The sequence below is a fragment of the Gossypium hirsutum genome, chromosome A05 (genome assembly GCF_007990345.1).
Source record: "Gossypium hirsutum isolate 1008001.06 chromosome A05, Gossypium_hirsutum_v2.1, whole genome shotgun sequence".
Classification (NCBI taxonomy): Eukaryota; Viridiplantae; Streptophyta; class Magnoliopsida; order Malvales; family Malvaceae; genus Gossypium; species Gossypium hirsutum.
Genome location: NC_053428.1, coordinates 398,774 through 464,548, shown reverse-complemented (window position 1 = coordinate 464,548; position 65,775 = coordinate 398,774). Strand labels below are relative to the sequence as shown.

At 33.5% G+C, this 65,775-nt stretch overlaps 8 protein-coding genes across 14 annotated transcripts; 7 read left to right on the top strand and 1 right to left on the bottom strand.

Moving 5' to 3' along the window:
* Positions 1-712: 712 nt before the first annotated feature.
* Positions 713-9,274, top strand: LOC107907362 (peptidyl-prolyl cis-trans isomerase CYP59). The gene is made up of 14 exons (XM_016834711.2): positions 713-976; positions 1,066-1,170; positions 1,334-1,451; positions 1,620-1,670; positions 2,216-2,307; positions 2,447-2,546; positions 4,490-4,612; positions 4,702-4,779; positions 5,097-5,143; positions 5,226-5,281; positions 5,882-5,922; positions 7,107-7,212; positions 8,199-8,334; positions 8,423-9,274. The coding sequence occupies exons 1-14, from the start codon at positions 879-881 to the stop codon at positions 9,105-9,107; spliced, it is 1,836 nt and encodes a 611-aa protein (XP_016690200.2). The 5' UTR covers positions 713-878; the 3' UTR covers positions 9,108-9,274.
* Positions 9,275-9,368: 94 nt separating this feature from the next.
* Positions 9,369-13,373, top strand: LOC107907361 (pentatricopeptide repeat-containing protein At2g34400). Of its 6 annotated transcripts, XR_005926880.1 has the most exons (5): positions 9,369-10,470; positions 11,029-11,983; positions 12,141-12,219; positions 12,321-12,375; positions 12,832-13,373. XR_005926880.1 is itself a non-coding variant. In XM_016834710.2 (3 exons), exons 1-2 carry the CDS (start codon positions 9,575-9,577, stop codon positions 11,972-11,974), a joined length of 1,842 nt encoding a protein of 613 aa, XP_016690199.1. In that variant the 5' UTR covers positions 9,369-9,574; the 3' UTR covers positions 11,975-11,983; positions 12,832-13,373. The 6 variants fall into 6 exon arrangements, 1 of the variants encoding a protein (XP_016690199.1); XR_001686884.2 differs by lacking the exon at positions 12,141-12,219; XR_001686881.2 differs by having other exon boundaries at positions 11,029-12,219.
* A 394-nt stretch (positions 13,374-13,767) lies between these two features.
* Positions 13,768-15,503, top strand: LOC107907364 (U3 small nucleolar ribonucleoprotein protein IMP3). The gene is made up of 4 exons (XM_016834714.2): positions 13,768-14,045; positions 14,149-14,256; positions 14,752-14,826; positions 14,975-15,503. Exons 1-4 carry the CDS (start codon positions 13,912-13,914, stop codon positions 15,204-15,206), a joined length of 549 nt encoding a protein of 182 aa, XP_016690203.2. The 5' UTR covers positions 13,768-13,911; the 3' UTR covers positions 15,207-15,503.
* Positions 15,504-21,154: 5,651 nt separating this feature from the next.
* LOC107907360 (putative inactive cadmium/zinc-transporting ATPase HMA3) lies at positions 21,155-27,807 on the top strand. The gene is made up of 9 exons (XM_016834709.2): positions 21,155-21,628; positions 21,853-22,110; positions 24,690-24,787; positions 24,877-25,132; positions 25,211-25,348; positions 25,425-25,752; positions 25,875-26,074; positions 26,200-26,402; positions 26,484-27,807. Exons 1-9 carry the CDS (start codon positions 21,439-21,441, stop codon positions 27,612-27,614), a joined length of 2,802 nt encoding a protein of 933 aa, XP_016690198.1. The 5' UTR covers positions 21,155-21,438; the 3' UTR covers positions 27,615-27,807.
* Positions 27,808-30,351: 2,544 nt separating this feature from the next.
* Positions 30,352-35,375, top strand: LOC107907363 (glycosyltransferase BC10). Of its 2 annotated transcripts, XM_016834713.2 has the most exons (12): positions 30,639-30,945; positions 31,388-31,420; positions 31,495-31,883; positions 33,226-33,324; positions 33,584-33,684; positions 33,779-33,850; positions 33,969-34,059; positions 34,253-34,333; positions 34,486-34,545; positions 34,627-34,749; positions 34,853-34,891; positions 34,966-35,375. In XM_016834713.2, exons 3-12 carry the CDS (start codon positions 31,527-31,529, stop codon positions 35,080-35,082), a joined length of 1,140 nt encoding a protein of 379 aa, XP_016690202.1. In that variant the 5' UTR covers positions 30,639-30,945; positions 31,388-31,420; positions 31,495-31,526; the 3' UTR covers positions 35,083-35,375. The 2 variants fall into 2 exon arrangements, with proteins under 2 accessions (XP_016690201.1, XP_016690202.1); XM_016834712.2 differs by having other exon boundaries at positions 30,352-30,945; positions 31,388-31,883.
* A 1,175-nt stretch (positions 35,376-36,550) lies between these two features.
* LOC107902852 (uncharacterized) lies at positions 36,551-37,210 on the top strand. Its single transcript, XM_016828965.2, has 2 exons — positions 36,551-36,554; positions 36,609-37,210. Exons 1-2 carry the CDS (start codon positions 36,551-36,553, stop codon positions 37,067-37,069), a joined length of 465 nt encoding a protein of 154 aa, XP_016684454.1. The 3' UTR covers positions 37,070-37,210.
* Positions 37,211-38,519: 1,309 nt separating this feature from the next.
* On the top strand, positions 38,520-45,619 carry LOC107902853 (pentatricopeptide repeat-containing protein DOT4, chloroplastic). Its single transcript, XM_016828966.2, has 2 exons — positions 38,520-39,425; positions 44,716-45,619. Exons 1-2 carry the CDS (start codon positions 38,557-38,559, stop codon positions 45,617-45,619), a joined length of 1,773 nt encoding a protein of 590 aa, XP_016684455.1. The 5' UTR covers positions 38,520-38,556.
* Positions 45,620-59,281: 13,662 nt separating this feature from the next.
* Positions 59,282-62,001, bottom strand: LOC107902854 (uncharacterized). The gene is made up of 4 exons (XM_016828967.2): positions 61,168-62,001; positions 60,645-60,981; positions 59,758-60,036; positions 59,282-59,424 (listed from the first exon to the last, which is right to left on the bottom strand). Exons 1-4 carry the CDS (start codon positions 61,999-62,001, stop codon positions 59,282-59,284), a joined length of 1,593 nt encoding a protein of 530 aa, XP_016684456.2.
* Positions 62,002-65,775: the final 3,774 nt, after the last annotated feature.

Sequence of the window (65,775 nt, the reverse complement as noted above, 5' to 3'; positions counted from 1 at the left end):
TAAATCACTAAATTAATTCTATATAATAACTTGTAGTCTCAAAATTTAGTTAAATTAAATTTATTTATAAGCAAAATAAAAATAATAAATTTTAGTTTATATATTATTTTAATAAAATATTTAAATTTTAGATGAAAATCATTTAACCAAATTTCATTGAATGAAAATAATTTTTAATTAATGAAATTATATTTGCAAGTTTTATTAAAGCTATGATTTAAATCTCATATATTAATGATTTTTTTAAGAGAAAAATATTCGATGCACTGCTATTGAAATTTAAAAATTACACAAGCAAAATTAGGATGATAATAAGTATAGGTAAGTTATAGCAAAAAATAAAAATAAAAATAAAAATAAAAATGAGACCCGTGGTAAATTTGTAACTTTACTAGTAGAGTTCCACTAGTAGAGTTCCACTAGCAACATATCAAATACTTACCAATTATCAATATGAGTAACTTTTGGTGTCCCTCGTAAAGTTAAAAGTATTATACTTAAAATATTATAATTTTTAATTTAAAATTAAAAAAATAAATAAAATCTAAATATACCACATTTTTATAAAAATTTACCCAATTTCTATTGGTGTTTTTCAAGAATTATGCGTGAAAATGGATACGGTACAAAAGAATTAGCCAAGATCGTTTGGGTTAAAAAATTCAACGAATCACAGTATATGTTTGCTTGGGTTAAAAGATTAAACCGGACCCGAACGAAGACGGGCCGAGCCTGTAGGCCTGGGTCTCGACATCACCACTTCAAAGTAGCTCGGTCCGTCTCTTTCCCTCGCCCCTCTGCCCCTCTAGAGATCTCTTTCTCCTTTCCGTTTATTCTGTTCTTCCCTTCATCCCTAGTAAATATTGTGTTAAGAATCTATGTCTGTTTTAATAGTGACGAGCTTAGGCGATATTGTGGTGGATTTGTTCACTGACAAATGTCCTTTAACCTGCAAAAACTTTTTGAAGCTTTGCAAGTTACTTCATTTTCCCAAATTTCATTTCTCCAATACAACCATAATTATTTCTGGCTTCTTCCTTTTAACTTTAATTCTTTTGGGCGCAGGATTAAGTATTATCATGGGTGTCTGTTTCACACTGTTCAGAAGGATTTTACTGCCCAAACAGGGGACCCTACTGGGACTGGCTCAGGTGGAGACTCCGTGTATAAGTAAGAATCAGTTAAAATATTGTGCTCTTCGGCATCTTTTTCCAGTTTTAGCTTCTATATGCCACAATTTCCTGTTCAGTTTCGTGATAATATTGAATTAGCTCGTTGTTTGAGTGCTAACCATTGAGATTACTGAGTCTTTTTGCTTCTTTTTTTTTTTCAGATTCCTTTATGGTGATCAGGCTCGATTTTTCGGCGATGAGATTCATCATGATATAAAGCATTCCAAGACCGGCACTGTTGCAATGGCTAGCGCTGGGGAGAATCTAAATGCTTCCCAGGTCTGTGATTCTTTTGCTTGATTCACGATAACTCAGTTTATAATGATAACGGCTTTGTTCATCTTCTACAAAGAATAAGTCTTCATTAATTCTAGTTTTAAGTTTGTTTATTGCTCTTCTCATTATGGAAACCACTTCTGTTTAAAATTGTTTTTCCTCTCTATCCAGTTCTATTTCACACTTCGGGATGATTTAGACTATCTTGACGGGAAGCACACAGTAAGTTTCTTGATGCATCTACTATTATTTTTTTCCTATCATTTTCTTAACCACGTTACTTATTGTGAATCGATGCTAATTTTAAAAAATACTCTTGAAATTGCTGTTTACAGTGTTTCCTTCAATGTCTAGATCAAAGCTTTTAATAAATTTTGTCAACTGCCTAGTATGAATTATTAATGTGTTGTTACTGGCATTTCTTATAAGTTAACCAGAATAATATGACATTTATGTTCTTGTTCAGTTTGCAACTAGAATATTCTATGGTGTATAGCTGGGATATTCCTTCATATGCTCCGTGTTTGTGATTCTAAGAGCTATGCTGAAATATTTTTGGCATTTGAGAGCTGCTTTTTTATTTTTTTTGAATTGCTGGTGGTTCATTTTAGGGTGTTTACTTTTTATGTTAAAACACATATCCAGTACCTCAAATTGGACATTTATTTTGTAGAGCTTCTTAATTAGACATTGTATTTTTGTTGCTGTTTTTGTTATTATTATTGATGATAATATCCCATATTCCTAAATGAGAGCTACTGTTGCAGGTCTTTGGAGAAGTTGCTGAAGGATTGGAAACTTTGACCAGGATTAATGAAGCTTATGTAGATGAGAAGAGCAGGCCATATAAAAATATCAGGTAGAACCTTGTTTCATTCTTTGTATGCTGTTTTAGCGAAGTCTGGGCTGCAGACAATATTTCCTATTCTATGTTGTTAGTTCATTTCAATTTATTCTGTAACATAATATATTAGTTGTGTCTATTGAAAATCAAACAGAATCAAACACACACACATATTAGATGATCCTTTTGATGATCCTCCCCAGTTGTCTGAGTTGATTCCTGGTGCTTCCCCTGAAGGAAAACCAAAGGATGAGGTAAGGACTCTTTCAGATGTTAGTTATTTGTATTTTAAAATGCTCAGCATAGTTGAATAAGTGACAAGTGACCTGCATATCAATTTTGGAAATTGCCAGTTCTTTTACCGAGATGCTTTCCAATTTTCGATTGTAATTGTGTTACATGCAGAGTCACTTGAGATTTCCTTAACTTTAATCGTTTGAAAGGAGAAAATGTCTAATTTTGTATGTTATGGAAAAATATGAGAAGCATATGGGATGCTTCATTATCTGAAAGGGAACTGTCTCACACTGCCTAGACTGTGCTTTTGAAGGCTAAGAAATTCTATATATTTTTTTTATTTTTATTTTTTAACTTGCTGATGTTTATTTTCTTACATTTTTTTAACATGCATTTTGGCTATTAATAATTTGCAACTGAATATTTACTGTAGGAATTTTCTAGCCTTATAGTGAATATTTAAGCAGGAAGTTGCTTTAGGGGCATCAAATATTTTCAGAGTTCAAAGCTCATTTAAGGCTCATTAAAAGAACACCCGGGTGTGAGAAGAAATAAAAGCACTATATAGGAGATTGGATTTTAAGAGTTTTGCTTGTCCCTGGAGCACTTAGCCTGTTCATAGTCCTTTCTTGATTTTAGTACATACCTTTATATATATATATATATTTAAATGGTTGTGGGATTAAGCTTTCATAGCAGAGAATTTACATTTTCAATTATTTTTGATAGTTTTGCTTATCTCTAGAGCATTTAGCCTTTGATGTCCTTTATTGATTTTATTGCATACCTTTATATTTTTTTTCGTCAAATGGTTGTGGGATTAAAGTTCTTTACTGTTATAACATAGAATTTGTATCTTCAAGTCAGTATCTAAAAATAGATGACTGGTTGAATAAGTTATCTGATACTTAAATGATATCTGGCTAGCTATTCTATAGGCTAGCTCTTCATTGATCACTTTCAACCTTCTGAGCAACCCTACTATATATTTAAGAAGGAAGAAGGGAAAAAAAGGAATAGAAAGAAAGGTGTGATGCATCCAATCTAAAACTAATTCGCTATGTGGGACTCAACTTGAATATAATCCCACAAGAAATTCATAACTTAATGAACATGGAATAGCACCTTGTAGCACTGCCCCTCACATGTGACTCAACAAGGATCTACACTTTGATAATCTTACAAAGAGTCATCAACCTTGTCTGTGGTCAGGCAGGAAGAACAGAGCCCAACTTTGGCTCTAAGACAATGCTGATTGTCCAACCTAACTAATTGGTAATATGTAGAAGGGCCTCATTTGAATATTAGGCTGTAGGAAACCCAATACATGAGATAGATGTGGGATAACGCCGCTTGATAAAGGATGGTTTTGGAATGTGAATGGTTGAGAATGTAAATGAGCAATGTAAAAGTCAGGAAAGTAATTTATATTTGGCTGTGTGTTGAAGCTGGTGATGCCTTTCTTCTTAAAAATGACTGGGACTTGGTCTAGGTTCAATCTGTGTTTGTCTGAATAATAAATCCTTGTGCTTACTCACACATGATTAAATATTTTAAATTGGCATGCTTGCTCGAGTAAGATTTGCAAGAAGTTGGTTATTAGACTCTATTTTTATTCTATTTTATCAAGCAAACTCTTGTTTTCCCACTACTATTTTGATTTTTTTATGTAACCTATAGAGTAGTAGACACTTAGATGGAACGTTGATATTGGTCCTTTTTTTCTGCTGCATTATCATGTACCTTTAAGAGGGTTCTGATTTTGACTGTAGAGGGATGGGGACATCTGATCTCATTAGTTTAATGCTGATCTCTAACTGATGTTGTGTATTAAGAATAATCAGGGGTCAGATATCATATCATACTTATATATATATATTTTTTATGTCAAGTGCCCTTTGGATAGTATGTTCTATTAAATATTAATAGTAATTACTAGTTTCTCTATACTTGTCTCTAGGTTGATGATGATGTTCGGCTTGAAGATGATTGGGTTCCCATGGATGAACAACTAGGTGCTTCGGAGCTTGAGGAGGTTCTCCGTGCAAAGGATGCCCATTCGAGTGCAGTTGTACTTGAAAGTGTAAGTTACCGTGTCCATGATGATTGTTTCTTTTTTTGTTTGAATGTGACCATTGTTAAAGTTTTTTACCGTCTTTTTCTCCATTGCAGGTTGGGGATATTCCTGATGCTGAAATTAAGCCTCCTGAGAATGTTCTATTTGTTTGTAAATTGAATCCAGTTACTGAAGTGAGTGCTTATTTTGTATTCAGTGTTGGCAATATGTGTGTGTACGTGTATTCATTGATTTGTTTCACTTATTTTGACTTTGATTGGAGAAGTTTATCAGAGAGGACTGACAAGGATAAGTTGGCTGAGAACATGAGGGTGCTTTCATTTTTACAGCATTTTTACTATTTGCATCCTGTCTCACTTGTTCCTTTGTCTTAATCAGAGGAAAAGACTCTTATCTAATCCAACCCTGACACCTTTCCTTCCTACAGATAAAGTTAAAACCAGATTAATGCAAGGCACATTTTCATTGCCTTTTTTTCATTTAACTGCAGGATGAGGACTTGCATACTATATTTTCACGTTTTGGAACCGTTGTATCGTGAGTAATAATATTCTTAATAGTTGGCAATATTGGGATTCTTGTGTTTTTCAATGTGTTTCTCACTGCAACTAAATGTCAGGGCTGAGGTAATCCGTGATTATAAGACTGGAGACAGTTTATGCTATGCTTTCATTGGTGAGTATCTTGATTGTTTTATCATCTTAATCCAAATGCATCTATATCCTATTATATGAGAAGCTTGACTTCGTCTTGTTTTCAATAAAATATTCTCTCTACAGTAATTTTCAATTCTGGGCAACTTCAAACTTGAAATATAGTTGAAATTCTTATGACTGATTTTGGAAGCTTTTTTTCTAGCTCTAGTCCTAAATTTGAGTGGAAGGTGGTTATTGTTTTTTGATTGAAAATGCTATTTTGAAGACTGAAGATGAACCTAGATAGAATAAGATGATAAGCAAAATAGAGTGCAGTAAGCCTGATCCAAATTGGTGGTTTGGATTTTGATTATTTAGTCTCATGATAATTCATTAATAGTTGTTGAGTCTTGTATGTTAAATTAGACAAAGTAATGTGTTTAAGTCAAACACTTTGGTGTCACAGTGAACGTTCATGATTAAATATCCACCAGATCTTTATGGATATTCGTGACATCAAGGAAAGTTAATTATTGCTATTTCATTAAAATTTCTTCCTTTTTGTTTTGATCAACACTTTATTACTTACGTTTTGTTCTCTTGGATTAATAATACTGTCAACGGTATTTTATCAATTCAGAATTTGAGACCAACGAGGCATGTGAACAAGCATATTTCAAGGTATAACACAATAAATGTTCTTTCTTGCATGTTTCTTACTTGATATTTGAAGATTATGTGAACTGATCACACAGCTGTTTTATTCTTGTTCAATTTTGTTTCTACTTGAGGCATGGGTTCCCAAGGAGTTATAGTATTAGTACTACTGTTGTTATTTATTTAAAATCTCAGGTTTCTTGAATTTAATTGGGAAGAAAAACTATTTTTCCTTTGCTTCAAGTACCTTATTTGTCAATGTGGATTTAAGTGATCCTCAAGGGTAAACCTTGTTGGTTGGACTTGAGACTAAAACTCAGAGGATCTAAATTTAAAATCTTGGGATAGATGGATTTTATGGGGGTGGGAGGGGGTTACCTACTTTCATGTAGCTCATCAATAATAATGACGTGGATGCTGATATGGCCATCTTGTCAGCATTTTGTGAACAATCTTAGCACTTAGCATCAGGATTTACTTCGTTATGTAATTTAGCATGTGTTAAATTTCAATGACCCAAGCAAGAATCGTGTGTGAAGAATATTTACATCTGGTGAAAATTACCAATGTCTTTAAAAAAGAACATTAGACTTTCCTAATAAAACTTGTTTTATGTTAAGTTTAGAGACCCTAATGACTGCTAGACCAAAAGTGTAATCTAATTGGCCTTAAATCTTACTCCAACTAAGCCTAGATTTACCTTAATACTCGGATATACTTTATTAATTTATCAAACATAATGGTTGCATTTGAAAATAATATATTTCAGACTAGGACTATTTTAGCACAGGTTTGGTTTTTTTTAATTATCGTTTGGCAGAGTCTTTACTCTTCAAGTTTTGATTGATGGTGAAAAAGCCTTGTCGAGATAGTCCTTTGCAAGTGTTTGCCTACTTTCTAGAGCTACTACATACTTAACATGCAAAGTTAATGTGATATAACTTAAATACTCTAAATATATAGAATTTCAAATTTAGCTCATAAAATTTACAGTGTAAATAAAACACATTCCTACGTAATTAAACACTCCATTTGGCATTGTTCTTGTCCTTGGGAATAAGCAGTACTTCTTTCTTTTGGACATAAAATTGATGCCACTGGTCCGTTAAAAAGCAGGCTCTTTTTGTGGGTCAAATATTTATTTTTAGTTTAACTTTTCTTTCATGTGGGCATGGAGATTTTGCTGTTGACTGAATTTTTCATTGTAGATGGATAATGCGTTGATTGATGACAGAAGGATACATGTGGATTTTAGTCAAAGTGTTGCAAAACTTTGGTCCCAATACAGGCGCAAGGATCAACAGAAGGGTAAAGGTAAATTTACTGCCATATTGCAGTGTTCAAAGGTTACATACTTGAGATCCTAGGCCTACCTATTGAACTACCCTGCCCATCGTCAATGCTTTGGCGCTTATTATGCAATTTGATGCATAGATATATATTTGTTACGAAAAAATAGAAATAGTCAAGTTGCTTAAACCTTTCTCTGTTCAATCAGTTAATGAACCTGTTAGATTGAATCTAGTGCATTGGACACACCTGACCTCTTAGGTTGTTTAGAGTTGGTATAAGGAAATTCTTGCTACTTAGATGATCAAGTTCTTAAAGTGATGGGTTCTATTGATCCGTAGATGATGGGAAAGTTGAATGCAAAAGAAGCCATCTGCAAAGTGCTTAATTACTCAGAACAGGAAGACTTAAAAACAAATAGAAAATTCCTTAAATTTTGTGTAGAATATGCATTTAAGCCTTTATACTCTGATTTGGTTCAATTGATCCCACAGTGTTTTATGAGATAAATCCGTTAAGTCTTTGTTAATGTAATCAGTAAAAAAGAAAGTTAACTGTAAGTGGACTTGAATTACATTGAATTGGTTCATATGGGCTCTGAATTGGACACTTGCAAGTTGCACTTGTAGAAGAAATCTTTTTGGCTTTGAACTGAATGTGAAAACCTTACAATGAAATATGCAAGGACAGGGACCTTGTAAAAGATTAGCTGGGTGAGTGGTTCTTTTTCTGCCTCATGTCTGATCCTATCTGTTTTATTTTGAGAAATCCTCTAAAGATTGGAGTAAAGATTGCCTCCAATATTTGGTCAATGGTTATTGATATTTGATAATAAAAACATTTGTAAGCATGCACATTTGTTAGAAGTTCGGTTCTTCGCTTCTAAACATGTTTTATAATTCCTTCATCTGAATGTCTGTTTGTCTCTGAATATCACGTTCCTTTATACTTGTAAATTTCACAGTAGCTGAACTTTGCACATCTAACTTGTTTGTATGTTTTGGGCGTAGGAGGAGGTTGTTTTAAATGTGGTTCTATTGATCACGTTGCTAAGGATTGTACTGGGGGACCCTCAACCCAGTTGCAAAATTCTAAATATATTTTAAAGGATGAAAATGCACAGCATGGTGGAGATAATAGCTCAAGGTCCGTGACATTGGATGCTTATATATGCATTCCTTCTTGGCCCTCTTTTTTTCTTTCTTTTCTACTGACAATGTGATGGTTGTAATAGATATGAGATGGTATTTGATGGGGATGCTCCCGAGACTCCTCAGCAAGGAAAAATGGATCTGTCCCATGAGTCTGATGGCAATGAGCGCAGATACAAAATAAACAGGAAAAGTTCTCATACTATGGAGGGGAAAGACTTCAATGATAAGGATAAACAGAGAAACAGAAGTAGAGATTACAGAGCGGATATGAGTCGATCTGGTGGGTGGAGAGACGAGAAACATCTTAAAGACCAGTTTGATGGAGAAAGGCATGTAGACAGACAAAGAGGAAGAGATGAGCAAAATCACAGAAAGAGTAGTTCAGATATTCGCCGTGATGACCGGAGAGGTGATGCAGGTAACAGAAAGAGATATGCTGACGACAATAGTCCTCCAAATAGAAGACAAGATGAGCACAGAAAAAGGAGCCGTGATGATGATGCCTACACTGATAAGAAGGGTGAAAGTGATTATTTGAAGAAATATGCAGATAGTAACAGACGAGATTCGAGGAATGAGTCGAGTTACAGAAGAAGTGGTGCAAATGACCATGGCCATAAAGATCGGAGGGAAGAACGGACAGATAGGCACCGGAGAACTAAAAGTGATGATGATCATGATAGGGATAGAAGATGGTACCGGAGAACTGAAAGTGATGATGATCATGATAGGGATAAAAGAAGCCGAGGTGATAGGAAGAGATAGAATGATGCATGATATATGCTTTATTTTCGCTAGTAAACGCAGCAAATCAAGTAGGCTTAGCATCTGTTTTTTGATAAAACGACCAGTCAATTACCATATTCATATGAATCAACTAAAACCTTAAGCTTGATTACCAATTACGACCTTTTCCAAGGTGTTGTGTTGTATCTCCATGAGTTACTTTTGATTTTTTTTTAACTACACTGAGTCTTTCGGTTTTATCAAATAAATAGAAAACTTATGGGTGCGATGAATTCTAATCTTGAGAGAACGCATTAGTAAAAGAATGATATTTCGAATTAACTTAAATCTATAATAACCAAGTATTTAAGAGCAAAAGAAAAGCCCAAGGTCCAAAGATTCATCCGCCCTCGATCACTTTCTTCCATCCGTCCTTTAGAGAAAACGAGAAAAATCGCGCTCCCTGCCACCGCGCAGGTAGGTAACTACACGGCTGTCGCCGTACAATGCAGAAAGCGAAAGGCTCTTCGAACCTGGTTTCCCGCCAAATCACCATTCTTTGGGAAACCCATTTTCACCAATCTTTTGCACAAAAGCTGTTATCCCTCTTAAAAAAATGCACGTCCACCAAGCTCTTACAACAAATCCACACCCAAATGCTCGTCAATGCCATTCGAAAACCAAACTTCCTCCTCTCCAAAATCATTGACCTCAAGAACTTCGCCTACGCTTCTCTTCTCTTTTCCCAAATCCCGCAACCCAACGATTATGCTTTCAATGTCATGATCCGTGGCCTTACGACCGCATGGCAAAACTACACTGCAACTCTTCATTTCTATTATCAAATGAAGTTTTTGGGTTTAAAACCAAATAAATTCACTTACCCTTTTCTGTTTATTGCGTGTGCTAATCTTTTACAGCTGACCCATGGCCAGTTAGCACATTCCTCCGTGTTTAAACTTGGCTTGGACGCTGATTCTCATACTACTCATTCTTTGATAACTATGTATGCCCGTTGTAGCGAATTGGGTAGTGCTCGTAAGGTGTTTGATGAAATAACCGAAAGGGATTTGGTGTCATGGAACTCGATGATTTCGGGGTATTCTAAAATGGGGCAGGCGAGTGAGGCGGTGGGATTGTTTGGGAAGATGAGAGAAGAAGGATTTGTACCTGATGAGATGACATTAGTCAGTGTTTTGGGGGCTTGCGGGGACTTGGGGGATTTAAGTCTAGGGATGTGGGTGGAGGGGTTTGTTGTGAAACATAAGATGCAATTGAGTTCATATATTGGGTCTGCTTTGATTGATATGTATGGAAAGTGTGGGGATTTGGTATCGGCAAGGAGGGTCTTTGATGGAATGCTGGGGAAGGATGTGGTCACCTGGAATGCCATGATCACTGGGTAAGTAAAATTCTATTCCGTGCACTTGTTTTCTTTTTCCCTTTTTTTTAAATCTAATTTATTTAAGTGCCATAGCATAAGAAGTTTTCTTTTTAAGTTGGACTAGTTAGGCAATAATTTTAGGGATGACAATTTTAAATAATGTCTTGACGTAAAAAAGCCTCTTTAACTAGAATGGTGGCAAAATTTTAATCGTAAATGACACATCAAGAAGTTAAAATTTTAAACTTTGTTTAATGCATGAATTGCTGGCAGTAATAATTGGATAAATTGTTTTGAACTCCCTCAAAATAAAATTGTTTTGAACAGGTTATGTTGGTTCGGTCATATGGGCTAACAGTTTTATACGATTAATTAAAGTTAGACGTTCAGATGGTGGAGGTTAAATAGTAGCCTTGAGATACATTAACTCGGTTCTTATGTTAGATATAATGTGTACTAGAAAAGCATTTTTCTAGCAATAAATTCTTAAAATATTTAAAACTTAATGATTTTTATATCAAATGATTATCTTTGCCGAATTTTATGATTAGATGCTGTGCTATCTATACGTTATAGGTATGCACAAAATGGAATGTCAGATGAAGCAATCAAGTTGTTTCATGGCATGAACGATGCAGGAGTTAACCCAGACAAAAGAACATTGGCTGGAGTTCTTTCAGCATGTGCCTCAATTGGGGCCCTTGAATTGGGCAAATGGACTGATGCATATGCATCACAAAGAGGGTTACAACATGATATCTTTGTTTCTACTGCATTGGTTGATATGTATGCTAAGTGTGGGAGCTTGGATGATGCACGAAGAGTATTTGAAAACATGCCTATTAAAAATGAGGTTTCATGGAATGCAATGATCTCTGCTCTTGCTTTTCATGGGCGATCTCAGGAGGCTTTATCACTGTTTGAGCGCATGTCAACTGATGGTACGGATGCCTGTCCAAATGATGTGACATTTGTGGGAGTACTTTCAGCATGTGTGCATGCAGGATTGGTTAATGAAGGCTGGCGGTATTTTAACTTGATGAACTTATCATATGGGTTAACACCAAAAATTGAGCATTACTCTTGCATGGTTGATCTTTTGTCACGTGCTGGTCAACTTTATGAGGCTTGGGACTTCATTGAGAAGATGCCTGAAAAACCAGATGCAATTGTATTGGGGGCACTACTTGGTGCCTGCCAAAAGTCCAAAAATCTTGATCTTAGTGAGAAGGTGATGCTACTTCTTCTACAAATGGAGCCTTCAAATTCTGGAAACTATGTTATCTCATCAAAGATATATGCAAAATCAAGAAGGTGGGATGAATCAGCACAAATGAGGGCATTGATGAGACATAGGGGTGTCAGTAAAACTCCTGGTTGTAGCTGGCTTGACATTGAAGGTCAACTTCATGAATTTCTTGCCAGAGATGACTTGCTATATCATTCAAGTGAGCTTCATCAAGTGTTTGAGTTGTTGAATGTGGAGATGAAGAGGGAAGGATATATTCCAAAGGTTGATTAACAAATAGAAGTGAGTGTTCAGAAACATTCTTTCCTCGTAATTGTTTCAATGCTGAAGAAACACGCTCAGAGTTCCTTTGTGGCAGGTTTATTAGTTTGGGCAAAATATTCTAAATATTTTATTTTAACCCTCTATGCTGATTATGATTGTAAATTTTTCATGGAAGGCCTATCACCACAAAAACATTTGTTGCAAAGATATATGAAGAAGCATGTCAATAGCTTAATTTCAGTATTAAGCATTTAGTACGTCAAAACTATTTTTCTCTTGGTTCTGAAAACAATCACTAAATGCTGAAGATTACATACTTGAAGTAACTTCTCTTTTTTTCTTTTTTTTTTTGAAGTTTTCTTGAAGTAACTTCTATGGTAGCCTTTTGAGTTTCTATAACTTTCAAACTGGTAAGTCGTAAGATCCTTTTTTTCTTTGTTAATCTAACACTAATTAACTGCTTGGTTTGATATGCTAGTATCATTAACATGTTTTTATGAATGAGTTTTAATAACTCGGATATGAACTGCCAAAATTCCTCAAGTCACCTGTGCCGAGCATGCTTTTACACATGCAAACATACCTAGGGGTAAAACCTATCTTGTTTGTGGCCCCAAAAGAACAATGTGTATATGTTTAAAATGTTATGGAAATGATTTTATCATTCACCCTTTCTTCTTCACCAAAAGCATATCTATTTGTCCAACAAACAGCTGTAGTTCTAGTGGATCATAAGTTATTATGTTCATACACAGTACTTGTAGACAAGGTGTGCCTTTATATGCAATTAGGCGCTGTATGAGTGTTACATTTGCTGATGGTATTTTGTCTTTTTATGAACTTTCTCTTACATTGCTTTTTGACAGGTTGGTTTTCATGGGTTAATGGTGTTTCCTGATGTGTTGAGCAGCAGCAGCAATTGGTGATTATATAAGATATTGTATACATGATACATTTAAAAGAAACAACCAAATGTTTAGCTTATGGTTGAGCTCTGAAGCGGAACTGCTATTTGTAGATCTAGAAGAACAGGATACTTACAGGCTGCACTCTAATCCTTTCTTGTATTCATTTAATTTTTCATACTAATTTCTCAGAAAAAGCGTCTTTTACCTTGTGAGGATTTTAAATTTTGTTTCAGATGACATCAGTTGAAGACAGAAATTCACCTGGGATGCATATATATGCGTGTGTGTGTGTGTGTGTGTGTGTGTGTGTTTAATGATAGCATAGCTACAAATTATCTTTCAATCTTTTTCCTATTAGGATATTGTATTATTGTCAGTAAGACTTGTTTATGGTTTAGGTTGAGGTAGGTTATATGGTAAAGGCTGTCTCAGCTTGATATGTAAAGAACATTTTCTAAGTAATCCACCCACTTCAGCTTTCGAGGAGTTTGAAACCTTAACGTTGCCTTTGACTATGTTTAATTTTTTTTAATTTTAAATCGCAAATATGTATTTTTACAAAAGAAATTTAAATTATAAGATGAACAAGTATGGTATGGTTAAAGGGATGGATTGAAGGAATGTAAATAAAATGAAGATATGTGGTGTGGAAGTAGATAATGTCATCTTTATTTCTATCCCGCTCCTTAATGATTTTAAAAGTAAAATTCAAAATTATTCAGCTATAATAAGTAATTAAGGTCGATAGTATATATTAATGATAGTAAAGTATTTTGGAAAAGATTTAAATGGGCTTCGGAAAGAACCTAAATCCTAAAGCAAAATCTCCGTAATCAAGGTAGTAAAATGCTTTTGAAAAACAATTATATGGGCTTCAAATATGGGCTTTGAATCAAAACAAACTAAACCCTAAAGCAAAATTGCGCTCCCTGCCTCAACCCTTCCCTCTTTCTCTTCCAAATTTAAAGCTGCCGCTGATTTCTCTCGTGGGGGGTTTTTTTTTTTTTCTCTTTTTTAATTTTCTTAAGTAGCCATAGGATGAGGAAGCTAAAGTTTCATGAGAAAAAACTGTTGAAGAAAGTAAATTTTTTGGAATGGAAAAGAGAAGGTGGTCACCGGGAGAATCTCATTCTGCATCGTTATCATGTCACTGGTCGTGACGATTATAAGAAGTCTGTAATTTCTCTATAGTCTGTTCATTCTTGATATTGATATTGATATTGATTTTGATTTTGGGTTTATATATTATTTATGGTTGGTTGAAATTGGAAACAGATATTCCGGTTTGTGCCGGATGGTCCAGAAATTGGTGAATATATTGAAGCAGATGGATCCTCGAGACCCTTTTCGAATCGAGATGACTGATTTGCTGTTAGAGAAACTGTGGGTTTTTCTTTATAAGTTGTTATAGTTTAACTTCATTTAAAGTTGTAGTTTTTGCTACTTCACTTGTGTAATTTATATTGAATTATGTTGTAATATTCTGAATAAATGTTTCATGTTGTTAAGATATAGAACTATATAATAGAACATTCAGAATTATGTTTGTCATTGTTTCACTTTGCTGAGTGAATATAGAGAAAGATTTCAATCTCCAAACATCCCGAAACTTTTGAATTATGGTGACAGTAGTTATTTTGAGGATTAATCCTATAAGAATGCCCAAAAGGTGGTTTAAAATCTATGTTGCCCTGCCTTTCTGACTATGCTTTTGTGCTAATAGATACATTATTACTTGATTTTTACTTATACATGCTTGTTATGAGATCAAGATGCAAAGATTCCATAATTGTTGGGTTGAGTTTTTCCTCGAATGAATGAATTGTATATCTTAAACAAAAGACATTGATTCATATATCATTTTCCTATCATTGGCAGATACAATATGGGCGTAATCCCAACCAGGAAAAGCTTGGCTCTATGTGATCGGTTATCAGTGTCATCTTTTTGTAGGTAAGCAAATACTTGTTCAAATGCATGGCTGATATGAATGCATAGAATGGTTTTTGTTTTGTTTGCCTAATTAAAGCAAACATGGAAGTGCTTCATGAGCATTGCTTCTTTGGTATGTTTACTCTGTTATTGTTTTCTTTGCTTGCAGGCGTAGGCTCTCAACCGTGCTGGTGCACCTAAAGTTTGCAGAACACTTGAAAGAAGCAGTCACGTATATTGAGCAGGGACACATTCGTGTTGGTCCAGAGACAGTGACAGACCCGGCATTCCTTGTAACAAGGAACATGGAAGACTTCATTACATGGGTAGACACATCGAAAATACGGAGGAAAGTGTTGGAATACAATGAGAAGTTGGATGATTATGATGCAATGAACTGAAACCTTTTTCAGGAGCATTCTTCACCGTACGTAAAACTCTTCCAAGGCGTAGGTCACGGTGATACATAATTCCTGTGTTGCTGCGAATTGAGAGACCCATTAGATCATCCAATGACATAGGTGTCTCATTCTGTTTCTGTTTACTATTATATTCTCAGTTTTGTCTCTGAAGGGGAGTAAGGGTTTGCTTTGTTATTTTAGGCACCTTTTTTTTGGGTTTTACTTCTATTGGCATGTTTTATATTACAAGTTTTATTTATAATTTTAGATGATAAAGTGTTTGAATCTTGGTTTTTATATTGGTTGATAATAAATTTGAGTAGGATTATAAGCTTGAAGTAGAATTATTAATGGAAGATACGCACACAATAGGAACATCCTGCAGACTCTCATGAGGCCTTGATAAATTATCATGTCTCAAACAAACATGGAAATAGGTTTGGACGACTCGACTCGGCCCATTTTCTTGATTATCGACAAATACGCATCAGACATAAATGGAATTTGATGCGGACTGTTCTGAGGTTGTGGTTATTTCTCAATGTAATGGCATGTTGTCCACCCACTTTCTCTTGTTGTTTGGGAGAGGGATCATATCCCACTTTCATTTGTATCTTTGCCTAAAGTAAAGATGGTATTGGCCAAGCAACATCCCATTTCCTCATGATTCTTGATATATGGACCGCACCATTATTTGTTCTTTTCTTTTCTTTTGCGATAGAAACTGTGCATTTTTATATTATTTGATGATACGTAAGAATTTATTACTAAAACAAAACAGTACTTAATTTTAGCTTCACAAAATTGATCATGTGGACCAACTTATTCCAACATGATTGATATTTAAAGCAAGCTTAGGCCATTAAGAAAGGAAGGAGTGGGCAACCCACTAGTAGGTGTAGGTGTAGATTATTGTACCAGATATATACAATCCTTCTGCTTATTGCATGGCGATAATTGATTTACAACTCAATGATTAGGAAATGGGGATGACTTTGATGATTTCTCCTCTACTCTCATATCATGGTTTTTTGGGATTTAATGATATCTCAGTGGCCACCATCCTTTTTTTGTTTTTATATCATCTTATTTCCCATTGAACACATTACCATGATGATGTTGTTGAACCAAAAAATTCTTTCATTTTCAATGCACACTTTTTTTTTCTCTTTTTATTTGAATTAAAATACAACCATAAAATTTCAAATATCCTTGTTAGATTGTGTTGGCATGTATATATTATTTAAGGACGAAATGAATTAAGGTTTTTGAAGTGCAATATGATATGATATAAATGGAAGCTTTTCCAATCGTGCGGAACTTACTATAAAAGGATTAAAAAAAACAAAAAAGGAAACATGTTGATTTGCAATGGTGTACTAAGAATTGCAGTTTATGTAGCATAAAAGCCAACAGGTGAGGGAACAAATATAAGTTAGCTTGTCCCAAGACTTGAAACATGGTTTACATATAATTATTATATCTTGAGGTGGTGGAATAATACTGGGCAGAAACGATATGACAAGGACATTACAAAATGAGTGGGCATCCTCAAGTAATTTAGTTGATGATGCAGAGCGCAATATGCCCCTTTTGTTTATTTTATAATTGTAGAGTTAAAAGAAGATGCATATGCAATTATTGCCATTCGCTTATCATCAAGTTATAATTTATAGTGCAAAATTAATATGACAGCCCTACAACATTATTAATTTATAACCAAGAAATTACAGGAAATGGTTTATGAGCCTATTAATACAAAAAAAAAAAAACTTAGAAATATGATTTATATAAAAAGGCATTCAATACCATTCAGTTACCACTCCGCTCTAACCTATTTCATTCATACACACAATCTATATTAAAGATATGCACACCATACACAATTAAATGATAAAACATAACATTAGCATTTAGCATCTCTCCGATATCCTTTCTCATCTTCTCTACTTCCTTTTTTTTACCAAACCAAACCCTACCACCATTATATCTAAATTCCTTTTTCATTATTTATCTTCTCAATTTCCTATATCAACCACGCATTACTTCCTCATAAGATTGGACATCCTATTTTCAACTTGTTTGGAGACCCCTCAAAATACAGGTTTTTCTTCATTTTAAAATTAAACTATAGACCCACCAACTTATGCCCTGCCCGCAATCATCAGCGCATTGTGACAATAATGTATCCGAATCTTAATCGAGGGGCCATTTTGCTTACTACTATTTTTATTTTTTTAATAAAAAGAGTAAAATATAATTTAAAACAGGGCGAAGTTAAAAAAAATAGGGAAGTTGAAATTAAATTGTCTATATTTTTATAATTTTTAAAAAATTAAATTAATATTTTATCATTTTTAGAGGGAACAAAATAAAATTTTACCTTTATTAATTTAAAATTTTTAAAAATTTAAAGGACCAAAATGACAAAAAATTTCATTTTGGGGCCCCTCAATCCGCCTCTGTACATAGGTGATATAATACTTTATCCAATGGTTGGCTATGATAAATTAAAGGGTAAGCTACATTAATAGTCACTTAAATATGATTTATAGTGTCACACAATTATGAAAAGTTACAAAATTGTCATCTAATTTTATCTTCTTTTTTTTTGTTACCTAAAAAGACAATTAAATAGTTAAGTGGTTAATTTGTAATTTTTTTATAGTTGGATGACAAAAGAAAATCCAAATTAGATAAGTAGACTTAATTAAATAATGTGATTGGTATTGGCATAGAGCTCAAACTGGGGTATATGAAAATTAAGGGGTTGACTTTTGTGCCGCCCACCCAAATTGAAAATTAAGAACCTATCTATTAGTATAAATGCTAAATGGCATGTCCACTCTAATTTATCATGCACGACGGAAAAAATAGGAAGTTATGCATTCATATTGTAAATCAGAAGTAAGAGTATGGTTTGAGAATATTTGCTCCTTTATTCTTATTCTTATTCTTAGAAAATATGGGTTGTAATTAGACAGTTAAACAAATTGTGCATTCTGACTAAAGATACAATCTGAAATCTTTTGTAATAAATGCTAACAGAAACATAAATGCCACCCAAAAGTACGATATCTTAAAATATTCTTTCTCAAGGATAATTTTCTTTTTAAGTGAGACATAATGAAAGATAACCTTTAACTTTTCGCTTTTTATTTAATTTTTTTTATTGAAGCAATCAAAATAATATTATTAAACGATGGCTAATATGCTATGCCTTCTATTTCATTTTTAAAAAGATGCATTACTTACTACTGAAAAATATTCTTATAACTTTTGTCATAAAAAATTATTTTTAAAAAATATTCTAAAATACGAAGATAAGACGTTGAATTTTAGCGTTTCCAATCGTTCCATACTACTTTTTAAGGGTAAATTATACTTAGGGTGTTTAATTAAGTTCAAAAAATTCAATTAAATTTGTGATAAGAGATGATGTGATAATTTTAAAATTAAAATAATAACATATTTAAATATTATTATTTACACATTATATCAATTTGATCATTATTCTAAAAAATTTAACCTCTAACATTTATTAATTATCTCAATTTCATTTTGATTCTCTTGAGCTCTCAAAAGCAAGCAAAAATGGCTGGAACTACTTCAACATCATTGCCAAATCCCATCATAATCGACCCTTCAAAAATCATTACCCCTTATTTCGAGTCTTGACTCTTGACGTAGGCAATGAACCCAGTGACAAACTATACCAGAAAAAGACAACCTTATGTTCTGTGAAAAAATGCTAGTTTCTAATAATAAAAAATCTTGTTAACAGCCCAGATGGCAAAAATGTTTGGTAGCCCAATCATCTGTGGCTTGGGAAAACTAAAATTTTATTTTAGGAACAAGCTAAATTCTACTTATTTTGGTTTCAACGTAGTACATATATATATATATGTCTATGCGCAATAAGCAAACCATCAAGTCAGACCATTCAAATGTAAATACCAAAACCTGTTTAATGATATTTACCAAAAAGCGGAATATTATAATGTAATGATTTTTGAAAAAGAAATATTAAGTCATATGATCATTTGATATTTTCGGTTTTTATTACTACATGCATTATATGTAATTTTACATGTTTAATTTTTAAATTTTATTATATATCATCATCTTGATGATGATAATTTCTCTTAATTTTTAAATATTATAACTTGAAAAGAAAAAAATTAAACATACAACAATTACAATAATAGGTCATGAAAAATATGAAAGATATTTAAATTAAATTAATAAACACATTTAATAATAGTGATTAAAAATAATTATTGAAATTTGATTTTCTTTTCAAAATAAACCTACAAAACAATTTTCACATGCACCAAACAATATATAGATAATAAAAAAACATATTTTAAGAGTGTTTACTTCACACAATATAAACTTATAGATTTAAAAAAAAAATAATATCATAATACTATATTACCTCATCATCTACCAAACATAATCTTGGATCACTCTCCGGTGTCATTGTCATTCGAATATAATTCAACATTGCTCTTCAAAGAACTAATATTGATTTAATTCTCTATTTTTATTGGTATTTTTTTCTTATATGTTACTTGATTGATTGAATATGTCTAACTATTGAATGTTATTTATAAAGGTAAATTTTAATTTTAGTCGGCATATAACTCTAGTATTAATTAAGATTATTAAAATTCTATTCAAATAATACTCTATTTTGCATTAATATAATTATCACAATTTTTATATATTTTATGTTTAGGATTCTATTCGGGTAATAGCTCCATTTCAAAATTAGCACAAACTTTAACTAATAATTTTAAATTAAATTATAATTATTTTTTTAAAATTAAGTTTCTCCAAACTCATGTTTTTATATAAATTATATATATTCGATGTTTGATACTTTTATTATTATTATTTGATATATAATAATATCTACTTGCAAATAGTTTTTACCATAAATATTTTGAAATATCATGATTATCAATTGATAATTATCTATATTGTTATTTAAATATTTTATTAAGTTGATATCACCCTTAATTAGGTCGCCAACTTAAAATTTATAGAAATATACCTTCATTTTAATTTATAATTAATATTATAATGATGGAACTTTTATCTTTTCATATTTGTATACCATTTTAAATAAAAGAGTTACAAATTCAAGGATCGAATATGTGTTCAATAATAATACATCAAATTACAAATCCATTACGTAAGATATTTTCTTTCACACACATTATGAGTAGCGTGACAAAATTTAGTACATATTAATACAGATTGTTGATATTCATAAGTTAAAATTATCTCAAAAACAATAAAATATTAATGTATTAATTATTTGAAAAAAATATTAATTCATATTTAAATCAGAATTTCATGTAATTATTTCTTATCCAATTATATTTTTAATAAATCTTATCCAATGATGTCATGAAATTTAAAATTTTTCAAAAAAAAAAAAAACTTAAACCATCTTAAATGTAGTGAAATAAAATTTTTCATAAATATTATTTGATAAGTTTAGATATAATAATAAATTTAACTTTTAATATTTACATTTTTGTCACTTTTTAAATTTTCTTATTAATTTAGCTCTCAATTTTAAAAATTAATTAAATTATTTTCTTTTATATAAAAAAAATTGATTGAACTATGAGATTTTAATGATATTGACGTGTAACGGTCCACATATATTCACTTAAAAAACTAGAAAAAGTAATCTAATAATAAATAAAAATAATGCAAATCTAAGATAATTATCAGCTAATCTAAAATATTTTCCTGAACACAAACAACCTACATGTGTTGCTGGACAAAGTTAATTTGCAAGCCGAATAATATATTGTTGTTTGATATACCAACTGAGGTTCAAAGTAAGGGAGAGACAGTAACTTTATTAATAAAGGAAATATAAATCGTATAAAAAAAGGTGGATTCAGATGTGGATTCCATTGCATTGCAAAACCTTCATTCTCCATGGCTTCGTCCTACTAGAGATATGAGCCCATTATATTCCCCACCCCAACATCCCAAATCAAACACACTTCTTTTTCTCTATTTATTCCCTTCCACAAACTCTCCTTTTTACTGAATTGTGTCTTCTCAATGAGCAGTTTCCCCTCCTCCGCCTCTACTTAAACCTTCCTACCTCTTAACCATTTCTATCCATCCACTTTTCTGTTTCTAATACCCATTCCCAAACTCTTAATTTTAATTTTCGCTGTTTGGTTTGAAGGAATAAAAAATGGCTGCAAATAAGAAAAAACTGCAGAAGAGTTACTTCGACGTGTTGGGACTATGTTGTTCCTCTGAGGTTCCGCTGATAGAAAATATATTGAAACCCCTTGAAGGAGTGAAACAAGTATCTGTGATTGTTCCTACAAGAACTGTCATTGTTGTTCACGACAATCTCCTTGTGTCTCAGCTTCAAATTGGTAAACCCTCAACAAGTATTCTTATTACAATATATTTACCAAGTTGATTTCTGAAAAGTAATAATCGGCCACCCTTTTTTAATGGAAAAAGGAGTATGTTAGGTTGAGTCTAGAAATATATTGTAGCGAGTTGAGTGCCCCCAGTATGGAATGCTAAGAGGACCACACTAAGCGTTTCTTTTTTAGAATTTGTTACGAAATTAGGTGTTATTTTTTTGTATCAGTAAAGGCTCTAAATCAAGCAAGACTGGAAGCAAATGTGAGAGCACATGGGGAGATAAAGTACCAAAAGAAATGGCCAAGTCCTTTTGCAATGGCTTGTGGGTTGCTACTTTTGATTTCGTTTTTCAAGTATGTCTACCGTCCTTTACAATGGGTGACGGTGGGAGCGGTGGTTATTGGTATCTGCCCCATTCTTTTGAAGGGTTATGCTGCTATCACCAATTTCAGGCTGGATATCAACATTCTCATGCTAATAGCAGGTATTATTTCTTTTTCTTTAACCAAAAAAATACAACTACTTTCTCTTTGAAATATAGACAAACAACAGGCCAGAAACCGGCCGAGAGATAAAACCACAGATGGCGTAAAGGGTCATTCCTTATTTGCTTATTGTAGTTTGATGCCATCTTCTTTTATCATACAAATCATAATGTCTATTTTTCTTCGATGGGTCATTAATTATTTGGGCATATGCAGGATAGGACACGTGTATGATTTATTTATTTATTTGGATAGGTTGTATTTTTTTTTCTTTTGCTTTTATTAAAATAAATTAATTAATATTTACATGTTAATTAATTTTTTTGTTAAAAATTTCATTTATTTTTATGGTTAAAAATTAATTTTTGTACGTCAACATGAGTTATACATAATACATTATGTGTAACTATTTAATTATTCAGATTTTAATATGAATGAAATTTTAATAAAAAATTAATTAATTAATTATTTAATATAGAGAATTAATTTATTTTTTTAATAAAAGAGACAAACACAAATTATAATTTTGAGGGTTAGTTACATATTGATTCCATATGCAAGTAAATCTTATAGAGAATAAAAATCTCAAATTTGGATTTAGGATAACTCTAATGACAAAACACTGGTAAAAGAAAATGATTTAAGTTATCGAATCAACAGTACATGGGGAAGCAAGCAGATGATAGGCCATTTGCCTTCTCAGTGTTATTGCCGCATCAACTAAAGAGAAATGTTTAGAAAAATAAAGAATAAAATATACTGTATGGGAATTTTATTTAAAAGTTGAAAATAAACTGATTCGCACACATGAAATTACACGAGATTTGACGTGGCATCTTAGGCTAGTTGGCAACTTTTTATTGACCCAAAATTTTATTATGCCATTTCCTCTTATACACACCAACCCTTTTTATTCTCATCTTTTTAAGAAGCTCCTACCAGTATATTACCCATCAAAACAAACATCTTCTTCCTCTTTAACTCAATTCTTTTAATTGTTTCCAGTTGTAATATAGAGAAAAATCTCAAACGTTTATAGGAAAATCAAATATGTATAATAGTATTGCATGCAACAAAATCATAAAACTTAGTGGTGGCTTTGCTTCATTCTTGTAATACTGCATAACATGAGATAAGGCACTTTTTGAGGTGGAGTCCAAATGCAACCCTTCCTTTCAAGTAAAGCTAATGTTGCCCCCTTCTTTTGACTTGCCTTTTTTTGTAACCCATTCATATTATATGAATTGATATGCACGTGCCCAAAAGTTGTTTAATTTGTTTCCCATGAAAATTTGTCTTTAAGGTGGAAATCGAAAATTCAAATATATATATCAAGTGCACTTATAGTTTGAGAATAATCAGGAGCGAAGCTAGAACAAATTTTTAGGGGTTAAATAAAAATTTAATTTTTTATAGTCTATATCTTTATCATTTTAAATGTTAAATCGAATTTTTATAATTTTAAAGGATCGAAGTGTAATTTTACTTTTACTAATTTAAAATTTTAAAAAAAATTTAATGATCTAAATAGTAATTTTATATTTTAAGGGGCCGGGGTACTGCCAACCCCTAAATCTGCCTCTGAAAGTAATTCGAATTTTGATTTTTTAATTAAAATTTGAAGTGTAAGTTAGAGGGTTGAATTTTAAGTTATTTGGTTAATAAGGTTGTTTAAATTTTGACGTCAAACCCTTTATTTTCTATCCTTTTTAGTTGTGTTTTTAATTTGACAATTAATTTATCAAAAAAGGGAAGAAAGAAAGAAACTTTATATCCACTGCTATACGAAAATATATAAAGATATATTTTCTTTAGAAAAGAAGACAACAATTTTCAGAGCCACCGTCATAGGCATAGTCTAAGTATTCCATTTACATATAATGAATTGCCAGTTCTTCAAGGAAGAGATTTACTAGAGATTTTAGTTTCTTTCTATGAAAAAAAAAAACTGTAGAATTTGAGTCCCTTGAGATATTCCATTGCCATTAGTTGTTAATCTTTCGCCCTTTTTCCCTTTAATGTAATCTTTATCTTACTTTGGCATAACGCTTCTTTCAACTTTAGGCTACTTTGTTGATTGTTAATTGGGAAGTAGCCTTCATTCTAAAATAGATGTTTCAGCATCATTAAGGAAATTTCCAATTTAATTCATTCATTACTTGAATTGAATCATTAACAATCACTTAATACCATGTGAAATTTTAAATATAATACGTTTATGAGTTGGTCACTTTTATTCGAATTACTACTATATATATATTTACTATAAATAAACATTAAAAATGTGAAATTTTATTTATTTTTAATTATTAAAAATATATTTTAAATTGATATTTGATTAATTCATTTTAAATAATAATAATAATAATAATTTAAGTTTGAAGTCAGACTTGGCCCGTTGTTACAAGTATGAGTCCAAAATTATACTACATGAAACATTCAGTAAACATTTTAACAGTATTCTTTAAGGAACATAAGTAGAAACTCATTTTAAAAAAATATGAACAAGTTGGGTTTATAACAAAGAATTATGTGTAATAACTTGGTCTTAAACAGTAACTGTTATTTGTTTTGTCAGTGATAGGGAGCATTGCAATGAAAGACTACACTGAAGCTGCCACCATAGTCTTCCTCTTCACCGTTGCGGAATGGCTTGAGTCAAGAGCAAGCCATAAGGTTTGCCTCTCTCACCACTGTGAATGTACCTATCATCTTACACAAATTCCAACCTCATATCTCACACCATGCATTGCCTGGTGTCTCAGGCAACTGCTGTTATGTCGTCATTGATGAGTATGAGTCCTCAAAAAGCGGTCATTGCCGAGAGTGGAGAAGAAGTGGATGTGGATGAAGTCAAATTGAACACTGTCCTGGCTGTTAAGGCGGGTGAAGTTATACCCATTGATGGAATCGTTGTTGATGGAAATTGTGAAGTGGATGAGAAAACCCTCACCGGTGAATCGCTTCCTGTTTCCAAACAAAAGGACTCAACTGTCTGGGCTGGCACCATTAATTTAAACGGTACCTACATTCCATCACTTGATGCTTCTTTTGGTGCTCAATGGCTGCTTCTAATTTCTATAGATAATGATAATGTAGGTTACATTAGTGTTAAAACTACTGCTGTGGCAGAAGACTGTGTAGTAGCTAAAATGGCAAAGCTGGTGGAAGAAGCTCAGAATAGCAAATCCACCACCCAAAGATTCATAGACAAATGTGCCCAGTTCTACACCCCAGGTTAGTTTTTTTTTTTTTTATCAATTACCATCTTTCTAAAATGCAAACATAATAATACTACTCAACTTATTTGCAGCAATTATAGTTGTATCAGTCGCCATCGCTGTGATTCCAGCTGCATTTAGAGTGCATAACCTTCGCCACTGGTTTCACTTGGCACTGGTCGTGTTGGTGAGTGCATGTCCATGTGCGCTTATACTTTCCACTCCTGTTGCCAGCTTTTGTGCACTTACAAAAGCTGCAACATCGGGGCTTTTGGTTAAAGGGGGTGACTATCTCGAAATTCTTTCCAACATCAAGATCACAGCTTTTGATAAAACTGGTACACTTACCAGGGGTGAATTTGTTGTGACCAATTTTCAATCTCTCTGCCAAGATATAAGTTTCAATTCATTGCTTTACTGGTACGGGCTTTGAGACATTTTCTATGAATAATGTAGTGAATTTAAGATTAAGACATACAGCAACATGTAATAAAAGTGGTTCAGTTAAGATTTTCAATCATCTTGTTACATTATTTTTGAAGGGTTTCAAGCATAGAGAGTAAGTCAAGTCATCCAATGGCAGCTGCATTCATAGAATATGGAAAATCACATTCAATTGAACCAAAGCCTGAAACTGTGGAAGATTATCAAAATTTCCCTGGCGAAGGTATTTATGGGAGAATTGATGGAAGAGATATTTACATTGGGAGCAGAAAAGTATCAGTGAGAGCCCATGGAACAGGTGAAAGCTGTTGCTTCACCTTATTTAATCAGTGGACACCCACCTCTGTTCATAGTATTATTGATCAATAATCAATTTTATAATTCTGAGTTCATATTCTAATTCGAGTATTGTTATGTATACAGCTCCGAATGTAGAAGGTAATATGATGGAAGGAAAGACCATTGGATATGTATTTTGTGGAGCAACCCCTGCTGGAATCTTCAGTCTTTCGGATGCTTGCCGAACTGGGGCTGCAGAAGCAGTAAATGAGCTCAAGTCAATGGGGATCAAGACTGCTATGCTTACAGGAGACAATCAAGCAGCCGCCATAAATGTACAAGAACAGGTGCACTTCCAATCAACAACTCATGTCTTGTACTTTTTGCCTTCATTTGTTAGTAGAGAATAACATGGAAGAAACTTGCAGCTGGGGAATCGTCTAGATGTGATCCATGCAGACCTTCTTCCCCAAGACAAGGCAAGAATAGTTGAAGAGTTTAAGAAAGAGGGGCCAACAGCGATGATTGGAGACGGCATCAATGATGCACCTGCACTTGCTACAGCTGATATTGGCATCTCAATGGGCATTTCAGGTTCAGCACTTGCAACAGAGACAGGTCATGTAATTCTCATGTCAAATGACATTAGAAAGATACCAAAAGCAATCCGACTCGCGAGAAAAGCTCATAGGAAAGTGATTCAGAACGTAATTTTGTCAATCATTACTAAGGCGGCTATTCTTGCACTGGCATTTGCTGGTCATCCACTTGTATGGGCAGCTGTTCTTGCCGATGTTGGCACATGCTTGTTGGTGATCTTCAATAGCATGCTCCTTTTACACGGAACACACAAGCATGCTGGAAAATGTTGCAAATCTTCAGCTGCATCACATAAAGACAAGCAAGGATGTAAAACCAGTCATTGCCATACATCTCATAACCATGAACATGCTAGTATAGACAAAAAGGTCCAAAAGGCATGTGAGCCCCAAAAATGTTCCTCCCGTAGCTGTGCCTCTAGATGTCAATCTAACCCTTCCAATTCAGATGCATCTTCAAATTCATGTGGGAGCAACAAATGCAGAGAGTCAAAAGGTACACGTGAAATGAAGCATTGTGACCAGGGAAGCTGTAACATAGTCAATCACAAGATTGAGGCCCACAATTTGCCCAGTAAATGTTGTTCAAGCCATGGCAAGTTAGGGGAAAAGCACTGCCATCATTCGTCTAATCAGCAAGGGACAAAAGCTGATCATTGTCATTCCACTTGTGGTGGAAACCATACTGACCGTCAAACTTTAGGAACCTTTGTAGAGCATAGTTGTTTAGAGAGCCCGAAACCAGAGGCTCATCCTTGTTCAAACAAGTGTTTTACAGATTATAGGGAGTCACCTCACACTGCCATAGACATTCCATTGTACACAAGCCATGAGACAGCGCAAGCTTGTACGAGTGTGGAGAAGAGAGAAATGGGTGGTTGTTGCAAGAGCTATATGAAAGAATGTTGTGGTAAGCACGGACATTTTAGATCTGGTTTAACAGAAATCATCGCTGAATAGAAAATGTTTGGTCTCAGGTACTTATAGTTAAGATAAGAATGTTTTTTGGTCTTTGAATGTGTTGTCTTGTCTGTAACATTTATTGTAATGATATATATATATATATATATATGAAGTATACAAGTTAGAGTATATGTGAGGTTGAAATTTATATTCAAATACTACAACAGTAAATCATGACTCATTTGCTTGATTTTCTGTCCACTGATGGTGATTGCCTTATCTCTCTTGCTTGCGCTGGTAGTCATTGGCCAACATTAGTGAATTCTAAAATGTTGTTAATATTTAAAATTATTAATAAAACCTTACACTGGTTGTGTTTATTTATTATTCCATAAATAACTTTAAAAAATTGTTATGAATGTTTAAAAAATATTTAGTGTAGTTTAAAAGGATACTTGTCAACTTTTAAATTTATTTGTATAGTCTAAAAGCTCCACAAACAGTATATCAAAAAACTTAATCATTTATTAGTTATGCTATTTATTTACCATCGCACGCTAATGCTGCCATTACAAAAATGCAAAGGCTTCCATTAAGATACGGGCTGCAACTCCTTAAGCTTGTATTTGGGCATTGACCTAGTGCTCGATTGTTTTACGTTTATTGGTGGTCCAACAATAATGGAATCAATCAATTATTAACACAAGTGGGACAAAAATGTTGAATTATCAATTGACAACTCCATATTTACTATTCTATTTGTTGGTGCAATGCAATCACTCCACCTTGTTGTAGAACAAGGAATCCGACATATAATGATACGACTTATGTTGAAAATATTGCTTTCGAGTTTAAAAAAAAAAAGTGTAGTAAATGCTTCTGCACTAATATAACATGATACTAAAAAACACTTTGCCTCCTTTTATCCCATTATTTCTATCTCAATTAAAGTTTTAAATATTAATCGAATAATTCAAATGTGTAATAAAGTAATCATCATTTTGATGCAAGTAATATTGAAAAAAAAGAGAGTAGAATGTTTATAGTAAGCGAGAATTTTGAGATTTGTTGAGAATATATTGAAAAAGAAAGGAAGAAATTCCCATTTGAAATGGTTCGATTCCCACAATGCTCAATTTTTTCCCAGTGGATGGCACTTAAGTACCATTTTGCTTTTATATTATATATTAAATAGATTTATTCATATTTTTATATAATTTTTAAATTGAGGGACAAATACATTTGAATTGCTGCAGCAATACATAAATATAAATAAACACAAAATATATTTTGAATTTAAGTCGCAACATTTCCGATTTAATAAATGCTAAATTAAATAATTAACTTAACAGTTAGTTTAACTAATAAAAAAGCTCATGAGAAATCTTTTACCTTTTTGCCGTATTTTTTATATTTAAATGGATGACATGAAAAAGGAAAAGAGGAAATGTGAGGAAGAAATGAGCAAAGTTGGAGTAAACAGATAAGGAAGGGAGTACAAAATTAATGCTTGAAAAGGTAGTAAAATGAGAGGTTCGTGTGGCATAATGTTATATAGTCAACCATCCCTATCTATAAATAGGTGATATTAGCAATGGTGGAAGGCATAGGCATGCAGCGTCAATGAAGGACATTGTTGCATGGAAAGAGAGAGAGTGGGGGTTTGAGTCGAGAATGACTTGCCGGATTTACGTCAACGTAATAGGTGATTAGCCGGCTTTCATTTAATCTTTCGGCAAGTTATTCTTGATTCACCTTTGCTCTCTCTTATTTTATGTCGAACGTCTTATCATTTATTTTTACATTTATTAATTATTTTTCTCCTAATTAATTTATAAAATTTAATTATTTTTGTTATTCTCTTGTATATTGTTATTGTTTTTAAGTTGGATAAACAAAAGAAACACTTTTTCATGTATACCAACAAATATTTATGGCTCTGTGTTGTGTTGGGAATTTTCATTTTCTGGCTACAAAATGAAGTTATTGGGACTTTGAAATGCCTAGGGATTGTAGTTAATTGATGAATTCCTAATTTCTTTGTGGGCCGCAAACAAAATGAGCAGAGCCTGAATGAATGAGGGCCAACTAATTATTACTTACCAGATTGAATAAAGTAAATTATAATTAGGTTAATTAACCACGAAAGCATTTAATTCTAATCTCTTTATGTTGCAACATTTCATTGACTGCAAAGGTCTTCCTCTTGTTTTTCAATTCTTTATGAAAATCATTGTTTTTGTAAGGATGTTTGATTTCCTTTTTTCTTTCCTAAAATACTTTTTTAATTTTAATTTTCTTTTCAAAATTGAATTATGAAAGATTTTAGTGGAATATGAGATTAGAAAAGTGGCTGTAAATAGAAAAGGAAAAATTACAAATGAGATATGATTCAAGAATTAGCTATTTTTTACTTTTATATGACTCATAAGATGAAAATATTTTATGATAGAATGTATGTGTGCACATGAAAATCATAGAACATACTAATGAAGTACCTTCAAAAACAAATAAAAAAAAGTTTATTATTTATAAAATAGGAAAGATAATTTTTGGTAAGAATAGAAAGAATTAGTGTGTATTTGTGAGGGATTGCATTATTGGTTGAGTTGGCGGGAAACTACACGCGCTTGTAAAGCGGCAATGCATTGACAGTTAATCCTAAAAGCCAAAAGCCAAAAAGTAAGCAGCTTTAAACTTCGATACACACATCAAAAAAGAAAAAAAAACACAACTAGCGCCACTCACCTTCACCTTAAAAACTCACGTCCTGGATTCGGATTATACCTACAATCTTGCTTATGATGGGTGAGTTGCAGGGGCGAAGCTAGAACAAATTTTTAGGAGAGGCCGAATGAAATTTTAATTTTTTATAGTCTATATATTTATAATTTTTAAAGAATTAAATAGAATTTTTATAATTTTAGGAGGGCTAAAATATAGTTTTACCTTTATTAATTTAAAATTTTAAGAAAAATTCAAGGGCCTAAACATAAATTTTCCAATTTAGGGGTGCCAGGGCCACTTGCCCCCCTTCGCCACTGGTGAGTTGGCAGTCATTTAGTCCCCGGAAGCTTCTTCTTCGACCCTGTTCTTCCTCTCCTCTCACTAACAACACTACAAAACTCATAAAGTAAAAAATAATATAGCTAGTACAAAATCAAAGGAAGAACCCAGACACAAGCACAAAATCGAATCTTCCAAAGAAACCCCCCCAAAAAAAAAACCCGTTTTACAGAGCCTAATCTTATATGCTCACACACCAGCACAAAATCCTTCCTTTCTCTTTTTTCTTGTTTCATGTTCTGTCTACCCTAGATCTTAACGTCTTTGGAATTAGCGAGTTTTAAGATCTCTTTCAATTTCTTCAATCAGCTCCATTCTTCAGGTACTTGCTTCTCTCATTCTTTCAGTTGCTGCTTCATTTTGTGTGTTTCTTTTAAGGAAATGATTTAGTTTCATATTTTATCACTTTTTGGGGTGAGAGTACTGTGAGCGGTAGGTTGGACCAACGAGGTCAGTGGTTTGTATTGGCTTTTCTCCTGATTTTTGTTGGAAATTGTTGAAAGATGCTGTGTTTGGTCTATTTACGCCATATATCTGTTTTGCATTCCTTACTCATTTCCCAAGTAAAACGGAAGATAAATTTTGGAGTTTCTTATTAAAAAAAAGTTATAATTCCATTTCCCAAGTTTTAAGGTTAAGGATTTGATGGGGTTTGTTTCATTGGGTATTCAAGTCGCCACTTACGACCCAAGTTTTGATTTTGATCTCATGGACTTGATATTGTCACAAATACTGACGCTTTAACGTGTGGTTTGCTTTCTCAGATCACAGTCCATTGATCAATTAAAGAATCTCTGGTTGGTTGCTGTTTGCTTACTCTCTTTTTTTGAGAGAGAATCACATGAATATAAAGCTTTGGTGTTTGTACTAGATAAAGGAAGCTCTCTGTGGCGACCAGGCAGCATGGGTGGTGATATGCAGATGTTGCCAGGGTCTAGCCACCGCCCTGCTTTGAAGAGGCCCGTATGGATTATTTTCTTGGTTTCGTTAGTCTGCCTTTTTCTAGCTTGTTCTTATATCTATCCACCACATGGCGATGCTGCTTGCTACGTATTTTCTTCTAAAGGTTGCAAGGCCGTTACTGATCGGCCTCTACCTTCTCCTGCAAGGGAACTAACCGATGAGGAGTTTGCATCTAAGGTGGTTTTTAGGGATATTTTGCATATACCTCGCATCCAGCCTAAATATTCTAAAATTGCATTCATGTTCTTAACTCCAAGTTCACTGCCTTTCGAGAAGCTTTGGGATAGGTTCTTCTGTGTAAGTTATTTCCTTTTCGGCTGCTAGTTTGTTTTTCTTCTCTAAAATCTAAACTCTTCATGTACTTCGTATATATTTTATTATCCCATTTAGTGTCATGGTTATTATCCTTGAACTCCCCTTTCATGAACTGATGTATTGGGAAGAAATTCATTCAAGGTCTGGTCTTGTATAAAAGGTTTGGATGGATAGCATGCAAAATCTACCATGTAAAGGATGTTTGCTAAGGAAGAAATAACACTTTTTGTGAGCAGGTCTCAAGTACCCTGCCTATTTAGGATCAGTTTTTTCTTCTTTCTCCCGAAGTAATTTGTATTTGTTTATTCATTAATGCATAGATTTTGGTATTTATACAAAATTGGCAAATTTTTTTAGTTGAGAAACTTTGGATGAAGGGCGAGGCCTTATAGGAGAAATATTATACATACGTAGCCATAACATCTCATTTGTGGCAGCTAGGAAAACCTAGTAGAGATTTAGGACCTGGACCATAATGTTAGGTGGTGAAACAAGAACTCTGGGTTATAAAGCTACCATTTATCTGTACCATTAATTGGAGGAGAAGATTGTTGTGTCTTGGAGCAGCTTACTTACGATAACTATATAGTTTGGATTCTTTAGGATCTTTTCTTCCTTTCTTTTTGACTGGAAATTTCTTGGTTAGCGCCAGTAATGATATTAACTACTGGAGGTTTCTCAAAGATTGATGCCGTAGATAGTAGGACAGATACGAACCATCATATGACTGGACCCTATGTGGAAATTGATAAGGGTTTTTCATAATATTTTCCAGGGTATTTTCAGAAACATTTTCTGTAGGTGTTTTTATGCTGCATCAGAATGACATTTGCATGTGTGATCTGTATATTTAAGATCATCATCTGAAGGTGTCAATATTTGTGATTTATAACCTCAAGATGGGAATTAAGAATCATTTCAGGTCATGAATTAGATTTAGAAGTAGAAAAACTGAAGTGGTCGAGTTCGACGAGGGACTGAAGCTATTTTATGCTACATGTCAATAGAAAGGGAAGGCTGGATGACTGGTTTAAATCAGATTAAATGTCAAGGCATTATCTAATATAAATAAGTCATAGGTATTTCATTGTAGTGAAAAGAATTTCCTTTGTTGATTGTGGATGTTAATATGATTTAATGCGTGTGGTGAAGGTTTTAGTGATATCAATCTGGCATATTATGATTGGATAGAAATGCTAAGGTGGAAACAGAAAAAGGCAGGTTTGCTGTTTAGGGCAGCTTATATTTGTGGTTTTGAGTTACTTTTTTAAGTTGTTATTTCCGTTGTATCTTTATCAATAGTTCGCTTGTTTTTTCCTGGCAGGGACATGAGGGGAAGTTTTCTGTTTATGTTCACGCATCAAAAGAACAACCAGTTCATGTGAGCCGTTACTTTCTTAACCAAGAAATTCACAGTGATAAGGTCTGTCTCTCTCCATGTTTCTGCTTTACGAGGTCTGTCATAATTTATTGTCCAACATTATTTGCATTTTGGAAAATCACTTGGAATATAAAGTACAATGAAAAGATGTGATCTTAGCACTTACCGTGTCATTTGACTACTGCAATTATTGACATGAAACATCTTGTGTCATTTAATGAGCTGCTAATCATATTTATTAGTATTTTCTGTATTTCACAATTTGGTGAAGTAGTAATTCTTGGATTTACTGAATTTGTAGGTTGGGTGGGGGAAAATTTCTATGGTTGATGCAGAGAGAAGGTTATTGGCACATGCTCTAAAAGATCCAGATAACCAACAGTTTGTGTTACTTTCTGAAAGGTAAATATACTTTGTCTCGCTTATCCCCCAAGGATTTTTTTGCTTTTGACTTAAGCTGTTATCAAAATCTGAAGCATGGATTTTGACATTGCAGTTGCATTCCCTTGCATAGTTTTGACTATGTCTATGACTATCTGATGCATGCTAATATGAGTTTCGTTGACTGGTAAGGAAATCTTCAGAGTATTGCACACATTTTCATCTACATGAACATGTGATGGAGTTCTTGCACCATTTGCCCTTGTTTGACTTGTTCATCACCTCCACCTTGGCTTTTTTGCCAGCTTTTTTGATCCTGGACCACATGGAAATGGTAGGTACTCAAAGCACATGTTACCTGTAGTAGAAAAGAAAGACTTCAGAAAGGGTGCGCAGGTATGTCTGAATCGATTTATTTAGTTGAATATGCAATACTATAGATCAATCTAAATGGAAATCTGTAGCTCAGATGTGGAGATGAACTTTACCACAGTTAACTCTGCTTATTATATGTTACCTGTAGTAGAAAAGAAAGTCTTTTGTTATGAAAATGTCTTGTTGTGACAAATTTAATGAGTGAATTGTGCAGTGGTTCTCAATTAGGCGGCAGCATGCTCTGATAGTTATGGCCGACAGTCTTTACTACTCAAGGTTCCGCGATTACTGCAAGGTGAATTTGATCTTAAAATGTAGTTGCACTGGTTTGAATCAAAGAGAAGTCTCTTTGATTCATGGATTAGAGAATTGACACTCTATGAATATGTCTATGATTCATGCCACTCACTAGTTGTAAATTGTAATTCATGTTCTTGATTATTACAGCGTGGTTTTGATGGCAAAAATTGCATTGCTGATGAACATTACTTGCCAACTTTTTTCCATGTAAGAATCACGGTCCGAATCATATTTCTTATTTTTCACTTGTGCTTATCCTAATGAGGTATTTAATATCTGTGCCGACAGATTATAGATCCTGGTGGTATTGCAAACTGGTCAGTAACACATGTTGACTGGTCTGATAGACAGTGGCACCCTAAATCCTATAGGGCTCGGGATGTTACATACGAGCTACTGAAGAATATTACGGTAAGACTGCTTATCTCTTTATTTTCAACCACTTGATCCTCATACATGGATAAAGTGTAATAGTAGCAATGAACTTGACAAATTTTATATCATAATTTTGCAGTCAATTGAGTTGAGTGTGCATGTAACAAGTGATGAAAAGGTATGCATTTTAAACGCTTCTGAATAGGTAAAGATTACTAGATTCTGAAATTAATTCTGGTTGTGGATTCATAGAGAGAAGAGCAAGTACAGGCCTGCCTATGGAACGGTGTCCGACGACCATGCTACCTTTTTGCTAGGAAATTCTATCCAGAAACCCTACATAAACTGATGAAGCTTCTCAATTTTTGAATATAAATTTTTTGTTTGGATGTGACAATAACAACTTGCTGGGTTTACGTCATTTGCATGTAGATTTTTTCCGATTTAGAGAGAATTGTTGGGGATATAATAATTTTGAAGTTCAAAAACAAAGCTGCTGCTTGCACCCTTTTTCTAATAATTATTGTAACATTGTTATTTTCTTTATAAGTTCTTATAGGTAACTTTGGTTAGATATATGAAAAGGTCAAATTTTACCATTAACCCTCGTACCATATGTAAGTATCAGATTGAGTCTTTATTGTAATTTGGTCGTTTTTTTATCTTTTGCACTTCTTGAATATTGAAATTTCAATCCATGATAACTTTTTTTTATACAATGCTTAAAATTAACCCTAACCTCTTCCAGGGTCGAAGCTAGAGGGGCTGGCATGGGTTCTGGCTCTTCTAAAATGTAAAATTACTTTTTAGGCTCTTAATTTTTTTTTAAATTTTAAATTAGTAAAGGTAAAATTGTACTTTGGCTCTCTTAAAGTTATAAAAATTCGACTTAAATCTTTTACAAATTGTAAAAATATAAACTATAAAAAATTAAAATTTTATCCACTCTTAAAAATTTTTTCTAGCTTTGCCCTTATCCCCTTCCTTACCCTTAAAGGCATTTTACGAGGTTTGAAATTATATTTTTTTACACTGATAATAATATTATGTCAATCGAGCTGAGATTAAATTGTTAGGTGTGTAATGCATGTTAGCTTGCTATGTTTACATAATGATGGAATTAAAGAAGAGAGAGGCAATTTACATATAAAAATTAATAGTAGAATTTGATTATGTTGTTTAAGGTGAAAGTGGCTTCATTTCTATCAGGATAGGAAATGAATTCGAGTTTGTGCAATGCATTTGTTAATGCTTCCAATTTGACCTGAATTAATTTTGAATTTCAATGACAAAGTTTAACTTTGAGTTAGAAATATTCTTCTCATGAAAAAAGAAGAGGAAAAAAAATCTAAATTTGTGTGTGAAATAATAAAAGAAAAAGTAAAAGCAATGTTTGGTTAAACATTAACAAAGGGACCAGACTTGCAAAGGAAAGTTGACGTGAGCTATGGTTGGGGTAACTTGAATTAGGGGGTTTGGACTGGACGAAGTCTGTTCCTATCAAGTGTTTGGAATCTTGACCGAGTCCATCTCAACTTTAAATTTAATTACCCGAACCCCACGCCCATTACTCCCACTTGTTCAACCAATCAAAATCTGAGTAATACTAACGAGTTTCCTTGTATGTAAGACGAAAAACAGAAAAAGGATTTTGATTCCGAAATTTCCACTTGTTACTATCCAAAACAGTAATAACTTTGAAATTAGGAGGATAGTTTGGTATATAAAAAGCCCGAGTAGTTGCACAGCGTCTTACTCAATTGGTAGATTAGACTTTCTTCCTTTTTAGTTTCTACAAGATTAGGCAAAAGGCAAAGGCAAGAGAGATCGATATCAAATGGGTTGTAGTTTGTCTTGTAGATCATCATCATGTGGAGTGAAGAATATGATCTGAGTGGTTCACCTGAATGGGTTGGTACAAGATTTTGACCACCCTGTTTCGGTGAGTGAAGTCACTGGCACCGATCGCCCACCAAAGCAGTTCCTTTGCACTCCAGCTCAACTCCTTTCCGACTGCTCCCAGTTGGGTCTTCAACCTGATACTATTCTTCAAGCTGGCCATATTTATTTTCTTCTACCTTACTCCACTCTGCAGTCTGATGTGTCTCATGTGTCTTTGGCATCTATTGGCAGAAAGCTCACCGCCAAAGCCAAGTCCACCAAGCCCAACTCCTCCACTCAGCCTGCCTCCACCCCGCTCTGGCCCTCGCCTGATTCAGGGCTTGTGTCTTGTCGGGCACAAAGGTTGTCCCGCATGCGTCCTTGGAAACCTGTCTTGGACACCATCAGAGAAAAATCATTTAATCGCCGAAGCGAATCGGATTTGCAGGAAGGAAACCTAGTCCAAAATGTTTAGTTATAATCATTGCAATTGTTAAAACATTTTAGTGTTTGACCTTGGTGTCTGTTTAGCCAGAAGTAGATAGTCATAGATAGAATATTTTAATATCATGTATTTGATGATGTTTTTACGAGCTTGAATGGATTGAGCAAGAAATGACCATTCCAAACTCCAATACACGCGAATTCATATGGAGGACACAAATGAAAGCCAAACTAGGGGAAATCTTTAATCTCTCTTTCTAGTTTCGCGTTCAATTTTGTATAGGAAATTAATTTTAGGGTAAAGCACTCAATTTTGATTAAAATAATAAAATAGTTGTTAAATTTTAAAAAATTACAATTCAGTCACTAAATTTTATAAAAATAACAAAACAGTGGCTAAAATTATTGAAATTTAGAAAAGGGTTCTAGAAGAGCTTTTCAAGCAGTTGAAAACATCATCCACGACAGCAAGTGTCATCTTTCATCTTTTGCTTATGTTTTCATTGAAGCACTAAAGGATTGTCTCAAATTCTTGCTCTCTCACTGTTCTTATTCTTCTTCCCCTATTGTTACTGCCTATTGAAATTGAGATGAAGAAAGGAAGGAGTTTAGCTCCTTGCGGCGGCGGAAGAAGAAAAGGTGTCGTTTGAGGTGGTGGATCTTTGCCTTTTTGAGAAGTGGCACAGGGAAGAAAAAGTATAAGGGTTTCTTCATTTGGGAAGAAAGGAAAACAATAGAGAATTGAGAGGGGATCGGAGGGCGGGGAATGAAGAAGATGGCGGGAAAATGTACGTCAGGGACGATTCGGATATGGGTTTAGAGCGGAAATGGATGAAAACGCCGGGATTAAGTGAGAAAGGAGTGGTGGTGATGGCGGCGGTGGTGAAAGAGTAGTGGAGGGCTAAACTCTCCATTGTTTGGATGTCAAAGAAAAGAATATGAAAGAGAAAACTTAAATCAACAGTGGCATCTCCATTTTATCTTCTTTTTCTTCATGCAACTAAGGTTCTTATATTGGGTTCCCTGCGTGGCTATTTATATCAGCATACTTTTCAAAGTTTAGTGTTATTAGTAATTGTTTTGTTATTTCCGTAAAATTTAATGACTGAGTTATAATTTTTTAAAATTTAATGATTGTTTTATTATTTTAATTAAAGTTTGAGTGATTGTTGGTTTACTTTATCTTAATTTTAATACAAAATACCCAGGATGCTACACGACCTAACATTTATTTACTTTCCACTCACTTGGAAACACAAACTTAGTCATCCAATACTACGGGTTCTGCTTCATTAACTAGGTTGCAAATTAAGCACACCTTTTTGGGGCACTTTGAAGTTTGATAAAACTTGATAATGAGAGTTTCAGGGTTTTGTTGGTATAAGATTCTAAAAAACTTGAGCCATTCTTGTTATGCTTTGGCACACTTACCTATTATCCACTTGCCTTTTAAAAACTTGGATTGCATAACAAGGTCCCATTTCCTTCTTGGAACCTCATGTTACATGCCTACATCAAATGGTTCCTGAAACTATTGGCTCACTCTTGCACCACTGCTCCAAAACCAAATCATTTCGTTCTGGTCTTTCTCTTCATGCTTCTGTTTTGAAGACTGGTATACAAGCCAATGTCATTGTCTCCAACCATGTCCTTAACATGTATGCAAAGTGTGGCAGGATTAACTTTGCTCGTCAGGTATTTGATGAAATGTCTGAAAAAAACCTTGTTTCTTGGTCCGCCATGGTCTCTGGTTATGAACAGGCTGGGGAGCCTTTATTAGCACTTGATTTGTTTTCCCAAATGCGTCTTGCACCCAACGAGTACATATTTTCCAGTGCCATTAGTGCTTGCTCCAATCTCATGTTGTTAAGTGAAGGACGGCAAATTCATGCTCAATCAATCAAGGGTGGATACGCATCAGTATCATTTGTTTCTAACGCCCTTATCTCAATGTACATGAAATGTGGTCATTCTAAGGATGCATTGTCAGTCTATTCCGGTGCTTTACAACCAAATGTTGTATCTTACAATGCTATAATTACGGGATTCATAGAAAACCAACAACCAGAAAAGGGTTTTGAAGTTTTTAAACATATGCGTCAACAAGGCCTTGCGCCAGATCGTTTTACTTTTACTGGATTGCTCAGGAGTTGTGCCGACTCAAATGCTTTACACAGCGGAATGGTGTTGCATTGCCAGACAATCAAACTTGCGCTGGACTCCACCGCCTGCATAGGTAATGTGATAATGACAATGTACTCAAATTTTAGTTTGATGAAAGAGGTAGAGAAGGTCTTCGAATTAGTCCAGGAAAAGGATGGCATTTCCTGGAACACTTTCATAGCTGCTTATTCTCACTGTGAAGATCATGAAAAAAGTTTAAGAGTGTTGCGCGGAAGCGTGTGAAAGAGTAAAATTATTGTACTGAAAAATCACACTAAGTTCAATTCCCAGGAAAGAGAGGTAGATCATGAAGATCACTTAAATACCAAGTCTTTCCTAGCCAGAATATCCCTCTATCGTAATTTAATAGCACAATAAATCACTACAATCACATTCACAAAATATGCAAAACAAATAATAAAGAACACCAGAATTTTAACGAGGTTCAGCAAATTTTGCCTACGTCCTCGGGCACTACCAAATATATTTCACTCCAAAAATTACAAGTGAAATTTACAAATAGAGAGAGAGAATAATGCCTTAAGTAGAGAATGGCAATTATGGGATGAAGAAAGTAAGAGATGGTTAGGCCTATTTATAGTTGAGGTTTAAGGATCAATTTGCAATGTCCCTATACAATTAGGGACCAAAATTGCAATTATCCCATGCCAACTTTTAACCCAACTTGCCAACCAATCTTACTTTCTACTTTCGGTGCCTTTCGGTGCCAACTTTCTGCCACTATTCATCTTTGAAAAGTCAAAGATTGTAGGTATCCAATAATCTCCACCTTGAAGATTTGATTAGGATAATCTTATATTCACACAATTCTTTCTGCCTTTGACAACAATACTTGATAGTGCCTTCTTCAACTGTTAAACTTGCAGGATATTGATCAAGTTCAAACAATGTTCGAACTTGGTTGTTGTTACCACCTTGGTCATCATATCTGCGGGATTATCTGCAGTCTTGATCTTCTGAAGACAAATTTTCCCCTCTTCAATAATTTCCCGCACAAAATGGAATCGTACGTCGATATGTTTTGTACGTGCATGATAGACTTGATTCTTTGCTAAATGAATAGCACTTTGACTATCACAATACACGTTAATATGCTCCTGAACCAACCCCAAGGTTTTAGCCATACCTTGTAACCAAATAGCCTCCTTTACAGCCTCTGTTACAGCCATGTATTCGGCTTCTGTGGTTGACAATGCAACTGTAGACTGTAGTGTAGACTTCCAACTTATTGGTCCTCCAGCAAGTGTAAACACATAACCGGTGGTTGATCTTCGCTTGTCCAAATCACCGGCATAGTCAGAATCAACGTACCCAATAACACCTTTACCAAGTGTATTATCCTGCTTGAACAGTAATCCAATATCTACGGTCTTCTGAATATACCGTAGAATCCATTTCACAGCTTGCCAATGTCCTTTTCCAGGATTATGCATATACCTGCTCACTATACTAACTGCCTGTGAAATGTCGGGTCTTGTACACACCATTGCATACATCAAGCTACCCACTGCATTAGAATACAGAACTTGCAACATGTATTCTCGTTCCGTATTCGTCGAAGGAGATAGTTGTGCAGAAAGCTTGAAATGAGAAGCCAACGGGGTACTTACAGGTTTGGTCTGCTCGTTCATGCCAAACTGCTGTAGTACTTTCTTCAAATACTGCTTCTGAGACAAGCTAACTCTGGCATGAGCTCTATCTCTACATATTTCCATGCCAAGAATCTTCTTAGCTTCACCTAGATCTTTCATCTCAAACTCGAGATTGAGTTGAGTCTTCAATCTCTCAATCTCAACTTTGCTCTTAGATGCTATCAGCATATCATCAACATATAAGAGCAAGTATATGAAAGTTCCTTCTTGTAGCTTCTGAAAATATACGCAATGATCAAATTTACTTCTTGTGTACCTTTGCCCTTTCATGAACTGATCAAATCGCTTGTACCACTGCCTCGGAGATTGTTTCAATCCATAAAGCGACTTTGTCAGTTTGCAAACCCAATTTTCTTTATCAGCAACATTGAATCCATCAGGCTGAGTCATATAGATTTCCTCTTCCAAGTCACCGTGTAAAAATGTTGTCTTCACATCAAGCTGAACTAGTTCAAGATCGTATTGCGTAACCAAGGCTAGCAAAATTCGAATAGACGAATGCTTCACAACTGGAGAAAACACTTCATTGTAGTCTATTCCTTCTTTCTGAGCGTAACCCTTTGCTACCAATCTAGCCTTGTATCGAATTTTATTTTTACCAGGAAATCCTTCCTTCTTTGCATATACCCATTTGCATCCAATTGCCTTCTTTCCCTTGGGCAGTCTCACCAACTCCCAAGTCCTATTTTTATGAAGAGACTGCATTTCTTCATTCATAGCTTGCTTCCACTTTACACCATCAGAGTTACTTATTGCTTCTGTGTAAGTGGAAGGAACATCATCATCTGCAATTGGAAGTGCATAGGCCACCATATCATCAAAGCGAGCAGGCTTATGAATCTCTCTTCTTGGCCTCCTATATGCAATTGAATCTTGTTGCTGTAGAAGTTCTTGGGTCGAAACTTCTTCATCATTTGTTCTTTCAATATTAGCTAGATCATCATTAACCTTTTCAAACTCCACCTGCTGCAAAGTACTACTGGTTTTGTCATCCTTTTGTGAATCCTCGTTCTTCATCATGGTTGATTCATCAAAAGTTACATCTCTACTGAAAATAATCTTCCTTGTATCAGGACACCAGAGACGGTATCCTTTTACACCACCAGTTATACCCATGAATAATGCTTTCTTTGCTCTTGGGTCTAACTTAGATTCTTTTACATGATAATATGCAGTGGAACCAAAAACATGTAAAGAATCATAATCAGTAGCAGGTTTACCAGTCCACATCTCCATAGGAGTTTTTCCATTTATTGCAGCTGATGGCAATCGGTTAATTAGATGGCACGCATATGTAACTGCCTCAGCCCAAAATTCATTGCCCAATCCAGCATTGGACAACATACATCGAACTTTCTCTAGTATAGTCCGATTCATGCGTTCTGCCACCCCATTCTGCTGTGGTGTATCTCGAACAGTGAAGTGTCGCACAATGCCCTCATCTTGACATACTTGTAGAAATGGATCATTTTTGTACTCAGTACCATTATCTGATCGAAGTCGTTTGACCTTTCGACCTGTCTGAGTCTCCACCATCTTCTTCCACTTCAGAAATGCATCCAAAACTTCATTTTTTCTTTTCATTAGATACACCCATACTTTTCTTGAATAATCATCAAGAAAAGTGACAAAATAGTGCATACCTCCCAAAGAAGCCACTTTGGTAGGTCCCCACACATCACTGTGAACATAGTCCAGAATTCCTTTCGTATTGTGAATTGCTGAACCAAATTTTACCCTCGTCTTCTTGCCCAGAACACAATGTTCACAGAATTCCAATTTGCAAGAATTTGCACCTTTCAACAAGCCTTGCTTCGCCAAAGTCTGCAAAGTTTTTTCACCAGCATGTCCCAATCGCCTATGCCATAACCTGGTAGCCTCTGAATCTGCATCTTTCGCAGAAGCTGTTGATGTTGATCCAATAACTGTACTTCCATTTAAATAGTACAAGTTATTTCTTCTAGTGCCTTTCATCACCGTCAATACCCCAGCTACTACCTTTAGTAATCCATCTCTCAAAGTGATTGTGAGCCCTTTAAATTCTAGGGCACCTAATGATATGAGATTTTTCTTCAGGCTAGGTACGTAGCGAACATCTGTCAAGACTTGGATTGAGCCGTCGTGATTCTTCAATTGGACTGTACCCACTCCCATTGTCTTACAAGCACTATCATTGCCCATAAGAACAATTCCACCTTCTAGCTCTTTAAGACTAGAAAACCAGTCCTTATTAGGACACATATGGTAAGTACATCCTGAATCCAAAATCCACTCATCCGTTTGACATGCCATTGCCATGCCAACCAAGCTAAAGTCTGACTCCTCATCATGCTCTGCTACACATGCATTAGAAATAGCCTTGCCCTTTTGTAGCTTAGGACAATTCTTTTTCCAATGCCCTTTTTCACGGCAAAAGGCACATTCATCTTTGGCGGGTCTCCCTTTGGACTTTCCCCTTCTACCAGATTTGCTGCTGTGTGAACGACCTCTTACTGTTAAGACTTCTGCAGTTGTATCTCTGTGATCTCTTTTATCTTTCTTTCGAGTCTCAGATCTATACAACGCACTACAGACTGCATCAAATGTGATCGTGTCCTTCCCATGAAGCAATGTGGTGGTAAGATGATCATATTCATCAGGAAGGGAATTCAACAACAATAATGCCTTGTCTTCATCTTCAAATTTCTCATCCAAATTTAGCAAGTCTGCTAAAATTTTATTGAATGAGTTCACATGGTCATTCATTGACATACCGGGTGCATACGTGAACCGAAAAAGTTTCTTTTTCATATAAAGCCTATTTTCAAGACTTTTCGTTAGAAACTTTTCTTCCAATGTATCCCACAGCTTCTTCGCTGATGTCTCCCTCATGACGGAGTACTTCTGCTCTTTGGCCAAACATAGGCGGATTGTACCACACGCCTGTCTATTGATCTTGGCCCACTCCTTGTCATCCATCTTGTCAGGTTTTTCTTCAAGGGCTATATCCAGCTCTTGCTGACATAAGACATCCAGGATCTCACACTGCCACATACCAAAATTATTAGTACCGTCAAATTTTTCTACTTCAAATTTTGCATTTGTCACAGTAGTCCTTGCTGATGACGATGCTACTGCCATTTTTCTCCTCAATCCCAACTACTGTATACGTGAACAGTACCGTATACGTGAATAGTATCGTATGCGTAAATAGTACCGTATATGTGAATAGTGCCGTATACGTGAATAGTACCGTAAACGGTCGTATTCCCCAAGTACGAACCTGGCTCTGGTACCAATTGTTGAGCGGAAGCGTGTGAAAGAGTAAAATTATTGTACTGAAAAATCACACTAAGTTCAATTCCCAGGAAAGAGAGGTAGATCATGAAGATCACTTAAATACCAAGTCTTTCCTAGCCAGAATATCCCTCTATCGTAATTTAATAGCACAATAAATCACTACAATCACATTCACAAAATATGCAAAACAAATAATAAAGAACACCAGAATTTTAACGAGGTTCAGCAAATTTTGCCTACGTCCTCGGGCACTACCAAATATATTTCACTCCAAAAATTACAAGTGAAATTTACAAATAGAGAGAGAGAATAATGCCTTAAGTAGAGAATGGCAATTATGGGATGAAGAAAGTAAGAGATGGTTAGGCCTATTTATAGTTGAGGTTTAAGGATCAACTTGCAATGTCCCTATACAATTAGGGACCAAAATTGCAATTATCCCATGCCAAATTTTAACCCAACTTGCCAACCAATCTTACTTTCTACTTTCGGTGCCTTTCGGTGCCAACTTTTTGCCACTATTCATCTTTGAAAAGTCAAAGATTGTAGGTATCCAATAAAGAGCTTTTGGAGAGATGCTTAATGTATATCACATGAGACCAGATGATTTCACTTTTGCTGATGCCCTTTCTGCCTCTGCTGCGCTTGCTTCAATACTTTACGGCAAGCAGATCCATGGTCATCTGATAAGAACAAGGCTGAACCAAGACGTGGAAGTTGGTAATTCCCTCACCAACATGTATGCAAAATGCGGTTCCATTGCATATGCATATAAAGTATTTAACAGTATGCCCCATCACAATCTTGTGTCATGGAATACCATCATTGTTGCATTCGGAAACCATGGGCTTGGGAGCAGAGCCCTGGAGCTTTTCGAGCAGCTAAGGGCGGTCGGACTAGAGCCAGATTCCGTGACATTTGTAGGGATTTTGACGGCATGCAATCATGCTGGTAGGGTGGATGAAGGCCTTGTTGTATTCGATTCTATGCAAGAAAGGTATGGGATTGCTCCTGAAATAGAACATGTTTCGTGTCTGATCGATATGCTGGGACGGGCAGGGAGATTAAACGAGGCAGAAGCATACATGAGGAAATATCCGTATGGAGAAGATACAGTGGTGTTAGGGAGCCTGCTGTCTGCATGTAGAGTGCACGGAGATGTAGTGATGGAGGAAAGGATAGCTAAAGAGCTAATGAAACGTGAAGCAGTGAGCACATCACCTTACGTTCTGTTATCAAACCTATATGCTTCAGATGAGAAATGGGGTAGTGTAGCAGAGGCCAGAAAGAAGTTGAAGAGTAGTGGACTGAAGAAAGAAGCCGGGTATAGTTTGGTTCAAGTAAAGGGTAATTTTGAAAAATTTACGGTTGGGGATTTTTCTCACACAAGGATTGATGAGATGTTAGACACCCTCGCAACTTTAGCTCGACTTTCTTTTCATCTTACGAACTCTGTTTTTCTATAAGTGAAAGATTTTACGCCAATTACAAACCCTCATTCACTAATCTTCCGCTACTTCTTTTCCTGTTTCTTTTCAGTCGTATATTACAAATTCAAAATAAATGTACTTTATTGAAGTAGGGAAGAGGTCACGTAGTTGAACTTGTATTGTCTGACCAAGTACTTCAACTATCCTCAAGACAAATATTTTATTGTTTAGATGTACATTTATATTTTTTACAGGTAAATTAAGTAAATATATATTATTTGAAAATTCCAATTAAACATTTAATCTTTATATTTGAATTTGAATTTTTTTCAAAAGTCTATAGTTTTCACCATCAAAACTCAAAATGGAAGAAAACGATTAATATTAAGGGCTAATATTTAGTAAAATAAAATAAATATATAAAAAATATGAGATACATGAAATATTTCTCTTAATATTAATGCTTTAGAGTTTAAAAATTCAATGAAAAAACTATTTTTGAAAGCATTAAATCATAATTTTTAAAATGATATTTCAACTTATTCTGTAATTATAGCACTTTTATTGATTTATAAAATTTTGATAATTAAGTTTAGATAACGGTTAAAGAAATCCATTTTATTTCAATATTATATTAAATGTAAAGACCTGCTTGTTTCATTGGTAAAATTATAATTTAAAGACATAAATATTTTTATAATAATTTTCTAAAAAATATTTTGTAATATGCTGAGTTAGTATCAGACAAAAAAATTTTAAGTAGAATGAATGATAAAGTAAATTGTATTTCAAGTTTGGATAATAAAAATAAAATAGACAAATGTTATAAAAGGGTGAATATAATTTTCAAAGATCATGAATAAGGATGGAATATTTGATAACAGGTCTAGAATTTATCTATTATTAGAAGTTTTGAAATTTGGATTTGGTACCTTTCACCTTACTCCATAATAATAAACGATGGAGTTAATATAAAACTTTTAAAGTGTGTAAATTGTAGTTGAAGGTATAAAACATAACATAAGTTTAATATTGTAACAAACGAATAATTTACACATTTCCTACATCAAAGAGTTACAAGTACAAAATATACATTTTTTCAAAAAGAAAAGAAAAAAGAACAAATATACAAGTAAATTACATTAAAAAAAAGCATTTAAAGTAGGGTATGGTTTCCTGGTTAGGATGTAGAAGTTGGTGGGAGACTAAAAAATGGATCTCCAAATGGGTTAGAAGGGGCATGTTCTGTTGTTGAGGGTATTGATAAGGCATCATCATCATCATTTGTTGTTGTTGAGCAAATAAGGCCATTTGTACATTTGTTGGGGGTGCAATGTCATTGGACATTATGAATGGGTCATTGTGTTGATACTGGTGGAAAGGGTTTTGTTGAACATCCGTACTTCCATATCCATATCCATATCCATATCTTGCATTTTTTAGTTGCAATTGCCTTCTAGCAGCAACATCTTCATACAAACTATCTAGTAATAACTTGTCAAATCCTTCCCCTTATCCAATTTTCAAACTTATAAGGGGTGAAAGTCTGTTTAACATACAAGTTGTGTGTAGATTAATCAGAATTCATTCTATCAATGTTATGAGAAAATCACTTAAACACAAGACCACATTTGTGACAGCCCTAATTTGACCCTAGTCGAAAAGTGGTTTCGGGACCACAAAACCGAGTCATAAAAATAATTAACCGTTATATTCTATGCTTATTTTATGTGTAAATGCATGTGTGAAAGTTTCATGCTTTGATTTTGTCATTAGTATGTGAAATTCATTAAATAGGACTTATGTGAGACATTTTTAAAATGCGATAGGTAAATTTTAAAATGGTCTATTAATGCATGTTATCAAAAAGGTGGACTTGCATGTCAATTATCCATTTTTTTGATAGTGGCCGGCCATGATATTGTCTAATATATATTATATATTTTCTATTAGCATTTTTATTTACTAAATGAATTTATGAATAAAAGATAATAGAATAATGGTTAGTGGGAGGAGAAACCAAAGTTGGTTCATCTTTGCTCCTCCATTGCCGTATCTAGAAGAGAAGAAGAAGAAAATTCTTGTTTAAAATTTAGGCTTAAGTAAATTGCTAGAATGAGGTATGTACAATGAAACTCTTGGAAATTTATGCATAGTTGGGATGATTAGTTTGAATTCTACCTATTTCATGGTTTGAATTTAGGTTTTGGAGGTTTGAAATTCGGCCAAGGAGCTTGAAACTCTTAGTAGATACTTTAATGTCTTTTAAATGGATAGTAATGTTGGTTATGATGAGTTGTTAGTTGTTTTTAACTTGAAAGTTGAGGTTAGTATGTGTTTATAGGGAGGTGCCGAATGTGGTCTTTGAATGTGTCTTAAGGAATTATGTTTGTGGCTTGAGTTAATAACATTCGGCCAAGGACTATATGTGCTAGCAAATTTGGTATATATATGCATAGGTGTTAATTACCTTGTATTCGATGTTTTGAAGAATAGGTAATGGTTAATTAAGGTGATGTAGGGTAAATTTTTAGTTTAGTTAAGTTTGAGCATTCGACATTACTTGTAATATTGGATATGAGAATACGTGTAATACCCCCTACCCGTATTTATTGCCGGAATAGGGTACGAGGCATTACCGGAGTTTACGAATATTTTTTTTTGAAAAACTCAATATAATCCCTTTTACAAATATCTAACCTTCCTTGCAATATTAAATCGAGACCAATCCACATCAACTAATCCAATTCAACATATTTTCAAGATAGATTCATGCATTTTTTATAAGATAACCTTATCACATACCAAAACCAAGATTTGTTAGCCATACCATTGGCTAACCTTATATTCATTTCACAAAATCATTTACTTTATCAGCTTATACATGCCATTGATTCCCAAAATAAAGTTTCTTTATATACCGAAATCCTGAGGTTGATAGTGTGATGTGTCTTCGACCAAATCCGACCTCCGAGCTCTTAACACTACAAAACAGAGGAAAAGGAAACAGGGTAAGCACTTTGTACTTAGTAAGCTCATGTAACAAGAATTATACTTACCTAATATTTTCAGTAAAATACAATAAACATTACATATATCCATTCAATATATTATTACTCTAACATGCACAAACTCAACATTCAAGTTAGTACAATAATTTCCATGTATCAATAATATATATAATGATTGATGAGCTCATCAATACCATGATTTCCATTCCCTTGTTATTTTTCCATATTTATCCCGTTGAATTACTCGGAATTTCGATGGATTTTCAGAGGTACACTTTTAGTGTACAATTCCGGGTCCGTCAATTCATATTCATGTGCGCACATTTCCATTTCAGAGAGCACACTCCCGCGAACCTCAACCTTGCAGCGGGATTACCAGTCCAGGCTAAATCCCCTGCAATATAAACTCATAGAGTATTGTCGGGATTACCAGTCTAGGCTAAATCCCCTGCAACGACAATTACTCTAATGAGTTTGGATTTGAATTACCAGTCCAGGCTAAATTCAGACCCTAATTTGGATTACCAGTCCGGGCTAAATCCATTTTACACATATTCTTCGGGAGGACTATATCAGGATAGGATCACCCGTCCGGGCTAGATCCTTTTTACTGTCAATTCCTTTTCAGAGATCCATCGAATTTTCCTTTCATTCAACCGGGATTTCATTCCCTTTTTATCAAATATGTTAATGTTTCATCAATTTTCATATAGTGAACATTCAAATCATATTCATATCAAAAACATACATTTCAAGCATTTAAAAATATAATTCAAGTTACACGAACTTACCTTGATACTTGTTCGTGTACAAAAATCTACTAATCCTGAACTTTTTCCTTTCCTCGATCTAGCTTCGTATTTGAATCTTCTAGATCTAAATAAATAAATTTAATTATCAATTTAATACATTTCATGTTCATATGCAACATTCTCTATAATTCAACTATTATTTATAGTTCATTCAAAGCTGTCTACTTGAGTCATAGTCACTAAATTTTTTTATCTTGAGCTACAGAACTCCAAATTAGGATCCGATAATTTTCCCTGAAACTAGACTCACATATCTTCTTACCATAAAATTTTCAGAATTTTTGGTTTAGCCAATCAGTACAGTTTATTCTTTAAAGTCACCCATGTTCTGCTGTCTAACAGTTCTGACCCTTCTTCACTAAAAATTAATTATCTCTTCATATAGGATTCAAATGATGTTCTCGTTTGTTTCTATTAAAACTGACTCATTTAGGATTATATAAATATAAATTTAAGTCCCTAATTATTTTTATTAAATTTTTTATGATTTTTCAAAGTCAGAACAGGGGAACCCGAATTCATTCTGACCTTGTCTCACAAAATTCATTATATCTCAAAATTTACAAATCCATTGCTTGCAATATTTCTTCTATAAGAAACTAGACTCAATAAGCTTTAATTCCATATTTTTTTCATCTTCTAATTCGATTCCTAAAATTTTTGGTGATTTTTCAAAGTTAGTCTACTGCTGCTGTCCAAACTGTTTTAATGCAAGCTATTTATTACCATTTTCCCCTAAACTTTTAATAAATGATAATTTCGTCCCTACTCAATTAGCCTCTCAATTGAGCTTATTTTTCTCAATTAACACTTTATTATATCACCTTAAACTAGTTTACAACCTTTAGGAAACAGAATTTCAGAAATAGACTTTAATTCCAAACATTTTCACAATTAGATCCTAAAAATCAATTTCCATTGAAATTACCTAATAAAATCATCTCATAAACAATTTAAAGCTTTAATTTCATTCTATTTCATCATAAAATTACATAAATAAACCATGGTGACTTTCAATTTCATCCATGAAATCAAAAACTAATGAATTTAATAGTAGGACCTAGTTGTAAAAGTATTAGAAACACAAAAATTACAAGAAAAAGGCAAGGATTAACTCACTTGGTGTAAAAATTATGAAATACCAGCTTAGAGAACCCTCCTATGGCGTTTTTAGCTGCTGGAATTGAAGAGAAATGAAGAGAAATCTAGATATTTCCTATTTAGTCCTAGTTTTATTTAGCTAATTTTGCAATATTCCAATTTTTCCCTTAATTTATCAATTTTCCTGCTGATTTCATGCCCTTTCCGTCCAGCCCAAATAAATTTTGGGTCTATTTGCCTTTTAACTCCTCTCTCATTAGACACTTAAGCTATTTAATTATCCTACCCACTTTTACACCTTTTACAATTTAGTCCTTTTCATTTAATTAACTATCCAAACATTAAAATTTCCTAACGAAATTTTAATACCACATTACTAACATTTTATAAATATTTATAAAATTATTTTTGACTCGGTTTTAAGAGATAGAGGTCTCGATACCTTATTTTTACCCAATTTCTTCAATAATTTCTTTTTCTAACTAACCACTAAATCGATAAAATTTTTCTATCAATATTTTCATACGACTTTTCTATCATATAAATATTCATGCAAAAATATTGAAATAAATTTCTCTTGAAATCGGATTTGTGGTTACGAAACCACTGTTCCGATAACATTGAATTTAGGCCATTACAGTGCGAAAGGTTAGATTTCTTTTAAGTGAGTTATGACCTTAATATGAGCAAAATAGAATCGGCTATAAACATGATTGAATGATTCGGTCATTGTTTGGCATAGGTGAAACCTATATGAATTGCTACTTTTGGTCATAAAATGGGATTGAATATGAAGGCTAAGTTTGAGTAGTTAGGGTCGAATGGCTTATATATGAAATTAAAGCATGCAATAAATATATACATGTGTATACGTGGTTGAGCATAAATATGAGTAAGCGATTAAATTGTGACAGTCTGTAACACCCTCTACCCGTATTCCGAGCCTAAAATAGAGTACGAGGCATTATCGAACTTAATATGATCAATCATGTAAAAATCAGCCATAAAATTTCTTCTAAATTAAAAACTTTCATACATATGTTTAAAGTCCCTTATATGGGCCTACGAGGCCCAAAACATACATTTAGGGTGGTTCGGGACCAAACCGTAAACATATGAAACTTTTGCAACACTTAGAAAATTTTTACACTTTGGAGAGTCACACGCTCGTGTTTTCAACCCGTGTAACTCTCTGTTTATAACTTCATCACCTTTGTCAGTCGTACACTTCATATAAATAACAAGAAACGTGTATGGGCTCAATTCTCATTAAATTTCTCATATATATACACAATTTCACGTTATGTAATCATACAACATATATCAGCCATATCTCTGTAATCTAAATATATTTTCATAACAACTTATCTTAATTTCATATTATTTCATAATTAAGCTTAAATAACCAAAGTATTTGAAATATCATCTTTATGCAAATAGCACACATGAAGTATATAATTCCATAATTATGAATAAACACATTTATAAAACATTTTCCATATTCATATATCAATGTCTCATGTCTCCAAAAATGACTCAACCGTCATTTTCATGAATTTCGAGTTCAATTTCATAATTATTTGTCTCGTGTTAAATTTATTCCATGTCGAAACTTTATTCATTAAAACATTTGAATTATTAATACATATGGACAGTACATTCAAGATGAACAGTTATATAATCACAAATGAATTCATTTATCAACCAAATTCTATACTCGTATCTTATCAACTCGTACTTCCTTGTATCACATAATTCCATGTAACACTTACCAAACTTTGTCAAATTAGTGAACGTCTTACGAAATTGAGTACTTCGTTTTCTCGATGCCATAGTTCAACTATGGTCTTACACATCTTCGCATAATGATGCCATAGCCCAGCTATGGTTTTATACATATTCATATATCGATGCCATAACCCAGCTATGGTCTTACACGAATCACATATCTCACTGATGCCATATCCCAGATATGGTCTTATATAGTAGCATATATCACACCGGTGCCATATCCCAGATATGGTCTTATACGGAAATCACTTGTCACTTGTAGCCGAAGCTACCACTATTCATTGATCAGGTAGCCGGAGCTACCACTTTTCATTGATCAGGTAGCAAGAGCTACCACTTTTCACTGATCAGGTAGCCGAAGCTACAACTTTTCACTGATCAGGTAGCCGAAGCTACCACTTTTCACTTGTCATTTGTCCTTGATCAGATAAGTGTAGCCGAAGCTATCACTTATCACTTTCACTTGTCCTTGATCAGATAAGTGTAGCCGAAGCTACTACTTATCACTTTCATTTGCCCTTGATCAGATAAGTGTAGCCGAAGCTATCACTTATCACTTGTTGCCATGGTCTTTTTCTTCAATTCATATTGTCACTAAACTGAAATGCTCAATTTGATCATTTATTCAATTTTCATGCTTTTACTTTATTTGCGATTTTATCATCAATACATATGAAATAACACATAATGAAATTCATAAAATTAACAAATAATCATTAAAATTTAGCCATATAAACTCACAAGTTTAATTTTTGTATTATAACGATAATCATAATTTCATAATAAATATTCCAAATAAAACATTATATCATTTCTTATCCAACACTTATCGATTATAATCGGCCATGTGATCAATTTATACACGAGTCATTCATATATTTTTGTATATTTTCCTCCTCCTCCTCTCCATCCACATCCTTAGTATAAACAACACACCTGTAGGTAACATTATCCATAATGTTCAGTGTCTACTTATGTGAATATTCAAGCTGTCCATCTGTGTCATAGTCACTAAATTATTTTTATCTTGAGCTACAGAACTCTAAATTAAGATCCATAAATTTTACCAGAAACTAAACTCATATGTATTTTTACCATAAAAATTTCATAATTTTTGGCTGCGCCAATTAATACAGTTTATTCATTGAAGTCTCCCCTGTTCTACTGTCTGACAGTTCCGACCCTTCTTCACTAAAAATTATTTATCTTCTCGTACAGGATTCGAATGATGTCCTCGTTTATTTCTATTGAAAATAGACTCATTCAGGATTCTAAACATATAAATTTAAGCCTCTAATTATTTTTTTCCAATTTTTGATGATTTTTCAAATTCAGAACAGGGGAACCTGAAATCATTCTGACCTTGTCTCACAAAAGTTATTGTATCTCATGATTTACAATTCCATTGCTTACATAATTTCTTTTATAAGAAACTAGACTCAATAAGCTTAATTTCATATTTTATTCATCCTCTAATTCGATTTCTACAATTTTTTGGTGATTTTTCAAAGTTAAACTACTGCTGCTGCCCAAAACAGTTTTAGTGCAATATGTTGATTTCCATTTTTCCCCAAATTTCACAATTCATACAATTCAGTCCTTGCTCAATTAACCCCTCAATTAAGACAATTTTCTCAATTAATACTTTTTCTAGACATTATAAGTTATTTCATAACTATTAAAATTTAGAATTTCCACATGAAACTCTAACTTCAAACTCTTTTACAATTAGGTCCCAAACATTCACTTTCTATTCAATTCTTTCAATAAAATCAGAATATAAACAATTTAAAGCTCTAATTCCATGCCAAATCATCATATACTTCCAGCACTCATCCATAACAACTTCAAAAATTAGACATGGAATCAAAAACTAATGAAATAGTAAGTTGGACCCAATTGTAAAAGTCCAAAAACATAAAAATGTCAAGGAGAAAGCAAGAATTAAACTTACATGAAGCTAGAGTATGAAAACCAGCTTGAACCCTCCTCCATGGCTGTTTTTCAGCTGATGAATATGAAGAGAAATGAAGAGAATTCTAGATAATCCAATTTAGTCCCATTTTTATTTAGCCAATTTTGGCAATTTTCCAATTTTACCCTTATTTCACCCATTTCCTGATTTTTCTCAGCTATTGCCACCCAAAATATCTCCTTTGAGCTTATTTTCACTTTAGGTCCTTCCTCATTTGACAATTGAGCTATTTAATCCTTTTAGCAATTTTTACACCATTTTCAATTTAGTCCTTTTTATTTAATTAACCACCCAAACGTCAAAATTTTCTGACTAAATTTTATTACGACCTCACCAACACTCCATAAATATTTCTAAAAATATTTATGGCTCGATTTATGAAGTCGAGGTCTCGATACCTCATTCTCGACCCAATTTACCTAATTAATTCTTTTAAATCACCAAATTCACTAATTCAAAAATGCTTTTATATTCACATTTGACTCATAGGTATTAATTTATTAAATTTTTAACTCACTCGTCGGATTTAGTGATCTCAAATCTCTATTCCTGACACTACTGAAAATTAGGCTGTTACACAGTCACATAGGTATATATATATGCCTTATGTACGTACCATGTGTTATAGAGACATTCGGATATATATATATGTAGTTAAATTCATGTATAAGAAATTATGGTAATTTATGTGAATCTTTGTTTGAGTATGCGAATTAGATATAGATTAAATTAGCATGAAATCGAGTCATGGCATATTTTATAAAATATAATATGTATTGGAGTTATATATGATTGTCAAATATGACTACTAAGAAGTAAATTTGAGTAAGTAATTAAATAAATTCATTTGTTTAAATTAACTCAAGAGCAAAGAGGATCTAAATCAGATAGGGGAAAGGAGAAAGCAATCGAGTAGCCTATCCGCAACTGTTCAAATATATCCGAGGTAAGTTTTGAGTAGTCTCCTTTAGTATAAAATTGATGATGCCTTTACATGAGTATATTAGGTGAATTGCGATCTTTTGGTTTGTACTTGAATTAAGTTGTGTAATAAATAATTCATGTATATGACTTATAGTCTAATGGTCACTTTGGGTTTAAGCTTGAATGGTGATGTAACGCCCCCTTACCCGAGACCGTCGCCGGAGTCGAGCACGAGGCATTACTAAACTTATTTGAGCTCTTAAACAAATTCAGACAATTTATATCATACTTTCCAGACAAGCTGTCCAACTGCATCACAGTCGCTAAAAAAATCATATCTCGAGTTACAAAACTCGAAATCAAAATCCGTAAATTTTCCCCAAATCTAGACTCATATATCTACTTACTAATTTTTTTCTAGAATTTTTGGTTGGGCCAATTAGTACAGTTTATTAGTTAAAGTCTCCCTTGTTTCAGGGTTCGGCTACTCTGACCCCTGTGCACTACGAACCAAATTTCTCCTTGTACAGAATTCAAATAACAATGGTGTTTGTTTCTCCTAAAAATAAACTCAATAAGCTTTAATTTCATATTTTATTCAACCTTTAATTAGATTTTCATAATTTATGGTGAATTTTCAAAGTCAAGCTACTACTACTAACCAAAAACTGTTTTAGTACAAAATATTGTTAACTAGTTTATAACATCTTTATTTCAATTCATTTAAAGTCTATACATGCCATATAAATCTTTAAACATAAAACAAAAGCTACCGGAATTGATCTGGATAGTGTGCCTTGTTGTGTTGATCCGATCTACCAACTTCACTTTAATTCAATCTACATAAAAAATATCAAACAAACACAAGTAAGCTTATTGAAGCTTAGTAAGTTCATAGGTTTAAAGTAATGCTTACCAAAAATAATATTTCCGAACAATACCAAAACATTTACTAAAGTTTCTTGCCATTCACAACCACTGTTATAATACTTTACATAGTTGAGCTCAACATTAACAACTACTCAATCTCTTTCATTTGGTTCACTTCTCTTGTATTACTTATTATCAAATTAGGAAACGGCTTACGAAATTGAGTACGTCGTTGTTCAGTGCCACGATTCATAACTCAGTATGGTTTTCCTCATTGAAATACCATATCTACATTTTACAACTCGTTATGAGAAATGCCATACCTACGTTTCTTAACTCAGTATGGATTTGATAATACCATACCTACATTTCACAACTCAGTATGGATGATACCATACTTACATTTCACACTTTGCCATGGAACAACCATGGTCTTATCCGTCAATTCATCGCATGTCATGATACGAACGTACTCAATTCTGCGTTTTTCCTAATTTGCATTTCCACATTTATTCTTTCATTAACAAAATTTTCACAATCCCACAACAAATTCATATATATAATAACACATTATATCATTCAATCATTCACAAATAAACATTTAAATTCAACCATATGAACTTACCCGGCTAATTTGTAGAAGATATTGAAATTTAGGGACTATTCCGTAACTTTTTATTTTCCTCGTTCTTCTTTGGATTCTTGATCTATAATATAAAATATTTCCACTCATTAGCATTTATTTGATTTCTATTTCACTTCACAATTTATGCTCTTCAACTTTAAAAATTGCACTTTTACCCCAAAATTTTCAATTTTTACAATTTAGTCCTTGCTCAATTCACCCATCAATTGAACTAATTTTTCTCAATTAACACTTTATTTTATCATTATAAACTATTTAAAAACCTTTAATATTCTGAATTTCAACACCAACCTTCAATTCATAACTTTTTCATAATTAGGTCCTAAATACCATTTTCTATCAAAATCACTTAATAAAACCACCTTAATATGAAATTAGAACTTAAATTTCATAATAATTCATCATAAAATTTCCTTACCCATCCAGGGTAACTTCCAATTTCACCCATAAAATCAAAAACTAATGAATTCTATAAGTGGACCTAATTGTAAAAGTCATAAAAACATCAAAATTATCAAGAAAGAGCAAGAATTAAACTCACATGATGTAAAAATATGAAAAACCAGATTTCTACAGACCTTCTATGGCGTTTTTGCTGAGAAAATATGAAGAGATCTCTAGATTTTTCAATTTTGTCCTTATTTTATGTTAAAATTGTAAAATTTCCAATTTTGCCCTTATTTCCCTTATTTTTCTGCTGATTTCTTGCCCTTGCCTTCCAGCCTATTCACTTTTAGGCTTAATTTCTCTTTAAATCCTCTTTCTTTTAACACTTGAGCTATTTAATCCTTCTAACAAATTTTATTTTTATTACAATTTAGTCCTTTTTATTTAATTGACTACCCAAACGTTAAAATTTCTCAACCAAACTTTAATACTAACTAAATGACACTCCATAAATATTTATAAAAATATTTATAGCTCGATTTTCAATTTTGAGGCCTCGATAACTCGTTTTTGACTCGTTTGACCTTATAAATTCTTTTAATTCACCAAATTCACCAATTCAAAAATTCTTCTAAATTCTTACTTGACTCATAAATATTAAATTAGTACCTTGTTCAATCTTACTTGTCGAATTTAGTGATCTCAAATCACTATTTCTGACACCACTGAAAATTAGGCCGTTACAACTCTCATTCCCTTTAAAAATTTCGTCCTCGAAATTTGTTACCTGAAAATAGATTTGGATGCTGTGATCTCATTGACTCCTCTGTTTCCCAGGTTGCCTCCTCCATACCATGTCGATGCCATAATACTTTAACCAATGGTACTCTTTTGTTCCGCAATTCTTTAGCTTCACGAGCCAAAATCTTCACTGGTTCTTCTGAATAAGTCATATCTGGTTGAAGCTCAATTTCAGTATGAGGAATTACGTGTGAAGGATCTGAGCTATACCGCCTTAGCATAGACACATGAAACACATTGTGAATCTTCTCAAGTTCTGGAGGTAAAGCCAACCGATAAGCTACAAGACCAACCCTTTCCACAATTTCATATGGCCCTATGAATCTCGGACTTAATTTTCCTTTTTTACCAAACCGTAACACCTTTTTCCATGGTGAAACTTTTAAAAATACTCAATCACCCACTGCATATTCTATGTCTCTTCGTTTTAAATCCACATATGACTTCTGACGATCTGAAGCAGCTTTTAGACTATCTCGAATAATCCGGACTTTCTCTTCGGTTTCTCGAATCAAATCAACCCTAACTACTTTTGATTCACTCAATTCAGACCAACAAAATGGAGTCTTGTATTTTCTACCATAAAGAGCCTCAAATGGTGCCATTTTTATACTAGACTGATAGCTATTGTTATAAGCAAACTCAGCCAACGGTAAATACCTTTCCCAACTTTCACCAAACTCGAGTATACAACATCTTAACATATCTTCTAAAATTTGAATCACTCGCTCTGACTGTCCATCTGTTTGAGGATGAAATGCTGTACTAAAATTCAATCTGGTACCTAAAGCTTCTTACAATTTATTCTAAAATCTTGAAGTAAATCTCGAATCCTGGTTTGAAATGATAGATACTGGAACTCCATGTAGTCTCACAATCTCTAACACATACAATTCTGCTAAATTTTTAAGTGAAAAATCGGTTCTGACTGGAATAAAGTGTGCTGACTTTGTCAATCTATCAACAATCACCCATATCGAATCTTTCTTTCTTGGAGTCATAGGCAATCCTGACACAAAATCCATTGTAACATGCTCCCACTTCCATTCAGGAATCATAATGGGTTGTAATAAACCCGTTGGCACTTGATGCTCTGCTTTAACTTGCTGGCAAATCAAACATTTTGCAATAAATTCTGAAATTTCTCTTTTCATACCAGGCCACCAATATGTCTTTTTCAGATCACCATACATTTTTGTACCACCCGGATGAATAGAATACATACTATTATGTGCTTCAGAAAGAATATCATTCTTTAAATCAGAATTATTTGGAACACAAACCCTATTATGATAACGCAACATACCTTCATCATTAATACTGAACTCTGAATCTAAATTATCCTGAACCATTTGCCGTTTCAGCACCAATTTTGGATCTTCATTCTGCAGCTTTTGAATTTGTTGAAGGAATATAGGTTACTTTCAATTCTGCTAATACAACACCTTCTTTATTAAGAGCCAAATAAGCATTCATTGCCCGAAGTGCAAACAAGGATGACTTTCGACTAAGTGCATCAGCAACTACATTAGCTTTCCTTGGATGATAGTCAATAACCAAATAATAGTCTTTTAGCAACTCTAACCACCGTCTCTGTCTTAAGTTCAGTTCCTTCTGAGTCATTAAGTATTTCAAACTTTTGTGATTCGTATAAATATAACACTTCTCACCATATAAATAGTGTATCCAAATTTTTAAAGCAAAAACAATTGCAGCTAACTCAAGATCATGTGTAGGGTAATTCTTTTCATGTGGTTTTAACTGCCGTGAAGCATAAGCCACCACCTTTCCCGACTTTATTAACACACAACCCAAACCATTTAAAGATGCATCACTGTACACAACATATGGTATACCTGATTCTGGTTGAGTCAAGACTGAAGCTTCTGTTAACATTTTCTTTAACTGATCAAATCTCTTCTGAAATTCATCAGACCATACAAACTCAACATTCTTCTGTAATAAACGAGTCATTGGTGAAGCAATCATGGAAAAATTCTTTACAAAACGACGATAGTATCCTGCTAATCCCAGAAAACTTCGCACTTCAGTTATATTCTTTGGTGTTTTCCAATTCACCACTACTGAAACTTTACTTGGATCCACATGAATTCCTTCAGCTGCTACAATATGACCTAGAAATCCAACTTCATAAAGCTAAAACTCACATTTACTAAATTTTGCATATAACTGCTTTTCTCTCAAAGTCTGTAGTACAATTCTCAAGTACTGTGCATGTTCGGATTCTGTCTTTGAATAGACTAATATGTCATCAATAAATACCACCACAAATCTATCCAAATAAGACTGAAAAATTCGATTCATTAAATCCATAAATGCAGTAGGGGCATTTGTTAAAGCAAAAGGCATTACCAAAAATTCGTAGTGACCATACCGAGTTCGAAAAGAAGTCTTTAGCACATCACACTCTTTAACCTTCAACTGATAATACCCAGACTAAGGTCTATCTTTGAGAACACTGTAGCACCTTTCAGTTGATCAAACAAATCATCGATACGAGGTAATAGATATTTATTTTTAATTGTTACCTTGTTCAACTATCTGTAATCAATACACAATCGCAACGACCCATCTTTCTTTTTCACAAATAAGACAAGTGTACCCCAAGGTGATGTACTCGGTTTGATGAACCCTTTATCCAATAACTCTTGCAACTGTGTCTTCAACTCTTTTAACTCAGCTGGTGCCATTCTATATGGTGTTATTGATATCGGAGTTGTACCCGAAATTACATCAATTACGAATTCAACCTCATGATCTGGGGGTAAACCAGGTAATTCCTCAGGAAACACATCAGTAAACTCATTAACAACTGGCAATTGTTCCATCTTCAATTCAGAACCCCGAGTATCAAGAATATAAGCTAAAAATGCTTCATTACCCTTCCGAATCAATTTTCGAGCTGCAAAGGCAGCTATCACATCTGGAGCAGAAGCTTCTTCCCTTGCCCGGATAGCATATGTACATGCAGGTACTCTTGTTTCTGATTGGGCTGCAGTATCTCTTGTTCCCAAACGAACAGTCCGAACAGCACTGCTTTGACCCGAACGTTTACTTTTCTGAGGAGTATTTGCTTGCTTCTCCCCTTATTCTCTATCTTCTTTTAACAATTGAGGACAGTCCCGAATAAAATGATCAGTTCCACCACATTTATAGTAAGCTCCGGTTCTTCCCCAACATTCACCAATATGAAATCTACCATAATTTTTGCATCTAGGTCTCGGAATATTTTGCACACTACTCACACTAGCTGCTGGTTTCTTAGTTACTCCGACATCTTGTTGAGTTATTTTACTTTTATTCGATCGTTCTGAAATTGTAACAGGTTGACTAGAATCATCTCTGAACTTTTTAGCTGGAAAAGTTAAAGTTGGTCTAGAGAAACTTCTTTTGTATACCTCTTTACCTCTTTTTTCTCTATACATCTTTTTGTTATACACTTCTTCCATCTTTTGAGCTCGATCAGACAGAACCACAAATTCTCGAATCTCTATGCCTCCAATCATCATTCTAATTTCATCATTAAGCCCTTCTTCAAATCTAATGTACATTTCTTCCTCGGTCGGTACAACATCCCGAGCATATCTACTGAGATTCACAAATTCTCTTTCATATTCGGCCACTATTTTATTCCCTTGTCGAAGATCAAGAAATTCCCTCTTCTTTTTATCTAAATATCTCTTTCCCACATACTTCTTTTTAAATTCGTTTTGGAAGAATTCCCAGGTAAGTTTATCCGCAGGTACCACTGCCTCAATAGTTTCCCACCAATTATACGCTTCTTCTTTCAATAGCAAAACTGCACACCTTAGATAGTCCTCCGGAGAACACATCACCTGTTTAAAAACTCTCTCCAAACTCTTTAACCAATACTTTACTTTAACTGGATCATCGTCTGATCTCCCTCGAAATTCTTCAGCTCCAAACTTCCTGAGTTTTTCAATCGGTGTTCTTTTGCTAGATTCATCTATTAAAGGAGGAGCAACCGGGGTTGTAACTGGTGGTACAGTAGGGGGAGGAGGAGGAGGTTGTTGTGCCTGACTTCTTCCTTGTATTGTTTCACGATACCACTGATTCATTAACCCGTAAATCATATTTTTAAGTTCTTCCTCTCTCATCAAAGAAATCGGAACATTACCACTTGTTCCCTGCTCAGTAGTCTGTATTCTACTATTAACTTCCTCTTCTTAACTGGCACCATCGGGTCTATCAAACATCTTTACAATCTATAACAAAAATTAGTAGTTAGATCGGATCATTCACATCACACTATCACAGATTTATATGGCATGTATTTCTAAATAATTTACACATCACATTCGTTTCGAGAATCGACTAAACCAAAGCTCTGATACCAATAAATATAACGCCCCCTTACCCGAGACCGTCGCCAGAGTCGAGCACGAGGCATTACTAAACTTATTTGAGCTCTTAAACAAATTCAAACAATTTATATCATACTTTCCAGACAAGCTGTCCAACTGCATCACAGTCGCTAAAAAAAATCATATCTCGAGTTACAAAACTCGAAATCCAAATCCATAAATTTTCCCCAAATCTAGACTCATATATCTACTTACTAATTTTTTTCTAGAATTTTTGGTTGGGCCAATTAGTACAGTTTATTAGTTAAAGTCTCCCCTGTTTCAGGGTTCGGCTACTCTGACCCCTGTGCACTACTTACCAAATTTCTCCTTGTACAGAATTCAAATAACCATGATGTTTGTTTCTCTTAAAAATAGACTCAATAAGATTTAATTTCATATTTTATTCATCCTCTAATTAGATTTTCATGATTTATGGTGAATTTTCAAAGTCAAGCACTACTACTAACCAAAAACTGTTTTAGTACAAAATATTGTTAACTAGTTTATAACATCTTTATTTCAATTCATTTAAAGTCTATACATGCCATATAAATCTTTAAACATAAAACAAAAGCTACCGGAATTGATCTGGATAGTGTGCCTTGTTGTGTTGATCCGATCTACCAACTTCACTTTAATTCAATCTACATAAAAAATATCAAACAAGCACAAGTAAGCTTATTGAAGCTTAGTAAGTTCATAGGTTTAAAAGTAATGCTTACCAAACATAATATTTCCAAACAATACCAAAACATTTACTAAAGTTTCTTGCCATTCACAACCACTGTTATAATACTTTACATAGTTGAGCTCAACATTAACAACTACTCAATCTCTTTCATTTGGTTCACTTCTCTTGTATTACTTATTATCAAATTAGGAAACGGCTTACGAAATTGAGTACGTCGTTGTTCAGTGCCACGATTCATAACTCAGTATGGTTTTCCTCATTGAAATACCATACCTACATTTTACAACTCATTATGAGAAATGCAATACCTACGTTTCTTAACTCAGTATGGATTTGATAATACCATACCTACATTTCACAACTCAGTATGGATGATACCATACTTACATTTCACACTTTGCCATGGAAAAACCATGGTCTTATCTGTCAATTCATCGCATGTCATGATACGAACGTACTCAATTCTGCGCTTTTCCTAATTTGCATTTCCACATTTATTCTTTCATTAACAAAATTTTCACAATCCCACAACAAATTCATATATATAATAACACATTATATCATTCAATCATTCACAAATAAACATTTAAATTCAACCATATGAACTTACCCGGCTAATTTGTAGAAGATATTAAAATTTAGGGACTATTCCGTAACTTTTTATTTTCCTCGTTCTTCTTTGGATTCTTGATCTATAATATAAAATATTTCCACTCATTAGCATTTATTTGATTTCTATTTCACTTCACAATTTATGCTCTTCAACTTTAAAAATTGCACTTTTACCCCAAAATTTTCAATTTTTACAATTTAGTCCCTCCTCAATTCACCCATCAATTGAACTAATTTTCATCAATTAACACTTTATTTTATCATTATAAACTATTTCAAAACCTTTAATATTCTGAATTTCAACACCAACCTTCAATTCATAACTTTTTCACAATTAGGTCCTAAATACCATTTTCTATCAAAATCACTTAATAAAACCACCTTAATATGAAATTAGAACTTAAATTTCATAATAATTCATCATAAAATTTCCTTACCCATCCAGGGTAACTTCCAATTTCACCCATAAAATCAAAAACTAATGAATTATATAAGTGGACCTAATTGTAAAAGTCATAAAAACATCAAAATTATCAAGAAAGAGCAAGAATTAAACTCACATGATGTAAAAATACGAAAAAACAGATTTCTCCAGACCTTATATGGCGTTTTGGCTGAGAAAATATGAAGAGATCTCTAGATTTTTCAATTTTGTCCTTATTTTATATGTTAAAATTGTAAAATTTCCAATTTTGCCCTTATTTCCCTTATTTTTCTGCTGATTTCTTGCCCTTTCCGTCCAGCCTATTCACTTTTAGGCTTAATTTCTCTTTAAATCCTCTTTCTTTTAACACTTGAGCTATTTAATCCTTCTAGCAAATTTTATTTTTTTTTACAATTTAGTCCTTTTTATTTAATTGACTACCCAAACGTTAAAATTTCTCAACCAAACTTTAATACTAACTAAATTACACTCCATAAATATTTATAAAAATATTTATAGCTCGATTTTCAATTTTTGAGGCCTCGATAACTCGTTTTTGACTCGTTTGACCTTATAAATTCTTTTAATTCACCAAATTCACCAATTCAAAAATTGGTACCTAGTTGATTAATTAGTGTCTTAGTGTCGAAAATTTGAAAACTTGAAAGAATTTAAAATACGATCCCTCTTTGTAAAGAAAATGCTCAAATGTTAAAGACCTTCTCGTCTCAGAATATAAAATGTCACATCCAGTAAGTTAGGACACGACATCTTGAATTTTCGAGAGCGAGCTTGCCTTTTATATAAAAATTCATGTATTTCAAAAGGTTATTCAGTTAGTTAAGGTGAACGAGGAAAATCGAAACCCAGTAAGTTAGGGCACGTTTCCTCGAATTTTCGAACACCGAATATTGCCTTTACTTGCAAAAATCTTATTTCGAGGTAACAAAATGCCATACCCGGTAAGTTAGGGCACAACACCTCGTATCTCCGAGAATAAGCATTTTTCAAAACTCATGTCGCGATTTAAAAGAGTATTCCGTTATTTAGGTTAAAGGAGAAAAATCGAAACCCAGTAAGTTAGGGCACGATTGTCTCGAATTACCAAATACGGAATATTACTTTTATGAAAGAATTATTATTGGGTTGGATATAATGATAATAATAATAATATTAAAGTAAAGTAAATAATAATACTATATATAAATATATATATATATGTATATAATAGAAATACACACTACTATATAATAATAATAAATATAGAAATACAAAAAGCAAATATAATAAAAATATTAAATTAAAGTAATAAAAAATAATACTATATATAAATATATATATACATAAAAATATACACTAATATATAATAATAATAGTAATAGCAAAAATAATGAAAATATGAGTAATATTAATAATATATTAGAATACAAAAGTAAAGTAATAACAATAGAGGTGATAATATAATAATAATACAAACAATAATACATATATATATAATAATAGTAGTCAGAAATAAAAAATAATAGAAGTAACAATAAAGATAGTAATAATATAAATAAATATGGAGAGGGCATATATAATATAATAATAGTATAAATAATAATATATACATGAGAAATAATAATAATAATATAAATAATAGTAAAAATAATAAAATAAAATAAAAATAAAACAAAGCTCTCAACTCTCTTTCTCCCTCTTTTCAAATCCGGCCATTGGTCCGGCTTTGCTTCGGTCACAGACCCCCACGGGCTGCCGT

Bases quoted from the DNA above. Each gene is read 5' to 3' on its own strand.
- LOC107907362 (XM_016834711.2), top strand. From the start codon at position 879: ATGTCTGTTTTAATAGTGACGAGCTTAGGCGATATTGTGGTGGATTTG. The intron at 1,671-2,215 runs GTAAGTTTCTTG...CTACTGTTGCAG, and splicing joins ATCTTGACGGGAAGCACACA to GTCTTTGGAGAAGTTGCTGA. The intron at 5,144-5,225 runs GTGAGTAATAAT...ACTAAATGTCAG, and splicing joins CGTTTTGGAACCGTTGTATC to GGCTGAGGTAATCCGTGATT.
- LOC107907361 (XM_016834710.2), top strand. From the start codon at position 9,575: ATGCAGAAAGCGAAAGGCTCTTCGAACCTGGTTTCCCGCCAAATCACC. The intron at 10,471-11,028 runs GTAAGTAAAATT...TATACGTTATAG, and splicing joins TGGAATGCCATGATCACTGG to GTATGCACAAAATGGAATGT.
- LOC107907364 (XM_016834714.2), top strand. From the start codon at position 13,912: ATGAGGAAGCTAAAGTTTCATGAGAAAAAACTGTTGAAGAAAGTAAAT. The intron at 14,257-14,751 runs GTGGGTTTTTCT...TATCATTGGCAG, and splicing joins GATTTGCTGTTAGAGAAACT to ATACAATATGGGCGTAATCC. The intron at 14,827-14,974 runs GTAAGCAAATAC...CTTTGCTTGCAG, and splicing joins TCAGTGTCATCTTTTTGTAG to GCGTAGGCTCTCAACCGTGC.
- LOC107907360 (XM_016834709.2), top strand. From the start codon at position 21,439: ATGGCTGCAAATAAGAAAAAACTGCAGAAGAGTTACTTCGACGTGTTG. The intron at 22,111-24,689 runs GTATTATTTCTT...TTGTTTTGTCAG, and splicing joins CATTCTCATGCTAATAGCAG to TGATAGGGAGCATTGCAATG. The intron at 24,788-24,876 runs GTTTGCCTCTCT...CTGGTGTCTCAG, and splicing joins AGTCAAGAGCAAGCCATAAG to GCAACTGCTGTTATGTCGTC.
- LOC107907363 (XM_016834712.2), top strand. From the start codon at position 31,527: ATGGGTGGTGATATGCAGATGTTGCCAGGGTCTAGCCACCGCCCTGCT. The intron at 33,325-33,583 runs GTCTGTCTCTCT...CTGAATTTGTAG, and splicing joins AAGAAATTCACAGTGATAAG to GTTGGGTGGGGGAAAATTTC. The intron at 33,685-33,778 runs GTAAATATACTT...TTGACATTGCAG, and splicing joins TTTGTGTTACTTTCTGAAAG to TTGCATTCCCTTGCATAGTT.
- LOC107902853 (XM_016828966.2), top strand. From the start codon at position 38,557: ATGGTTCCTGAAACTATTGGCTCACTCTTGCACCACTGCTCCAAAACC. The intron at 39,426-44,715 runs GTTGCGCGGAAG...TATCCAATAAAG, and splicing joins CATGAAAAAAGTTTAAGAGT to AGCTTTTGGAGAGATGCTTA.
- LOC107902854 (XM_016828967.2), bottom strand. From the start codon at position 62,001: ATGAATCAGTGGTATCGTGAAACAATACAAGGAAGAAGTCAGGCACAA. The intron at 60,982-61,167 runs GTGAGTAGTGTG...AATACTCCTCAG, and splicing joins CTAAGAAACCAGCAGCTAGT to AAAAGTAAACGTTCGGGTCA. The intron at 59,425-59,757 runs GTATACCATATG...AAGCTAATGTAG, and splicing joins CTTGACTCAACCAGAATCAG to TTGCTGATGCACTTAGTCGA.